At 44.1% G+C, this 72,089-nt stretch overlaps 2 protein-coding genes across 3 annotated transcripts in view; both read right to left on the reverse strand.

Annotated features, from left to right (window-relative positions):
* Positions 1-23,305: 23,305 nt before the first annotated feature.
* LOC309559263 (avidin-like) lies at positions 23,306-37,603 on the reverse strand. Its single transcript, XM_082262484.1, has 4 exons — positions 37,464-37,603; positions 34,332-34,542; positions 32,027-32,147; positions 23,306-23,416 (listed from the first exon to the last, which is right to left on the reverse strand). The coding sequence occupies exons 1-4, from the start codon at positions 37,542-37,544 to the stop codon at positions 23,374-23,376; spliced, it is 456 nt and encodes a 151-aa protein (XP_082118610.1). The 5' UTR covers positions 37,545-37,603; the 3' UTR covers positions 23,306-23,373.
* Positions 37,604-71,795: 34,192 nt separating this feature from the next.
* ACOT12 (acyl-CoA thioesterase 12) overlaps positions 71,796-72,089 on the reverse strand; it is a 97,529-nt gene continuing 97,235 nt past the window's right edge. For both annotated transcript variants that reach the window (XM_082255670.1, XM_082255671.1), the window contains one exon: positions 71,796-72,089. This exon is cut by the window's right edge and continues 259 nt beyond it. The gene's annotated coding sequence lies outside the window, so the exon portion shown is untranslated.

The raw sequence follows: 72,089 nt of genomic DNA on the forward strand, positions 1-72,089 counted from the left end.
ACTAGGCCACGGCCACCTCCACTCTCTGCCAATATGGCCTTCCAGACGGATCCGCAGGTTGCTGCCGACACTCCTCCACCCGGTATCCCGGAGGTTATGGCGGCCATAGTGTCTTGCCAAACGGCACTTACCACAAAGATCGAGGCGGTACAGATGGATGTGTGTCTGATGCCGCAGGACTTCGACAAGATCCGCTCCCGTCTCACCGAGGTGGAGCGGCGGGTTGGGCCGGTGGAGGACACCCTGACTGAACATTCGGCCTCCCTGCCGGTCCTCCACTCTAAAGTGCGCGCACTGGAATTTCGTGCCGAGGATGCTGAGAACCGCAATCGGCGGAACAATCTCCGGATTGTGGGCCTCCCGGAGGGGGCGGAGGGCAAGGACCCGACGCTGTTCGTGGAGCAGCTCCTCCGTTCGTTGCTCCCTGCGGCCCGCTACTCCCAACATTACACCGTGGAGCGGGCGCATCGGGTCCCCCCGAGGCCGGGCCCGGAAGGCTCCCCTCCCTGTACTATGATCCTGCGCCTCCTCAACTTCAGGGACCGGGATGAGACTCTACAAGCTGCGCGAGTGGCGGGGTCGCTGTCCTACCTTAATGCCAAGTTGATGATCTTCCCCGACTATACAGTGGAAACTCAGAAACAACGTCGATCCTTTGATGCTGTCAAGGCTGTGCTCCGCTCCCGGGGCATCAAATACAATATTCTTTTCCCGGCTAGGCTCCGGGTGATTGACGGGGAGTCCACCCGCTTCTTCACTGATCCTACGGATGCCTCGGACTGGCTGGAGCAACTCCCCCCCCCCCCCTTGCTAAAGTCAACAGTATCATCAGCAGTAATCAGCATAGGTTCACAAAAGGGCATTCTTGTCAGACCAATCTGTTAACATTCTACTGGCTACTGTGATCCTGTCCTGACTTTCCTGTGCTCCTGTTGTCGAGCTGGCGGTGGCCTGCGTTCCCCCTGTTGTGTTTTGGACTTGTGCCTGGACTTCTTCGGATGGCTGTCCTGTTCCCTTAGCCGGCTGGCTAGCTGGCTTGGACCTTCCTTCTTCCAGCGATTGGATCCGATGTTGTCGCTCTCGGCTGCACCATGCAGCTGCACTGAACTGGTACCGGTTGTGCCTGTCCTGTTGCCTTGACCGGGTGCCCGTTGGCCCTTGGTTACACCTCACCTTATTGACTTGACTGTTGTGGGATTTGGGGATCCATGCCTACCTCTGTTTTGGGGTCGGGCGGGGTGGGGGGAACCGAGGGGTTTCTTCTATGATTTCTGTTGCTCTTTCTGGGTTTTTTTCTATGATCAAGGGTTTATTTGTTAGATGTATTACTTTTTTGGTTGCTCTTTGTGCATTGTTTTGTGTGGTCGAGGCCCCCTACCTGGCCATTGTGGTGGCCGGGGGGATGGGCGGGTGGACTGACCCTCCTGCAGTCGGTGGCGTGGTGCTGTATGCCTATCTGGTGCTGATGGATTTCACAGTTATGCATGGCGAAGGTTGATGTACTTTCCTGGAATGTGCGGGGTATGGATTCTGCAGTCAAGCGTTCCTTGGTCTTTACTTTTCTGCGCAGATATGCCCCGCACATTTGTGTTTTACAGGAAACGCACCTGATGGGTTCTCATACCCTGGGCCTCAAACGGGCCTGGGTGGGCTCTCACTACCACGCCACGTACTCCTGTTACGCCAGGGGGGTTAGTGTCCTCGTGCATCGCTCCCTGCCTTTCCAGTTGCTGGAGGTTCGGACCGACCCAGCTGGCCGATATGTGTTGCTGCACGCTACCATACACTCTGTGCCTTTCCTTTTGGTGGGTCTGTACTTGCCTCCTCCGGTTGACCATGCCTTTCTCTACACTCTCATGCAGTTGATTGTCTCTTTTGATGTCTCTAATGTGTTATTATTGGGTGATTTTTATATGTCTCCTACTCCGGATCTGAACCGTCTCCACCCTCCCTCGGTCTGGTCTGACGCCCTGGCCCGCTGGATGTCCACCTTTTCTCTGGTGGACGTCTGGCGGTGCTTACACCCGTCGGATAGGGCGTTTACTTGTCACTCGACCTCTCATCTGAATTTTTCCCGCATAGACTTGGCACTGGCCTCTATGGAGGTTGTTCGGATGGTCACATCTGCCTCTATTTTGCCCCGGGGCATATCTGACCATGCTCCCTTATTACTTTCTCTCCGGTTGTCTGATGGGAGGTCGGGTGGTGGGTGGCAGCTGTCCAGATACTGGATTATGGAACCCCCTATTTTTGAGGCCCTGCCGACCGAATTGTCCATCTTTTGGTCGCGTAATGCGGAGCATCCTGATCCTTTGGTTTTGTGGGACGCCTTTAAGGCCTGGCTACGGGGGGTGTATAATACACGTATTGCGGCGGCCCGCAGGAGTTCTGTGCAGTCTCTGGAACAATTGGAAGCGTCCCTTCGTTTGACGGAGGAGTCTTATGTGACATCCCCTGATGCGGCCCATTATACCTCCTTCCAGCGGGTGTTGCGCGATCTTTCGGTATGTAGGACTGCTGCCACGGAGAAGTCCCTTCTCTCGATGGCTCAACGTATTTTTAAACATGGGGATAAGAATGGCTGTCTCTTGGCCTGGCTATCGAGGGAACAGACTGCCGTCACGCACATTGGCCGGATCCGGTCGCCTTCTGGCGGCACGGTGTCTGAACTGTCTGCTATAAACGACTGCTTCCGCGATTATTATCATGCTCTCTACACTTCTCGGGTAACTTATAGTGAGGATGATCTGGAATGTTTCCTGGCTGATGTCTCGCTCCCGGTGTTGGATGATGAGGCTAGGGACCGCTTGGACGGTTCCATCACGCTGGAGGAGGTCCAGACTGCCCTGTCGCGGATGCAGCCTGGCAAGGTCCCGGGCCCGGATGGAATCCCTGTGGAATTTTATTCCTCGTATCAGGAGTCCCTGGCTCTTCGGTTGGTGGAGCTCTTGGGTCAGTTCACGGACCTGGACGCCTTGCCGGCTCCTTTTTCTGAGGCCCTTATCGTGCTCATCCTTAAGCCAGGCAAAGACCCGGAGGATTGTGCTTCGTACCGTCCTATATCCTTGCTGAATGCCGATGCCAAGCTCCTGGCCAAGGTCTTGGCCATTCGTCTGTCGTCGGTCATTGAGGATCTTGTGCATGTGGATCAGACTGGTTTTATGCCGGGGAAGGGGACGGATATTAATCTCCGTCGTCTGCACCTGAACCACAATCCTGGCCAGCGGGTGGTGGCCTCCCTCGATGCGGAGAAGGCCTTCGACTCTGTTGAGTGGCCGTGTCTCTGGTCTGTCCTCCGTCGTTTTGGGTTTGGTCCTCGTTTCCTGGGTTGGTTGCGCCTGCTCTATCGCGGTCCGTTGGCTTGGGTCCGCACTAATGGTGCCACTTCTGCGGCCTTTCCTCTGGGAAGGGGGACGAGGCAGGGGTGCCCGCTCTCGCCGGGCCTGTTTGCCCTGGCGTTGGAGCCCCTGTCGGCCCTGCTTCGTTCCTCGGAGGCTGTCCGCAGTTGGCGGATGGGTCCCCTCGAGGAGAAAGTGTCCCTGTATGCCGATGACCCCCTTCTCTATTTGGCGGACGCGTCCTCGTCTCTGCAGGCTGCTCTGGCCATTTTTTAATCCTTTGGCGGTTTTTTGGGGATCCGTATTAATTGGTCCAAGTCGGTGTTGTTTCCCCTGGACCTGGATGCGCGGACCTTGGTGATCCCTTCCCCCTTGTTGTAGGTGGATGAGTTCACATACCTGGGGATCAAGATTACTAAAAACACCGGAGACTACCTCTCTCACAATGTTACCCCTATACTAGACCGTCTTCGCGAGCGTTGCGCGAGTTGGGGGTCCCTCCCTCTGAACCTGTTGGGCCGTATCAACATCGTTAAAATGATTTTTTTGCCAAAATTTTTGTACGTTTTTCGACACTCCCCGGTGTGGATTCCAGTCGGTTTTTTTCGCGACCTGGACGCCTGTGTTGGCTTTTTTAATGGGCTGGCTCGCACCCCAGATTTGCGCGGTCTACTTTGCAATTACCGGTGTCTTCGGTGGGTCTGGCCCTTCCTCATTTTAAGTTTTATTTTTGGGCGGCCGTTTTGGTCACCATCCATTGGTGGTTTGCGGGCTCTCGGTCGAATGCGGCAACGTGCCTGGAGGCTGCTTGTCTGGGCTCGCTGGCAGGTCTGGGCAACCTAGCCTACCGGGGCACGGGTGCTTATCCGACTCTTCCCCTCCCAACCAGGACTACTCTTAGGGTCTGGAAGGTGGCTAGGGTGCGGTTTATCCAACCCAACACTTGGTCCCCCTATCAGCCTCTGTGGGGCAACCCGTCCCTCCCTCATTTGCGGATGCTTCCGGACCCGCAGGTGTGGGCCAATTGCGGCGTGCAGAGACTGAGGGACATTATGCCATTTGGCACGCTTCGCACGCTCACGGATCTGTGCGGCTCCTTTGCACTCCCCCGCTGGATAGGTTTCCGTTACCTCCAACTGCGCCATGCGGTTCGCGCCCAGTTTCCGACCACTCCTGTCCTGCAGACTGACCGTCTGGAGGACGTCCTTGCGCAGGCCGAGCTCCCCAAGCCTCTGTCTGCCCTTTACGCCACTCTGCTGGTAGCGGACTCTCCTGCCCTAGAGCAGTTATGGCAGTGCTGGTCGGCGGATTTGCCCAACCTAGTTAGGGAGGAATGGGAGGACTGCCTGAGTCAGGGTTCGAGTTTGGTTATCGCTTCCAGAGACAAACTGATTTACACCAAATTTCTGCACAGAGTCTATTTCACTCCACTTAGACTGCACAGAATGTACCCTGCGAGATCGGCTGCCTGCCCTAAATGTCTGGTAGCTGAAGGCTCTTATCTGCATATGATCTGGACTTGCCCGCGGGTGGAGGAGTTTTGGGGCGCGGTGTTTGACCTCCTGAACAATCGTCTCAATCTCACGATCCTGCGCGCCCCGGAACTGGCACTCCTGGGTATTCCTGATCAAGTTAGGCGCTCTAAGTACTCAAGACTGCTGATTTCCTTGCTGTTGTATTATGCTAGGAAGGAAATTGTTCTACGTTGGGGTTCCCCCTCCCCCCCCCACGCTCGCGACGTGGGTGGCCCTGGTGAATGGGGCTCTCCCCATGTATAAACGCACCTATATTAACAGGAATTGTCCCTGTAAATATGAAAAGATTTGGCAGCCCTGGTTGGATGCTGCGATTTGATTTTACTTCCCCCTGATATATTTTTGTTTACTGCTCTGTCGTTTCTTTAGTGGTTTCTTTTGGTCTGTTTATTTGCTGCTGTACGTCTGCACTGTTTACTTGCCTTGTTTACCTGTGAGCCGTTAGATCACTGTTTTTATTTGTTCTTTCACGGCTGTTTCTCATGGTGGCCATTGGCTACACGTTTGTTGTATACTGTGTCAACTTGGTTTTACTTCAATAAAGAGCAACTTTGTTTGTAAAAAAAAAAAAGGTTTTACAGGGGGGGAGAGTACCTTTCTTCCGCAGGCTACTAAGAGCAAGGACCCTCCTCGGCTCATAAGAAGTTTTTTCGTCCCTCAGGGCCGACTGACAAGGGATCGGAGCCCTTCAGGGCCTCTTCTGGAGGATACAAGCAAACTTGGTCTGGCAAGTCAAGAGTGGGCTTCTCCAGACCCGTGGACAAGGCCCCTTCAGCAGGTAAGGTGCACCCTGACCCGTATCTGAGGTGGGGGAAGTCTTCACTTGTTCCCGGCCTGTGGACCCACCTGGTACAAGTCAGTTGGATCCACACAAGGTAATTCGGTCTGGCTACAAGATTGAGTTTCATTCTTACCCTCTGATTAGGTTCTTCCTTCCAATGTGCGACCTTTTACTTTAAAGGGTGATGGTCCCGACTTCGGAAACGTTTTCAGGGGTTTTACTCCAACCTGTTTACAGTCCCCAGAAAGGAAAGCAAGGTGCTTCCAGTTCTGGAACTCAAGGAGCTGAACTGCACTGTGCGAGTGCAGAATTTCTGAATGGAGTCTGTTCGCATGGTGGTGGCTTCTCTGCATCAGGGGGATTTTTCTTGCCTCCATCGACATTAAGGACGCTTACCTTCACAATCCAATGTGTGTCAGGCTCCAGTGTTTCCTTCGCTTTCCTGTGGGAGAGGAGCATTATCAGTTTGTGGCGTTACCATTTGGTCTCGCTTTTGCTCCTCGGGTCTTCACTAAAGTGTTTGCCCCCAGTGCTAGCATTGTTACGCCAATGGGGGATCGTGGTACTGGGTTACTTGGACGACCTCCTTCTGCGAGTGGAGTCTCCCACTGCTCTGCTCTGGTGGAAAACCTCAAAATCACCATACAAGCTTGAGGGTGTTTGGCTGGATTCTGAATTTTCAGAAGTTTGCCCTGGTTCCATCCACAAAGCTGGACTATCTGGGTCTGACTCTGGACTTGGTCTTAGCCAGAGTGCTCCTTCCTCTGGACAAACTTCAGAAACTGCAGGCTGTAATTCGTCTCCTGCTGTCCAGCAGATGGTAATCCCTCCGGACTTGCATGCAGGTGCTGGGCCTGATGGTGTCTACCTTTTGAGGCGGTGCCGTTTGCGAATTCTTGTCCCATTGGAAGTACACATTGTTTGTCTCCTCTTGTTCGGGATTTTTAAGGCAATCGATAAAAAAACGGAAAATACCAAAAAATATAAAAATGATAAAATATAAATATTTATTGAAAATTGATTAAAACATCAGTGCATAAATCCTACAGCCACATCAACCACATAGATAATGCTTGACAAAGCAGTGGTTGAAGTACTGGATAACTCATGTGAACACATTTGATTACATCACCATATAATCACATTGATGAATCATAATAGTGACATTTGGTTCAATACGGATTTAAAAGAAAAAGAAAACCAGAAGGGAATACAAATACTCCTCCGCAGAAGAAGATGGAGCCCCTGAGGAGGAGAGATATCCGACGCGTTTGGAATAAATTGGGAACTTTAAGTTCAAATCTTCATCGGGGATATACACATATTGCAGTCCCTTCTCTCTAACAGAAAAAAAAAAAGAGAAAAAAAAGGAAAAAGAAACAAAACCAAAAAAAAAAGGGAAAAACAAGCAAAAAATATATGTAAGTATACATCATTTATTGTCAAATCATGGCTTAAAAATAAGAATCCTCCACTGAGGAGCAAAACAGCCTACCCACCACATTCTTTTTATCCAGACATATCAAAGCAGATGAAATTATCTATCCATGACTCCTTCCCAGAGAATGCCTTCGGAGCTCACATCCATATCAGGAGGTGAATGGGAGCAGAGAACTGATCCCCCACAGGTAGATGAGCCTTTTTGTCCCAGTAGGGCCACAGAGTGTAAAAAGGAAATTACTCCATACATTGCGGTGCCTTAAACAAAAATAGAAGTGTGTATATGTATGTATACTCTCAATATCTATTACAAAAGGGGGCAGGGCAGAAGGAAGAAATAGAAAGGGGGATTTGCTTCTAGTCCTAGAGGGGCCATGAATGGCCTCACCTCAAAAACATGTAAGCTCCCAAGTGACAATAGAATCAGCTGGATCAATTTATCGATTGCCTTACAAAATCCCGAACAAGAGGAGACAATGTGTACTTCCAATGACCAAATGGGATAATGGCAATCACATGTCACACGCAATATGAGAGAATAATTTTTGTCAATTCTTGTCCCATTTGGCCAGAATCTCCCTTGCAGGGACGTCGTATGGAACTGTGCAGTCTCTGGACTATCTGATCCGGGTGAGCCGGGGAATGAAAGAGTCCCTGTTATGGTGGCTTTGTGCTTCGGCTGGACATCCTTCCTCCCCTTTTATTGGACAGTGGTCACCACGGATGCCAGCCTGTCCGGTTGGGGAGGCATCTTTTGGCAAAACTTCTGCTCAGGGGGTCTGGACACTGGAAGAGTCCAGACTACCGATCTATGTCTTGGTACTCCGAGCGATCAGACTGTGCCTAGAACATTGGATGGATCATCTTCAGCCATGTCCAATGCCAGCCCTCTCCGCCATACACATTCCCGGGGTGGAAATCTGGCAGACGGATTACCTCAGTTGGCAGATGTTGAACCAAGGGGAGTAGTCCCTTTTATCCAGAGATGTTTCATCAGTTGTGTCTCCGGTAGGATCTGATCGACCAATTCTGCCTGACTCTCTTTAGATTGTCAGAGTCTAACATGAGCCTGATGGAACTGGTCTGTAAGTGATTTTATCTCCCGATTTTGGTTATTAAGATGGAGTGGGTTTCCAATAATTCTTTCTTTAGAGCTGGCATCTAGGTGGCAAATTCTTTACACAAAATCCACAGAGTATGCCAGGACTCTAGAATAAGTTGGTCTCGACCTTTAGTTTCCTTTGCATTAGCAATGGCCATGATAAGTGGATAACCCCGGCCATCTTCAATAAACAAGTCATCACTCAAACCCTGGGAATGCGTCTTTTCGTCTGTGACAAACCTCTCTAAACTGCATCTTATATCTTTTACGAATATGTTCAACTATACCATATTTAATCAATCTTTGTAATGCCTCCTGGGACTTCCCAGAATCCTTAACCGCTTGCCGACCGTCCGCCGCAGATATACTGCAGCAGGCTGGCTCTGCTGCGTGAATCTTTAACACAGGAGCAATACTAGGGGCGCGTGTGCACCCCTATTTACCTGCGGGGGAAGCTGATTCACGGGGCCGATGGCCGCGATTGCCTCCGGGAACCCCTGCGATCGCTCCCTGTGGAGAGAGAACAGCGGTCTGCTGTTGTAAACAGACCATTGTTCTCTCTGCTATCAAAACAGAGCTCCTATGTTCCTCTTATTTAGGATCACAGGTCTCTGTGTTAGGTCACATCCCATCCCCCTCACAGTTAGAAAACACCTCCGTGGCTCACATTTAACCTTTTGATCGCCCCTGGGTTAACCCCTTTCCTGCCAGTGTCATTATTAGGGTAGCAGTGCATATTTTTAGCACTGATTACTGTAGTAATGTCACTGGTCCCCCGAAAAGTGTCAGGGGTCCGATCTTTTTGCCGCAATGTTGCAGTCCCGCTAAAAAACGCTGATCGCCGCCATTACTATTAAAAACATAAATAAAAATGGCATCAATCGTTCCCCTAGTTTGTAGACGCGATAACTTTTGCGCAAACCATCAAAATACGCCTATTGGGATTTTTTTACCAAAAATATGTAGCAGAATACAAATTGGCCTAAAATTATGAAAAATTATGATTTTTACTTTTTTTTTTGGGGGGGAATGTTATATAGCAGAAAGTGAAAATTATTGTTTTATTCCCAGAATTGTCGCTCATTTTTTGTTTATAGTGCAAAAAATAAAAATTGCACAGGTGATGAAATACCACCAAAAGAAAGCTCTATTTCTGGGGAAAAATAGTGATATAAATTTTATTTGGGTGCAGCATCGCATGACTGCGCAATTGTCTGTTAAAATAACGCAGTGCTGAATCGCAAAAAATGGCCTGGCCATTAAGGGGGTAAATCCTTCCGGTCCAGAAGTGGTTAATAGGTGAGCCCGCGACAGCTGGAGCTGTTTTACCTTCCTACCTGTGTCTAGATCATGGGTGTCCAACCTTTTGGCTTCTCTGGGCCACATTGAGTGTAGAGAAATTTTCTCGGGCCGCATATTTGCATATTAAATATATACTATAGTTAAGGTACATAAGTAATAAAATGCCGCCGCGCCCCCCGCACTAATTTAACACAACTAGAGGATGATCAAATGAAATGGAATCAGTATACAGAGATTTACTTCTTCTGAGCGATAATTAAGGAACACTATAACCGCCATGACCACTTCAGTGATGTGAAATTAAGTGGTCATGGTGGTAGGAGTCCGAAACACTGCACATGCTCCCCTCCCCCTCTGAGGCAGCCTCTGCCTACCGTTATTTGGAAGCTGCTGTGGCCGTGCCCCCGACCTGACTTCCTTCCTCCCCAGCAAAAAAAAGAAATTATCAGGGGGCAGTGGGCCGCATTGCCTGAGGTTTCGGGCCGCAGGTTGGACATGCCTGGTCTAGATGAACTAGATCCGCTATTACTTCCTGCTATGTTAACACACAATAGATTTCTTTGACAACGTATTTGAAGATATAATCACCAATATGTTTTTTATTATGATAAGATTTTGTTATAGCTTTCAGCAGTGCCTCCAAATAATGTTATAAGTGTGTAGTGGTAAAAATAATCTGGTTGTGATGTGTACGTGAAAAATATAATGAAATCAAAAGGAGGGTCTTTGACAATTATAAATTAATAAAAGGGCGGTGCCTGAATTATAAATAAAATTAATAGACAGTGCCTCCAGCCGTTCAACTCTTCTGGGAAGGCTGTCCACAAGGTTTAGAAGTGTGTCTATTGGAATCTTTGACCATTCTTCCAGAAGTGCTTTGTGAGGTTAGGCTCTGATGTTGGAGAGAAGGTCTGGCTCGCAGTTTGCGCTCTAATTCATCCCAAAGGTGTTCTATTGGGTTGAGGTCAGGACTCTGGGCAGGCCAGTTAAGTTACTCCACCCCAAACTTGCTCATTCATCTTTATGGACCTTGCTTTGTGCACACTGGTTCAAATAATTTGGTAGAGGGAGGATTATGGTGTTGGATTGATTTTCAGGGGTTGGGCCTGGCCCCTTAGTTCCAGTGAAGGGAACTTTTAAGGTGTCAGCATACCAAGGCCTTTTGGACAATTTCATGCTCCCAACTTTGTCAGAAAAGTTTGGGGTTGGCCCTTCCTGTTTCAACATGACTGTGCACCAGTGCACAAAGCAAGGTCCATAAAGACATAGATGAGTGAGTTTGGGGTGAAGGAACTTTCCTGACCTGCACAGAGTCCTGACATCAACCCAACAGAACACCTTTGGGATGAATTAGAGCAAAGACTACGAGTCGGGCCTTTTCTCCAACACCAGAGCCTGACCTCACAAATGCACTTCTGGAAGAATGGTCAAACTTTCCCATAGACACACTCCTAAAACTTGTGGACAGCCTTCCCAGAAAAGTTGAAACTGTTATAGTTGCAAAAGGTGGGCCGACTTAATATGGAACCCTACGGACTAAGATTGGGATGCCATTAAAGTTAATGTAGGTGTAAAGGCAGGCGTACCAATACTTTTGGTAATATAGTGTATATATATATATTATATCTCCCCCTAGTAAGTGTTGGTACTATTTGCACACAAAAAAAAAATAAAATAAGCAAAATATGTGTTCAAAATATGAATTAAAGTATTTATTCACTGATGGTAGAAGTCTGCCAAGAGAAATAGCTGAGTTGGAAGCTTTAGTGCACGAAGAGAACTACCATATGATTTAATTGGCATTGCTGAATATTGGCTTTATTCTTCACATGACCGGGCTAATAATATTCCTGGCTATGCTCTCTTTTAAAAAACAATATCTCTCCTGCGCTTGAGTGGTATGCGGGAAGGTGAATCTTCTAGGCGGTTTTATGACACAAATGAAGTGGTCTTGCTGCCCCCCCTCAGGACCAAGGGTATCCAAAAGGCACTACAAGAAAACAACAAGAGAAGGGCACACTGACCTTGTGCATTACCACTTAAAAGTTTATTAAAATCAAAGAAGGGTAGCGTACAATATACTCACAAATGTAGGATATGAACAAGCATATAGGAAATGGGCACCGCTCGCTTCCAGGACACTTCTCTACTGCTGGATAGCGTGATGGCGTCCTCAAAACCTGATGTGGCTTACGCGTTTCGAGGGAGGACCCTCTTCCTCAGAGCCAAAATACTGCAGGAAACCTGCCCTGACAAAATAAAATGACACTAAAGTAAAAATTCCCCATTGTGGAATTATTTGTACCTCTTTTCAACATCTTAGTATTGAAAGTTCAAAGAAAACCCATTCTAATACTTTAATTACTGTGAACACAAGAAGTGGGAATTAGTGTGTCCAGACCTGGAAAGAAGAGTAAATGTGAAAATTTATAAATCAAACAGTGTAGCGCACTAATAAATAACTATATAAAACAGTTAATTGAGAAAGTTCATACTGTATATGTGAGTGTCCAAAACAAAAATCATAGGCGTCAGATCCGTCAACGATAAGGGCAAACTCCCTTCCAAGACACACAAACCATAGTTTGGGGATGGCTGCCCTACACCTTCCCAACATCAACAGAAAACATACAGTAAGTCATTACCAGAGAGCAAACCACGTCTCATACAACCCTTACATGCCTTTTTAAGATGCGAGGTATAACTTCACCCGCAGTTACATCTAGCTTTGTAAACTCATTTGCATACTGTGTATAACTGACTTATTTACTGCTTTGTCTGTTTCCTGGTATTGGTAACCCAATATGCAAGGGGATTAACTGGCCTAACTTGCTTTATGTAAAAGCCAAAAAATAAATCTGTTTGTCCACCCAGTATTGGTAACTGTTACTAAGCAGCCTATATACTGCAACCACGTTCACGGAAAACCAATGTTCCTTTTGATCGTTCTTATGTACTGTAATATTTATTGTCTGTAACTACAAATATCATTATATATTAGTTTTATGTACTAGCATTTGTTTCTTTTGTGATATGCTGCTCTTTTCTTTACATACTGTATTAGCTCTGCTTATAAATTGGACATCTCTTTACTTTTGTCATTTATTTACATGGTATTCTTATGCAGCTTAGCAAGAAAAATGTGCACGCCGTTATATTTATATAACATATCTTTACAACCAGTCTTGGGTTAGTTTTAAAAGCAAATAAAATTTTTAGAACTTTTTGTATTATCAGAATTCCTGCCTAACAGATACTCCTAAAGAGGGCACAGTATTGTCTTTTCTGTCTGTTTCTCTTAATGAGAAAATATGAAGCTCTGCTTAAAGGAAACCCTTTGTCAGAAAAATATGGTGGCTGCCATTGCCGGCCTTTCCTTGTGAAAATTGTAGTTTCCTGACTGCCATAATAACTCTTTGGTTTTAGGGGGAAGATGTGGGTGTTGTGGCATGGAACAGAAATTGAGCAGATGCACAACCCGAGTCTCTTGCTGAGAATCCTGTGCAATCCATCCTTCGGCCACATATTACCACAATAAAATAATTAATTTTGTGGCGCTGTATAATGGTGACGTGAATGTAATCCCAAAGTGCTGAGTGCTAATTTAATAAATCAAATGTGTTCAATTGTGCAGCCGGAATGTAATAACAACCATCAATAAAAATATAAAAAAAATATAAATATAACAATCTATTTTAACAGTCCATGGCAATAACCAAATCTTAGAATCACCAAAAGCGTCAGGTGCTCAGTAATCTTCTTATATAAAGTGCTTTTACATAGTGCTCCTCCTGTCCTCCACCCGTGAATAAAAAGGTCCACTCACCAAATGGCTGAGGGCCACCAGGACTCAACTCGCCTAACTTTACAATCAGTTGGAATAACCTCCAAAGAGAAACGGCCAAATCGCTGAATTGCCCCCCTGGGCTGGTAATAGAAAGGTAAGAAACTTGTTCCACAATCGATAGTAGAGATGGCAATGGTTCCCTAAAAATATAAAGAAACGGATATTTGCGCAATACCGTTTATTTGTTTAAAAATGAATAATACATAATAGATGTACTCACATATACATGTTCCAACAAGTGGCCCCCACTATTACAGTTGTATGAGTCCGGAACGCTGCTCAGTTCCAGCACGCATTCCAAGTGCGCTCAACCAAAGCGGACGTGACGAAACTACAAGATGTGTCGCTGTACCCAACCTCAATGCATTTGGCAATCAATGTCATCAGGAAGTTGTTCAGTGGCCATTTTCCCGGTCTCTATATACCCCCTACTGAACTTCAATTTGTTAATGAATATGGGATAGATGTAGCTACATATAAAACATCCAGATAAGTAGTTTCTGGGTTATAACCCAATTCAAGTGGATTAACAAATAACGTCTATACTGGGCTGTTAGAATTCAATAACTAATAACAATTCCTGTTGGTCACCATCCGCCATCTGTGGTTCGTTACAATCTTTAAAATATAAAATATATATAAAATCTAAAATGAGATAAAAATATTAATTTTCCCCAATATTTAATGGTCTTCCCCTTGATTACTATCCTTAAAAGTAGGTCAAATATTTAATTGCTCTCAGTGATTACCTATCCATCTAGTGGGCAAATAGAATATTGTGCAGAGGTATGATATACTGAAAAGTATATCTCCCGCGCCAATGGATAAACCTATAAACTAAAATTATCCAAATATATAAATATATAAAGATGAGATGCAGCTGCTATAGTAAAGTGCTACTAACTGTGTGTAAAGTAACCTTAATATAGGATTACCTATAGCGCTTGCTTAATGATAAAGTGCAAATATATGTTATAAATAAATAATAAAGAATCCTATAGTATTTCAAAAAATATTAAAGTGCATAAAGTTGTGCAGAGAGCCAAGTGAACAAGTATAAGTGATATACAAAGAAACAAAATCGCTCATTCAAAGGATTTCACACTAAAAAAATAAAAATATATAAATTTTCTATAAAATATAAAACAGAAAGAATCAAGTTCATAGTAATTGAACTTTTGTTACAAGAAGTCACATTTGCACATGAACTGTATGGAGGATTTATGAGATTATTCATATATCTCATGCACTACCTATGAACTGGATTCTTTCAGTTTTATATTTTATAGAGAATTTATATATTTTTATTTTTTTAGTGTGAAATCCTTTGAATGAGCGATTTTGTTTCTTTGTATATCACTTATACTTGTTCACTTGGCTCTCTGCACAACTTTATGCACTTTAATCTTTTTTGAAATACTATAGGATTGTTTATTATTTATTTATAACATATATTTGCACTTTATGATTAAGCAAGCGCTATAGGTAATCCTTTATTATAATAGAATATTGTGTCTAGATGAATAATAACAATACAATGTACTATATTAGGGACTAGTCCTTAATGACAATACATTCTGCTGAATACGTATAACCACCTACTGTATATGGAGACACATAATCCAATCAATATGGTGATATAGGTGCTGGTATCTTTATTAAATTGTATATATTTATTTGGATCTATACCTCCACCAAGAGTAAATATAGGCCCATAAATGGTGATCTAGATCCTCCATTTATGTGCATTATCTAGAAATAATTTTAAAAATAATTAAGATCTATATCTATATTTAAGCCTGTGGGACTAAGGGTGGTGAGCTGGTATATCCACTGGGTTTCACTTTTAGATATTTCTTTGCGCATATCGCTTCCTCGCCAGTATGGTTGCACTCTATCTATCCCATAAAACCTCAATTTAGATGGATCCATATTATGTGTGGTCCTAAAATGTTTAGATACACTGTGATTTTTATATCCTCGTTTTATCTTATAAATGTCATGTATTCTTTTATACAAACATCTCGTGGTTCTTCCAACATATCTTAAACTACATGGGCATATCAACAAATATGTGACATACTGTGTACTACAGGTAATAAACTTCTGTATTTTGTATTCTCTTCCATCAGTAGCTGTAAATGTTTCAACTTTCCTCCTCTTATCTAGTTTTGTTTTGCATCCTTTACATTTCCCACATCTAAAGAACCCATCTCTGTGTAGAAAAATGGTTCCTTTCTTTGGAGGGTTTATAAGATTTTTGGCTATAAGCTTCCTAAGGCCTAGTGCTTGTATCTATATAAAAGTGGGTTTACTGGGGAGTATACTTTTTAATGTATGATCTCTCAATAGTATTGGCCAATATTTTTTGATGCTTTTTTCTACACTTTTATATCGTACATTGAAACCTGTTATGAAAGCCATTTCCTTGTTGTTAATTATTTTGGGTTTGTCTTTAAATAAATCCTCCTTTTTTAATGTGTTGACTATATAACTATTTTTAACTAGTTCCTTCTTATTGTACCTTTTTTTTTTCCAAAAACCTGTCTATTAACACGTCTGTCTGATATAATATTCTTCTTCATTACAATTTCTTTTGATGCAGGTGAACTGCCGTTTGGGTATGGCTTTAGTCCATGTGGGGTGATGACAACTACGAGTGGATAAATACATATTCCTGTCCACAGTTTTAAAGAAAGTTCTCGTACTTAGTTTGTTAGTGTCTTTAAATACCTACAGTTTTTGGATCTGGATTTGTTCTTTATGCCAATTTCCTGGTAATTTTATGTTGTATGCATTGCGGTTAAGATATTGTAAAAAATTAGTTAGTCACTCACACTTATACTTTGTACTGATTTGATTACATCTTTGGAGTCTTTTAAAAAAGATTTACCATTACTTGCCAGGGGTTGAAGGTAGATGTCTAGATACTCACTCACCCACTCTTGCAAAGAGAGAACTAAGAGAGAACTAATGCCACTAATTATAGTGTCCCTGGTGGGTGTTCTCTGTTCTTATGTATTTTGGGTACCTTGTATATGACTGGTATTTTTGGTGCTCTGATATTTTAAAATTTTGCTTCTTTTTTTTTCCAGGATTCACAATTTTGTACCTTTTCCACTCTTGTAATTTTTTCTTTTATTTTCTAGTAGGGTCCCCATTTAAATTTTTATATGTGGTATTATCATTAAGAATTCTTCCCTTCCTCTTCCCTTATCCGCAGGCCTAAATACTATTTCCTTTTTTCTTTTCAAATTCCTTAATTGCTTCCCATACTTTAGTAGCATTTTTTTTTTTGACAGCCTTAATTTCCTTGATTTCTTGATGTACCGTGTTTTTAAACACTTCTATATACGGATAATTACTGGTTTTGGGATTAAATATGCCCATATGCTTGTTTTGATCTGGTGCCTCTTTCAGATGCTGTTGCCAACGGACTGCATGGCAGGTTGTCATATGCCTTGTCAAGCATGTGGTGCCCAAGCAGCTGGTGTTCTGGCCACGCTTGATCCGCTTTAGACAGATGTTGCAAACAGCAACACTGCAGTCTACTGCACAGGTGCTGAGAAAAGCCTACACTAATTAACTTTTGGGAGTCAGCAGGGATTTTGCAGCACCCTGCACCTGTGGAGCTCTGTGCTGTGACGCAATAGGTTGGCTACTGCTATGGCGTCCCTTAGAGCACATCCTGCCTCAAAGTTGTGCGTCCTCCTCATCCTCCCCCTCTATCCTGTCAGGCACCCAAGTACAGTCAGTGACCTCATCAGTGGCGGCCGGCCGATAGGGGGCGCAGGGGCGCCGCCCCCCCAAAAATAAGAAAGGAAGAAAGATTTAAAAAAAAAGTCAAAATTTCGCCCTCTAGGGGCGCCGGACTGTGTGCTGGGTATGGGGGGGGGTTTGACCCCCACCCTCGGCCAGCAGAGGTACCGATTGGCGCTCCTCAGGGGGTCATCGGGCGCAGAGCAATGCGCCCCGACACTCCCCACTTTTCTGATATCTGGGTTGTGATTGGTCCAGACTCCAGCCTGGACCAATCACAGTAGGACATCATCTGGTGACGTGACGCGTGGGGCCGTGCACCGCCCTGGCATCACGATCACCGCTTCCGCCTTCCGCCTTCCTTCCCACCCGAGCACAGTGTGTCACGCAGCAGCAGTGGAGAGAAGATGTCGCGTCCACACTCCGCACTGTCTGTTCAAGTCTGCCGAGTCACCAGGAGGAGAGGACCAGTCCAGGAGGAGCAGCTGTAGGAGGAGACGGACGGAGACCAGGACTCGGCGAGTCGGCAGCGGGCCTTCTTCTACGTGGACGGAGGGGATGGCGGCACTGCAGAGAGACCGCATCCGGATCCAGGCCGCAGGCGCAGCCGCGCAGAAATTCCGCAGGCCGCGCACCGTGAGGTGAGGAGGTCAGTCGGTCGTGGTCGGGTCTCAGAGTCGGAAGAGAGACGAGACGACGAGTGAGTCCAGCCCTGTGCAGCAGCAGCAGCCCGGTAAGTGAGTCCTCCTGTGTCCTGTCAGTCCTCCTCCTCCTCGGGCCTCCGTGACCATCCACAAAAAAAATGCATGCCAGCAGAGCAGCCATTGCCAAATTCCAATGCCATTGCCATTGCCATGCCATCCATCCATGATGATGAAGCACAGCAGCACTAGTCTGGTGGTCTGGGCCGGGCCTGGGTAACTTAATATATCTTGCACCGTGACCTGCCTGTACCTACCTGTTCTGGCCTGGCCTGGCCTGGCCTGGGTCCATCCATCCATGATGGATGGATGGATCTAGGCCAGGCCAGAACAGGTAGGTACAGGCAGGTCACGGTGCAAGATTTATCAAGTTACCCAGGCCGGGCCCAGACCAGAGTGTGCAGATATCATTATATATATCATCATGGATGGATGGATCATCCATCCATGATGATATATATAATGATATCTGCACACTCTGGTCTGGGCCCGGCCTGGGTAACTTGATTTAATTCTTTCACCATGACCTCACCTGCCTGTACCTACCTGTTCTCCCCTGGCCTGGGTCCATCCATCCATCCATGATGATAATGATATCTGCACTCTGGTCTGGGCCCGGCCTGGGTAACTTGATAAATCTTGCACCGTGACCTGCCTTTACCTACCTGTTCTGGCCTGGCCTGGGTCCATCCATCCATCATGGATGGATGGATGGACCCAGGCCAGGCCAGAACAGGTAGGTACAGGCAGGTCACGGTGAAAGATTTATAAAGTTACCCAGGCCAGGGCCAGACCAGAGTGTGCAGATATCATTAGATTACTGAAGGCCCCTTTAACACTTGTGTGGCATCAAAGTCACGCAATTTTATACCGCGTTTTTTGCCGCAAATTTTTCTTTTTGCGCCCCCCCAAAAGTTTTGAGCACCAGCCGCCACTGGACCTCATCACCCCCTCCCTCCTCGTCACTGGAGCAAACTTGGCAATATGCTTCAGCTGTGGCAACATGACTGCTGGTTTCTTGTCCATCATTGTCACCCCCCTCTCTCTAGGCTCACATTATTCCCTTCATCAACCTTCGAACCAACATCACAGCTTTGAAATTGCTGCGCATCCTCCAGGAGCAGGTCACTGACACTATAATCGAATACTTCCGGTGACTCCTCCATGCATGATGGTGGGGCGACAGAAGGCGTAGCTGTGGAGAAGGAGCCTGGGGAACAGGCCGCTTTGGCAGCTGTGGTGGAAGGCAAACTACTGTGAGCGTCGGTGTCAGAGGACTAGGAGGATGAGGATAGCATGGGCTGCACCGGAAATAAAGAATGGGCGTGCCCCGCTTGCGGAGGATGCACTATGTCGACTGTGACCACAACTTTTCACAATGAACACACAGATCTATAATCCTATAGAAGATCTGTGATGCTTATAGGATGTACCCAAGTGACCGATGAACAATACTCTCACTGATATATGATGTAATCTATAATCCTATAGAAGATCTCTGATGCTTATAGGATGTACCCAAGTGACCGATGAACAATATTCTCACTGATATCTGATGTAATCTATAATCCTATAGAAGATCTGTGATGCTTTTAGGATGAACCCAAGTGACCAATGAACAATACTCTCTTACTGACAAAATGTAAAGAAACAAATCTCTCCCTGCCTGAAACACGTTCCTGGCCCTCCCTACACTGCTAGGAATGTCTCTCTGCGCTGTCTGACAAACTCCAAAAAAAGCTACTCTCTCCCTGCCTCACAGTCATCCCTCTCCCCGTCTCCTCGCCTGCACAATCACACTACACGCTGTGGCTGCGCGGGCACCCTTTATGTAGTGTGGGGCGTGTACTTGGCCCCGATCCATGATTGGCTAAAGGCAGCCTGCGTTTTTAGTGGATGCAATCTGATTTGACCTTACTTTTCCGTATACAGGGATGGAGACCAATAGCATGACCTGCTTGTCTCACACAAAGTCCCAAATAGGAAATTAGGGATTGAAAGGCATTGTGCTTTACTGGCCATGCCCCATATATAAAATCCCTATATGTCTTTATACTGCATCCACCAAGGGGATGGAGGTGTAATGCTTCTCAGCTGGTCCTTTCCAGTTTGTACCATCATTACAACTTAGTTATTTGAGTTTTGAGACAACAGCCAGTCATGGATGAGGGTGGGTTGGGGGAGGTTGGGCTGTCTCCCTCTCACCTGTTCCCCCCTTCCATCCATTAGCAGCCATGTGCTTTCAGTGTGAAGACACTAAATTAGGAGTGTTAGGACTGCAGATTTAACAGGGTGCCGTGAAGTGGCTCTGCAGCTTTCACATGCGTTTGCAAATGTGTGTCAACTAAACCCCTGTTCTTTATATCAAGAGACAGGCCTACTTGGTTGGTGACAGACTGGAGGGTGAGTACATAAGACTGGGGGCTGGCTGGCTTCCATGCACCTCTTATAATCCTTCAACCTCATTTTTTTTCTTGTTATAGGGATGGAGACGCCGGGCACCACATGCTTGGGTCTCACTTAAAGTCCCACCTAGTCCATTATGTTTAGTCCAATCATGGCAGAGATTATTTGATTGGCCAAAGCATGAGGTCAGGGTGCATGCTTTGGCTAATTACATACCGTGCTGCAAGCGCGCCGCTCGTGCAGTTCATTATGGGATTCTCGAATTTACCGCGAAGAAGCACATTTGTTTGTCATTCTACGAACGATCGAACGATCGAACGACCGATGTTCGAGTCAAACTTAGCTTCGACTCGAACTCCAAGCTCATCCCTAATAAGTATCTGTAATAAATAAATAAAATAGCCACCTGCCAGTATGTCCACCTGCCTGTAATACATTGTTCATAACCTAATACAACCAGACCAAGCAGGGTTTATTCTGTCTAGATCTACAGCCATGAAATTTAGATGTTTGTTCCTAGTAGTTTAAAGTGGACGTACCTCGGGTTTATTTATAAAAAAAAAAATTGGATTTAGAAACAAATTAAATTAGCTTGATTTAAACACACTATTCACCCCCCCTCCCCCACAGCTTATATGCAGATTAACCACTTCAATACAGGGCACTTACACCCCCTTCCTGCCCAGGCCAATTTTCAGCTTTTAGCGCTGTTGCATTTTGAATAACAATTGCGCGGTCATGCAACACTGTACCTAAACCAAATTTATGTCATTTTTTTCCCACAAATAAAGCTTTCTTTTATTAGTATTTGATTACCGCAAGGTTTTTTCTTTTTTGGTGGACCGAAAAGTTTGAAAAAAAAAAAAAAAAGTTTTTTTGTTTGTTATAAAAGTTTGTAAATAGATACGTTTTTTCCTTCACTGATGAGGCTGCACTGACAGGCACTGATGAGGAGGCACTGATGGGGTGGCACTAATATGCAGCACTGATAGGCAGCACTGATATGCAGCACTGACTGACACTGATAGGTAGTATTGGTGGGCACTGATAGGGGGAACTGGTGGGAAATAATGGGCACTGGTAGGCCGCACTGATAGATGGCAATGATGGGCACTGGTGGGCAGCACTGATAGATGGCAATGGTGGGCACTGGTAATCAATGCTCTGATTACCAGTGCAGACCCCCCCTGTGAGGAGAGCCGCGGATCGGCTCTCCTCTACTCGTGCTTGTCAGGCATGAACTGAGGAAAGCCGATCAACTGCTCTTCCTATTTACTATGTGACCAGCTGTGATTAGACACAGCTGGTCACATGGTATAGAGCCTACCTCAGTAGGCTCTTTACCAAGATCAGAGATGCGGTGTGTCAGAGTGACACACTGCAGCACCAATTGCCGCTCTGCGTGCCCCCCGGGGTCTCGCAGAGCGCATTATCCTGCCGACATCATATGACAGCGGGTCAGGATAACGTAACCACCTTCCCCCCGTCAATCTGTAATAGGGCGGGCGGGAAGTGGTTAATGGTACCTTGTCTAATTTGTTTACTCTGGGCAGATGCACAAGACAAGAGTGTCCAATATTGCCCCTGCTGTTTGCCTTGGCAAAAGAACCAGTGGCATATCCAGGGTATGTCACATGCTCTGGGCACCTCACATCATGCCACTCTGCATTTGGGAGGGTGCAAACTAGGCATGAGCGTCAGATGCAGACACAACCCATGTTCAGTTCACATTTTTCCCACTAGGATTTTGCTGAATGGCAGAAATAAATAAGATTCAGCCCAGAACCTCTGGCTGCAGTGGGAAAATCATATTTTGTAGTAGTATTATTATCAACACAGGGGATGCCCTCAAAATTCCTAAATTATGAGAAAACCGGTTGCAATACCAAGACCTGACCCCCAGCCCAACCTAGTATTTCACATACCTTTTATCAAATTAAGTTTGCACCTGTCTCCAACCCAGTGCTCTTACTCACATTAAGTAATACACATGTAAACAAGTATGAGGGAAATATATTATTTTATTGATCTTTGTGCAATACACTAGGAAATGAAACCCATCATTCACAATGACATAATATATATGTGTGTGTGTGTGTGTCTGGTAGAGAGTATTCATTCTCATTTCTTTTCCCTGATTCCCTGTTCCTTAGGCCTCATGCACACAGGGCATTTGAAAAAAATTAACTGCAAAGCCAGTTCTGATGCCAGGAAAAAGCAGTTCTAAAACGCGCTTTTAGAAGCGTTTTCCATAGGCTTTTAGCCTATACTGCTTGCAACACTACAATGGGCAAATATCTCTTTTGTCCCACAGTTGTGGAAATTATAAGGTAATGACAAAAACAACTTCAATAAAACTATCTGATTTAAACCTGATTTCAGTTCTGTTTGAGAGATTTGAGGTTCTAACTTTACTTTTTCCAGCCTGAACACAGAGAAAGTAGCTAAGCCAGAGAGTCTACATAACAGCCGGCAGCTAACATTTTTAGAAGGAGATCACTTGGTATGTCTGTTATGATATGTTTACATAATACATTTAGAATTAGAAAATGGTGGGCACAGATGGGAAATTTGGGTCCATAAAAACATTCAGTTTTAGAAAAAACTGAAACCTACTGTACTTCTCACAGCATATTGAAAACAGGTCTCAGTTGCATAATTCTCCACATATTAATGACTTTCACAAATATTTGTGAACGTCTGCAACTGAGACTGCAGCTTTCATTGTGAGCTGAGAGCTTCATTTTAAAAAAGAATGTATAGTCTTTTCAGAGTTTTTATAAGTTATGCATTCATAATAAATACAATATTTTTAAAATGTTTTATGTGAAATTTGCAAATATATATATGTACATTGGAGCACAGGATTCTTTTTCCTACTTCATAGTCCTACACTTCAAATCTATGCAATCTAGCCCAATATAGCTCACACTGGCCTAATCTGGCAATGCCCATCTCATCATTATACATTATTTTGTACATTTGATCTCTTTGTAACTTGACTGAGTGTTCATGTAAGACATAAGGATTCATAACGTGCAGAAAAGCAAATCATTTAGGAATTTAATGAATAAAGAAACTTTACTAATTTAACTTATTCAAGCATTTCAGACTTTTATAGAGATTTGAAGTTGTGGTGGAGAAGGTGAATAATGCTTTCCTTCAGTTTATTTTCTTCAGTGGGTAAAATATATTATATCCAACTCTGAAAAAAAAAATAATAATTTTCCAGTCAGCTGTTAATATGTGAATTAAAATTCTATATCTCATGTGTGAACATCAGCTTCATGTGAGACATACAAGGGTAGGTAATAAGAAAGAACCATGCCCATACAATACTCAGGAAAATGCAATTTTTGTGTAGACATAGGGGTAAAAGTGGTTTACATCACAGGCCCACCAAACCAGTGACCCTCCTGGATGGAATTTGTGGTTCAGGTCATTATAATCACTTTTATTTTCCAAGGAGCATATTTATCATGGAGAGCAGATATCATTATTGACTCTCAATTATGTTATGCTGCAGTACGCACATCATGACCCACATTTTATTCTCTGTTCTTAGGTGGCTCTACTCTGAAAGGTTCGCTGGCTGATGAGGATTCAAGAACAGTGACTACACTCCTCCTGATCGCAGCAGCACAGATGATGATGATGATGACCAAAGTTCTCCCTCACTAATGCAGAGGCTGACGGCACACAGAGAGCACAGTCCATGCACACTGACACATAGAGTAGTCTAATGGATGTCTTTTGTGGTTTTATTGTTGAATAACTTGGATGGGGGTGTAGGGTAGTATGAGATACTCCAGAACCACTAACAGAAACAAGAGGACACTCCTATCTATGTTGCAAACTTTAGGAACGGCTCTTCTGTTCAGCTCAGAACACCATCTTCCTGTGAGAGACTAGTAGAGGCAGGAGGTATGTACTCCTCAAGAGGGAAACTACTGGACCCACCTTTCAAAGACAGTTCTCCCACAAGAAATGAGAGTAGACTAATGTATGTACCTCTCAGGAGAGGAACTACATAGCTCAAAGTCTTTCCACAAAACTAGAGGAGACTGGTCTGTATATACCTCTCAGGAGAAGAACTACAAGGCTCAGCAATCCCTATAGTACACAGTCACTTGAATATTGCAACAAAGTAGTACTCTCAAGACCAGGGGAGTAGCTGTGCCAATTCAGCTTATTCCAGATACCTGCCAGTAAGGCTATGTGGACTGAATCCTTAGGTGAAGCTTTAGGGTGTCCAGTACCTTTCGGATTTAGGCAACACAGCTCTGCCACAGCTGGGACCTTGATTAACAGCTGCTTTAAACAGAAGAAAGGCTGGAGGTAGGGGTAGCCAACCCCCATTTGAACAGGTGGAATCCCTTGAAGACACTGCTGTTCTACAACTCAGACTATTTATGTGCTTCTCGCCACCTTCTGGGCACACCTCACCAGGGATTGGCTGCAGCACCATAAATATTCATACTGCCAATTTCTCCACTCCTATGTTCCAGAACTTTCTGGAAGGCAGGGGAGAGCAATCAAATTTGCAGCCTGTGTAACCCAGAACAGCCAAAAGAAATCAACAACTGCTCCACTGATTACAGAGGAGACAAAAAAATTAAATGTACCTAACATTCCAGCAACCTACCTAGGAGGATGCTACATATAAAATGCAGACTGTGGTGTGTAGACTCCAATCTTCCACAGACTTCTGTCTGCAGCAGAGAAGTTGGTGATTGGTGACCTTGGTGACTTTAATTTCCGATATGCTTCGCCATTATGCTCCAGAAGCTGGTACAATTGACATTTTGTAAACCACAAACTGTGCTTTATAAATGTGCTTTTTTATTTACCAAAACAGCCATACTGCTTCTGTTTAAATGTGCCCCCCCCCCCAAGTTTAGGCATAATAAAGACAATGAAGATAGAGCCTAACGTTTGCTGCAGTTCATTACTGTCCCTGTAGTCTTACGACTGAGTGTATTCAAAGAAATTACCATCAACTTAATATGGAGCATTAATGCACAAATGTTGTATTACTAAAGAATACCATAAATGAGAAAATGATAAATGATGTACCCAAACTCTATCTCTTGTTTGACTCTAGCCCTGGGAGTCTGGGTGATTGCCTGAGAGCCGGTGAGAAGATAAATATTTGGGAGGATCTGATCAGAGTACTCTTCCTCTGGGCCTTTTACCCTGGGAGGGGGGAACTGGGGCACGTGTGTGTGTCCAAGAGATGTTACTGCTGCTGGGTCTCAGCAGGTGTTATGGCCGAGGGCCTCAAGGAAGATGTACCTAAGAAAACTTGCCAAAGGAAACTTGTCTGTTATAGCTGGGCTTCAGAGGTGTGTGACTTTTACCTAAAGATACAGAACTTCTCACTAAGGAAGAGACGCCAGAGATTGGTACATAAGGGCTGTGACTGCTCACATAGGGTCTCAGACTGACTGACTGTCCCCTCTTTCTTCTGCATTATTTTTGAGGCTGCTACTGAAGGGTCAAATATACTGCTGGAACAATATTTTTCAAGAAGCTGTTACTACGATTTACATGTCTTTCGGTATCATGCACCCTTAAGGCTTCTTCCTGAATTTGTTTAATATTCAAAGTAAATCTTCAAAAGTAGTGTTGAGCGAACACGGACTGTATTATTCGTGTTCGTACCGAATAATTGGATTTTTTTTACCCGAACACGGACACGGACACTTTACTGTATGTTCGGGTAAAAATCCGTGTTCGGTCGTTTTATTTCCGGGTTTTGCATGCTTTGGCGCTCTTTTCATGGCGGGCTTTCAACAGCCAATCAACAATCGTTTAACTGGTGTGCCTTAAGCCATCCCAGCCATGCCTGCAAATGTCTTAGTAGCTGTGATTGGCCGTCTGAAGCATGTGACCAAGTCTTTATAAGTTCGAGGCAGCCGCCGCAGCAGCGTCATTCTGCTGCTTAGCTAAGGGACAGAGCACACATCAATGTGCTGGCTGCTGATTAGGGAAAGATAGGCAGGAAAAAAACATTTGTGTCCGGATAGAATTGAGGGACAGGTCGGAGTGTTTAGGCAGGGCGAGTTGTAGGCATTTTAGGGATAGAGTCTGCTGAATTATAGGGTCAGTGTCTTCTACAAACTACAATCGATATTGCTGTGTGGGGGGTGGGGTGAATCTGCACTCAATCCTGATCTACGATCTCTTCTCAATCCTGTTAGGGACAGAGTCTGCTGAATTTTAGGGAAACTGTGTTCTACAAACTACAATCGATATTGCTGTGTGGTGTGGGATTGGAGATAGGCAGGTGTCAGTGATCCACATCCATTTTTCTGTGTGTGAGCTGCAGTGAACACAATCTTTTTGGGCTGCAGTGAACACAATCTTTTTGGGGTGCAGTGCACACAATCTTTTTGGGCTGCAGTGAACACAATCCTTTTTGGTGTGCAGTGAACACAATCTTTGTGGGGTGCAGTGAACAAAATCCTTTGTGGGGTGCAGTGAACACAATCTTTTTGGGGTGCAGTGAACAAAATCCTTTTTGGGGTGCAGTGAACAACATCCTTTTTGGGGTGCAGTGAACACAATCTTTTTGGGGTGCAGTGAACAAAATCCTTTGTGGGGTGCAGTGAACACAATCTTTTTGGGGTGCAGTGAACACAATCTTTTTGGGGTGGAGTGAACAACATCCTTTTTGGGGTGCAGTGAACAAAATCCTTTTTGGGGTGCAGTGAACAAAATCATTTTTGGGGTGCAGTGAACACAATCTTTTTGGGGTGCAGTGAACACAATCTTTGTGGGGTGCAGTGAACACAATCTTTTTGGGGTGGAGTGAACAACATTCTTTTTGGGGTGCAGTGAACAACATCCTTTTTGGGGTGCAGTGAACACAATCTTTTTGGGGTGCAGTGAACACAATCTTTGTGGGGTACAGTGAACAGAATCTTTGTGGGGTGCAGTGAACACAATCTTTGGGGGGTACAGTGAACACAATCTTTTTGGGGTGCAGTGAACACAATCTTTGTGGGGTGCAGTGAACACAATCTTTTTGGGGTGGAGTGAACAAAATCATTTTTGGGGTGCAGTGAACAACATCCTTTTTGGGGTGCAGTGATCAAAATCCTTTTTGGGGTGCAGTGAACACAATCTTTTTGGGGTGCAGTGAACAAAATCCTTTGTGGGGTGCAGTGAACAGAAACTTTGTGGGGTGCAGTGAACACAATCTTTGGGGGGGTACAGTGAACACAATCTTTTTGGGGTGCAGTGAACACAATCTTTGTGGGGTACAGTGAACAGAATCTTTGTGGGGTGCAGTGAACACAATCTTTGGGGGGTACAGTGAACACAATCTTTTTGGGGTGCAGTGAACACAATCTTTGGGGGGTACAGTGAACACAATCTTTTTGGGGTGCAGTGAACACAATCTTTGTGGGGTGCAGTGAACACAATCTTTGGGGGGGTACAGTGAACACAATCTTTTTGGGGTGCAGTGAACAACATCCTTTTAGGGTGCAGTGAACACAATCTTTGTGGGGTGCAGTGAACAACATCCTTTTAGGGTGCAGTGAACACAATCTTTGTGGGGTACAGTGAACAGAATCTTTGTGGGGTGCAGTGAACACAATCTTTGGGGGGTACAGTGAACACAATCTTTGTGAGGTGCAGTGAACACAATCTTTGTGGGGTGCAGTGAACACAATCATTGTGGGGTGCAGTGAACTCAATCTTTGTGGGGTACAGTGAACACAATCTCATACTTCTGAAGATTTGAGGGTGCTGCCTGTTCCATACTCCCCCTACTCCTCATCTAGCCTTTTAGGGGTACAAACAATAGTAATTGGGGCCTAGTGTGGTTGTGTACGTGTGATATACATACACTTTTTTTGGATCATATTTTCTATTCCGCTATTTAATCAAAAACCTTTGGGGATCAGTTAAATTGGGGGATAGTCTGTGTTGGTACGTGTGAGAGAGATCCACCTTTCCAAGTTGTTGGGGTTCATCTCATACTTCTGAAGGTTTGAGGGTGCTGCCTGTTCCATACTCCCCCTACTCCTAGCCTTTTAGGGGTACAAACAATAGTAATTGGGGCCTAGTGTGGTTGTGTACGTGTGATATACATACACTTTTTTTGGATCATATTTTCTATTCCGCTATTTAATCAAAAACCTTTGGGGATCAGTTAAATTGGGGGATAGTCTGTGTTGGTACGTGTGAGAGAGATCCACCTTTCCAAGTTGTTGGGGTTCATCTCATACTTCTGAAGGTTTGAGGGTGCTGCCTGTTCCATACCCCCCCTACTCCTCATCTAGCCTTTTAGGGGTACAAACAATAGTAATTGGGGCCTAGTGTGGTTGTGTACGTGTGATATACATACACTTTTTTTGGATCATATTTTCTATTCCGCTATTTAATCAAAAACCTTTGGGGATCAGTTAAATTGGGGGATAGTCTGTGTTGGTACGTGTGAGAGAGATCCACCTTTCCAAGTTGTTGGGGTTCATCTCATACTTCTGAAGGTTTGATGGTGCTGCCTGTTCCATACTCCCCCTACTCCTCATCTAGCCTTTTAGGGGTACAAACAATAGTAATTGGGGCCCAGTGTGGTTGTGTACGTGTGATATACATACACTTTTTTTGGATCATATTTTCTATTCCGCTATTTAATCAAAAACCTTTGGGGATCAGTTAAATTGGGGGATAGTCTGTGTTGGTACGTGTGAGAGAGATCCACCTTTCCAAGTTGTTGGGGTTCATCTCATACTTCTGAAGGTTTGAGGGTGCTGCCTGTTCCATACCCCCCCTACTCCTCATCTAGCCTTTTAGGGGTACAAACAATAGTAATTGGGGCCTAGTGTGGTTGTGTACGTGTGATATACATACACTTTTTTTGGATCATATTTTCTATTCCGCTATTTAATCAAAAACCTTTGGGGATCAGTTAAATTGGGGGATAGTCTGTGTTGGTACGTGTGAGAGAGATCCACCTTTCCAAGTTGTTGGGGTTCATCTCATACTTCTGAAGGTTTGAGGGTGCTGCCTGTTCCATACTCCCCCTACTCCTAGCCTTTTAGGGGTACAAACAATAGTAATTGGGGCCTAGTGTGGTTGTGTACGTGTGATATACATACACTTTTTTTGGATCATATTTTCTATTCCGCTATTTAATCAAAAACCTTTGGGGATCAGTTAAATTGGGGGATAGTCTGTGTTGGTACGTGTGAGAGAGATCCACCTTTCCAAGTTGTTGGGGTTCATCTCATACTTCTGAAGGTTTGAGGGTGCTGCCTGTTCCATACCCCCCCTACTCCTCATCTAGCCTTTTAGGGGTACAAACAATAGTAATTGGGGCCTAGTGTGGTTGTGTACGTGTGATATACATACACTTTTTTTGGATCATATTTTCTATTCCGCTATTTAATTTAACTGGGCCTCCATGCGAGACCTGTGTGCCTTGTTGCGCTGTTTTGAGTACTCCACCAACATGGCCAGTGGCAATGACGCCGTTCTCAGCTTAACTATCCCACTTCTATGCCTCCTTGAAAAAACAATTCGGGCGATGATGGAAGAGGATGTGGCACAGGATGAGGAGGAGGAGGAGGATGAAGAGGTAACATTTCCAAGGCTTTCAGGGCAGTCATTCGCAAGGGGCTCCGAGGGTGGGTTCCTGCACACGCAAACGCCAGGGACGCAATTGTCCAGCAGGGGCACAGTTCTGGAGGATGAGGAGGATGAGGAGGAGGAGGAGCTGGAGGAGGAGATGGAACCATGTTCACAGCAGGGTGGCACCCAGGCCAGCTCATGGCCATCACTGGTGCGTGGCTGGGGGGATACAGAGGACACGGACGATACACCTCCCACAGAGGACAGCCTTTCGTTGCCTCTGGGCAGCCTGGCACACATGAGCGATTACATGCTGCAGTGTCTCCACAACGACCGCCGAGTTGCCCACATTCTAACTTGTGCTGATTACTGGGTGGCCACGCTGCTGGATCCCCGTTACAAGGACAACGTACCGTCCTTAATTCACTCACTGGAGCGCGATCGCAAGATGCGCGAGTACAAGCGCACGCTGGTAGACGCCATGCTGCTGGCATTCCCATCTGACAGCGGGGCCACAGTGGAAGCACAAGGCAGAGGAGGAGGAGGAGGAGGTCGCCAACGCAACCAGGGCACCGCCAGCACCTCAGAATGGATACCGACCTTACCCACCCATTGTTCCATTTTTGCTCTTTCTCACTCTTTTGGGGTGTACCCTCATTTAAAATTTTTGAAAAGAAGCAGTGTTGGCTACCTCGTCCTCCTCCTCAGGGCCAGATTAATGTAGGGGCTATTGGAGCTGCAGCTCCAGGCCCCTACCTTTTATATAGGCCCCGGGTTGGCCATATTCACTGTTACCGCTCTTCTGTCACTTGTAAACACAGAAGTCTGGCTTCTATGCTCGCTTCCCCAGGCAGCACCCTCAGAACCTCCCCACACAGCGTGAAGGCCGGACAAGGAGGGACAGTTGGCGATGCATGGATGTGTTTATGGGCTTCAGAGACAGCATCCCATGTTGAATTAGGCATGCATGGCTGCACCCTTCCTCCTCTGGGTGCATGGCAAGGCACGGCCCTTAAGGCCCTTCAAAATCCTCAGCACCAAGCCCATGATGCTGTTAATCCGGCCCTGGTCCTCCTCCACCGCCGCTTCCACCTACACCGCCCATAGGTGTGCGCAGCCTATTGCATTAAGGTGTGCACCCCAAAGTTGAAATACACATGCATGTGTTTGCCAGCAGGGAGAGTAATGTATCGGGGCCATGTACCTGTAGGCAAGGAGAAATAGAGCAGAGCAGGTCCCAGGGAGATCTTTCCCATCTCCTCACTGGCAATGCTATGTGCCCTAGGTGATTAGGGTGTGCCCAGGCACACCCAGCACACCCTGTGCGCACGCCTATGTCACCGCCACATCCACCACCACCTCAACCTCCCTCCTACTCCATATGGGCCTCGTCCTTCAGAGATGAAGAAGAACATTGTTTTATTTTTCTGTTTTTTTTTGTTGTTTTAAGTTATTTCCCTATCCACATTTGTTTGCAGAGCACTTGCCATGCTCTTAATTACGTTTTGCTGCCATTTGCAGCACTCTAGCCCTTTCCTTTGGTGTTTTAGAGCCATTTTAGTGCCTTAAAGTTCGGGTCCCCATTGACTTCAATGGGGTTCGGTGTCCGGGAAAAGTTCGGTAAAAGTCCGGGACACGGACCCGGACTTTTTTTTAAAGTTCGGCCGAACCCGTCGAACACGGACATCTAGGTGTCCGCTCAACCCTATTCAAAAGACCTCCCCAGACTGAGCCTGAGTTTTGTTGGTGTGCTTTTGAACCTGAAAATTGAGCAGGCCAACGGCCTCTCTGGGGGTTATCGCTACGTTTGCTGGTAGGGATTCATTTCTGTAGCCTATTGAGCACTATCACACTATCTTCTACTCTAATGTACACAACCTATTTGTTCCCTTTGTTACTTGTAAAGCCTTTCTTGTATGAAAACTGATGTGCGGAGCTTTGTTCTTACTAAAATAATGCAACTGGTTAGTTAGCCAGAGCTTGGATATGCCCTATGGCTCGCCATGCACGGTGCAAATTTATTTTCTGCAACCACGAATCCCCCATCAAGACTGACAGTGTTGACAGGGGAATCAGCACTTGTCTTCTCCTGGTGGGGGGGACAGGGGTGGAGAATACAGTGATTATCGCTAGCAGCTTCTTGCTGGTTCCTGCTGAACTGGCAGAGGTTCAAACTGTGTATGGCCGGCCTAAGTCAGTAGTGCAACTTCATGTCATCATGCCTCCATACCTTGTTTGCGACCAGTTATTCTGAAGATCCTGAGTCTCTGATCTCAAAAGCCAGGAGGTTTGAAGAACTTGCTGCCCAGTCTTATCCAAGAAACACTGACCTGTGAACACTGTGATAGAATCTGTAAAGGAACAGACTTGTGATTAAAAAAAAAAAGTTTTCAATAAAAAAAATAATGAAGTCAATGTGTGAGACCTTCTTTTAGGCTTTCTGTGTTTAACCTTTCACATCATGAGGAGCATTCACCTAGACTGACCTGTTTTTGTGGAGTTCAAGACTGCTATTCTAGCTACATGATTTAGTTTTGCAGGCCAGTAATATTCAACATAAGTTATTGGGTCCATTTACTGGATCTGGGGGCCCCCTTGTAATAGGGGGCTTTCAGATTCCGATAAGCCCCCCACCCACAGATCCCCACAATCACCAGGCCAGGGTTGCGGGGCAGAGGCCCTTATCCTCATCAACATTGGGGCAAGGTGCCTTGGGGGGTGGGGGGGGGAGAACCCCCCCCCCCATACATAGTACCGCCTACTCATTCACAAAAATAGCTAAAGGAGTTAATAAAAACACAACACCAGTTTTTGACAAGTCCTTTATTAAAAAAACATAAAAATGCTGCCCGCCAAACACAACTGTCCCTGTCCAGGGATTCAGCCAAATGACAGGTAAACGTAAGCTGGTGACCCCGCCCCCCCATGTCTACCTCTCATTGGGTGAGTGTAATTCCGGAATGACAGTTAAACATTGGGAGTGGGGATACTCTGCCCATAATGACACTCACAGAATGAGAGGTAGACATGGGGACGGGGTCACCCCGTTACATTACCGGTAACCCCCGCCCCTATGTTTATCTGTTATTCGGGTGTGTCCCTGGATGGAAAAAGTCCTAATCAGCGGGTGGCATTTTTTTTGCTTTTTTTTTTTTCATTTGGGTTGGCATTTTTATGTTTTTTTTTAATAAAGGACTTGTCAAAACTGGTATTGTGTTTTTTTTTAACTTTGTCACTTTTTGAATAATGAGTAGGGGTACTATGTACCCCATACTCATTCACATTGGGGGCAGGATCTTGTTAAAGGGGACTTCCAGATTCCGTTAAGTTACTCCCCACATCCCCACAACCACCAGGCCAGGGTTGTTGTGAAGATGTCCTTGTCCACATCAACATGGGGACAAGGTGCTTTGGGGGGATCCCCCCTGCCCCAAAGCCCCCCCTCCATGTTGAGGGTATGTGGCCTGGTATCGTTCACCTCCACCCCCCCCCCTCCTTTTCTGGCCTGCATACTCAGATAAGAGTCTGGCATGGATTTTGGGGGGACCCAAAAGCCCAAAGCCATTTATTTTTTAATTTTGGCATGGAGCTCCCCTTAAAATCCATACCAGACCTGAAGGGCCTGGTATGGATAGAGGGGGGACCCCCGTGCAGTTTTTTTTTTTTTTTTTTATTTGCTGGCAATACTATTAACATTTACCTGTCAGCAGGGGATCCTGCTGATAACTTATGACTCATCAATTAATAAGAACAAGCTATTCTTCACACAGAATTTAGATCGGTCGATCATTGTTTGATCTGTCCAAATTCAAATTGTTCTGAAAATTTGGAAAACTATTTTCATTTGGAGATTTGAATACATCTGAATAGCCAAAAATTAATCCGAATTTAGATCCGGACGGATGTGAATTGCACATGTCTAGTCCTGAAGCCTTCCTTCATCCATGCAACTGGTCCAACGCAGCCTGCTTCCTAAGATAATCTTAGCCACTGTATGTATATATACTAGGGCCAATTTAGACATGAGCCAATTAATCTACCAGCATGTATTTGGAGTGTGCACCAAATGCCTTTGAAAACCCAGTTATAACCTTGTAATGGTAGTATCAACATCCTCACTGTACTGCACACAGCCACACAGTCCATGCAGAGAGCAGAGAGTAGAGTTGCGGTGGGGATCCAATAAGTCCTGCAGAACAGGAATTGGATGCAAGAGCAATCTCCCTGCATTGAAAGAGCAGCAGTATTTGGTTTGTATTACAGGAAGCTTCTGCATAGAGGGAAAATTTCACACCAGGTTACTGCATAATACTGGAAGAAATTCATAAAGCACTCCCAGATTCAAGTAAAAATACACAATTCTTGAATTAAACAATATTTGCTTATCCCAGATCTCAGCTTTAGGTATATAGGATCAACCTGAAGCGGATCATCACCTAAGGAGAAAAGCCCAGCGAAGATTCATCTGCTGACATATTTTTACTACCTTGTGAAGTTCTTCTTTAACAAAATAACATTAATGAAATAAAACTTACTGGTAAAAAGCCACTTCACTGTGAATCCAAATGATGGAAGATCAGTCAGTTGTTGATACCCAACCAGAGGAGATGCCACAATTGTTTTATTAGTGGAAGATACAGCTGTCAGATATTTGCCTGAAAACCTTCCATTTCCAGAGACAGTATCAATGGTCATGTTAGAGCCAAGATCATTCTTCCACTGACCAGCCAGGTTGCATCGTGTAACCTAAAGAAGACAGAGTGAGTAAATCATTTGTGGTATTCAATGATTCAAATTCAGACCACACCTGCCCACAAAGATTATAGCAATAGAAATAAGGTGCATCTCTAGGTAAAACTTTTTTCATTATAGAGTAGGGATGGGTTAGATTCTTTGGTAAGTTTTTATGTTAGTCTGTGTCCTAGTCAGGGAGTCACCCCTCTCTTTTTGACTATAGTCATCAAGAACAAAAATGAGGGAAAGTTCAAAATGTTTTATAAAACAGGAATTAAAGTGGTTTTACGCCTCAGACATAAAATATGAACAAAGCATATCCCTCTATAGTGTGTACTTGTCTCATTTAAGAGCACCAAGTGTCATTTTTGTCTGCTTCCTCTGCTATCAGCATGAATAACTTGTGACTGGTTTTCCTGACACCAAGAGTAAAATTGTGACCGGGGGGGGGGGACCTCCAGCTGATTGACAGCCTCCTCTATGTTCCCTGGGAGCTGTGTGGAGGGGGGGGGGGTTGTCTCTTCCCTCCAATCGGCTCGCGGAGCTCTCCTCAATGAGCTCTGCAGAGTGTAATTTCAGCTATCCGCCCATACAAGCTTTATACATTCAGCACTTTGAACAGATGTTGAGAAGATGTTGCCCTTGAGGGGCAGAATGGAGAGCAATAAATGACAGTCACTGCTCTCTGTTCAGAGCTGACCTAGAACTGAGCGATCAAAGATAAAGTGATCGCTCAGTTCTCAGGCTCAGGGGCAGCTGCAACATCAAAAATTGCAGCATGGTGATGAGTATAGATGCCTGTTTTTTTTATAAGCCGATACTTCTCCTTTAAGAGATGCCCACATAGATAGCAGCATAACTGCAGGCAGATACAGACATACAGAGACGACAATCATGGAAGATGTTGTAATGCTATATATTTTTGGTGCGAGGGTTTTTAAGCTTATAAATCAATTTACAGTCATGTCAACAAGTTACACAATGCTATCAATAAGAACTTCTAAGTTCTGTAAAGGAATTCCAGTTGCTGCCTCTGCTTTTATCTGCATGCTAAGATAGGTATGGAGACCTCATTTACCTCTGAGCTTTTTATTTTTCTTTTGTTTTGGATACTGAAGAAGTATTAGAACCTCTTCAAATTTTCACTGTGTCCCCATCAGGGAGATATTCCTTCATTTCCTGTCAGGACAAAGCTCTCCCGGAATTTATTACAGGAGGCATGAAGCAAGCGTTAATCTCCCCAGTGGGGTCACAGTGGGAAATAGAAACTTGACAGAAATTTTAACTCCCTACCAACCTATCCAAAACTAGAAAGCAAATGTTGGCTGGAGTTAGATTACATTTAGACGGTCGTATAGGGGCGGCCACTGAGGAGAATTAGTGGATTCTCACTGGTGGTTCTAAATGGTGCCAGTACACCCTGTGTGTGAACATCAGCAGCTGTCTTCTTCTGTTGTCGTCTAAGTGGTGACTAGAGCTTCTGACCAATCCTGGACGCAGACAGAGTGCATCCAGGGATGGCGTATTTGCGGAGTTCTGGCTGCACACAAACTGGCCACAGCTAATCGGAAAGTTTGTGTCCATAGCACAGAGTGTTGCTGCATCCAGGCGGCGTTTAGCTGTCTCTGAACGTAGCAAACAATGCATGCCTGGCCACCTGTGTGAATGTAGCCTTGGGCTCTGTTCACACTGCTGTGACCAGGGCCGCTGATAGGGGGGGACCACCAGCCCTCTTGTAGGGGGCCCAGAGCACACAGAGGGGCCCACACAGAGAGGGGGATTAGTGATGGACAACAAATACAGAAATCTTCCTCCATCTGATCTGTCCCTCTCCCTGCTATCAGCTTTTATCTGTTGAGAAAGAGACAGTTGTCCCTCACTAATCCCCTCCCTTGTGTGAGCCCCCCCAGCACTTATCTCTGCTCAGGAGTTTATTTGTAACTTTGTTTCTCTCTCTCTGTCTCTCTGATCACTGAGCTTCCACTGCCCAGCCTGTATATTTTTCTCATCTTCTTTTTTATTTAACATAGTTTTTTTTTTTTTTTTAGATTTAGCAGGAATTATGCGAGTTATGTTATATCTGTGTCTGATAATAGTGATTTTGTTGTAATTTTAGCTAAATATATCTTTAATATTTTCTTGGGGGGGGGGCCCTGCCAGGTAGTCTGCACGGGGCCCCGCAATTTCTAACAGCAGCCCTGGCTGTGACCCCAAAGTCATGTGACTTCCAGTGCGACTTTGCATTGCAACTCCAATGCAACTTTCATGGCAAACATAACAAGACACATATTATTGAGGCGCTTCGTCAAAAAATGAACGTACAATAAATTATTATATGTTCATTATTTGATTAAGTGCTGCGATTATTTTCTTGTATTTATGTTATAGATGTATGCCTATTAACCTAAATTGCTCATATTTAACCACTGGCGCTGACTTTTTTATTTTTCACACATAATATTGAATTTATAAAACCCTCTCAAAATCACAGTCAACGTCGCAAAGACAAGACAAAGAAACAACTTGTGACTTTTGTGACTTTAACATTGCAGTCTATGGTATTCATTTCACAAGAAAGAAACAAAAAAAGTAGTGCAGGAATTTTTTTTTTTTTTCGCTGCCACTTTAGTCGCAGCAATTAAGACGGCACCCACGGAAATCAATTTTTTTGACTTGTCATGTGACTTACTGTGTCGCACATCACAGCAAGTTGCATGAGAAGTTGCAGCTGTGTTAACCAGAGCTTAGACTTTACATTTCTTGGTTTGCAAATAAAATGTATTACATCATCTCTACACTCTCCTACTTGTTCATTGTAATTACATACATTCATTGTCAAATTAAGATAGATAAGAAGAGCAGAGTAGCATTATCATACACAGACAGAATACCAGCAATGCTAATATTTCAATACAGGAGGTAAAACTGCATACCCTTCTATAGTTTACCTGTTCACCGGTACAAAGAGTGAAGCTCAGAAGAGCCAGAGTGAGTGCTGCTGCAGGGATCTTCATCCTCAAGGTGCTTCTCCAGGATCTGAGTTCCCGAGCTCAGCAGTGTTGCTGTATTTATACAACTGGATGACTCAATATCTGAAGTTGTCACTCACCTTGCCCAATACTGTATGACGTATTGTATGATGGTGACTTTTTACTTCTAAGAAAATCCCCAAAGTTTGCTAATCAATCCACATCTTTCTTTTCCTGAATGTCATAACTGCTCTAAACTTTCTTTTAAAAAATGCAAGGTTTTCTCTGATTCCTGTTTTTATAGATATCTGTATACGTGTTTTCATATTTTATGTTCCACATATGCTGTACCGCCTTCTATCTGTATGGTTGAGCCGAGTTGGCTCATTTTGCACTGTTATGCCTTTTATGAAAGCTCAATAAAAATTATTGAAATTTAAAAAATGCAAGGAAGACAACTAACAGCCTGCTGCCATGCATTAAAGAAGTTATACATTCCAGAGATTAAAACATAACTAAAGGCAAAACTTTTTTTTTTTAAGTTTTGGATAGAGTACAGAAGGATGAGAATGCTTATCAGTTTTTATCTGTTTTTTTCTCATCTCGGTAAGGAGATTCATCCTCTCTATTTGTCCTGTTTACCATTATCATTAAAAGTGAAAGTGAATGAAAATCCCAAAATTCGGGTTGTCCCAAGAAAAGTAATAGAGAGGAAATCTTCCAATGGGGAAAATCTGATCCCCAAGGATTTCCCTTAATTTGCTGGGATTTCCTCTCACTTTCTGTGTAGCTATGGGACAGGAAATGAAGGGAAATCTCTGCAATGGGACACAGATGGAAATATAACCCTCCCTTACCCTATCTGAAATGAAAAACAAAAAAAAGTTTTGCCTATAGATCTACTTTAATCAATAATTCTACTCCTTTGCAAAACACTGGTTCACATTCACTTTAAATATTCCATTTAGTTTTGGTCACCAATCCTCAGGAAAGACGTTGAAGGAGTTCAGCAAAAGGCAACAAAAGAAATAAGGGGTATGGAGGACCTCAGCTATGAGGATTGATTACATAGAATGCAGTTATTTACTTTGGAGAAGAGGCGTTTAAGAGGGAATATGATTACAATATACACACATACTCACCGGCCACTTTATTAGGTACACCTTGCTAGTGCTGGGTTGGACTCCCTTTTGCCTTCAAAACTGCTTTAATTCTTTGTGGCATAGATTCAACAAGTTGTTGGAAACATTCCTCAAACTTGTGGTCCATATTGACATGATAGCATTACGCGGTTGATGCAGATTTGTCGGTTGCACACTCATGATACGAATCTCTATTTCCACCACATCCCAAAGGTGCTCTATTGGATTGAGATCTGGTGATTGTGGAGGCCACAGGAGTACTGTGACCTCATCGTCATGTTCAAGAAACCAGTTTTAGATGATTTGAGCTTTGTGACATGGTGCATTATCCTGCTGGAAATAGCCATCAGAAGATGGGTACACTTGGTCAGCAACAATACTCAGGTAGGCCGTTGCATTTAAACAATGCTTAATTGGTACTAAGGGGCTCAAAGTGTGCCAAGAAAATATCCCCCACACCATTACACCACCACTACCAGCCTGAACCGTTGATACAAGGCAGGATGGATCGATGCATTCATGTTGTTTACACCAAATTCGGACCCTACCATCTGAATGTCCCAGCTGAAAACCAGACTCATCAGACCAGGCAACGTTTTTCCAATCTTCCATTGTCCAATTTTCATGAGCCTTTGCAAATTGTAGCCTCAGTTTCCTGTTCTTAGTTGACAGGAGAGGCACCCGATGTGGTCTTCTGCTACTGTAGCCCAGCGGCCCTCAACTCCGGTCTTTGGGGCCCACTAACAGGCCAGATTTTAAGTATTACCTTGGGGAGATGCAGACTAGAATACTGCAATCACTGAGCAGCAAAGAGATCACCTGTGATGTAATTTAGTTATCTTGCAAACCAGGCCTGTTAGTGGGCTCCGAGGACCGGAGTTGAGGACCACTGCTGTAGCCCATCTGCTTTAAGGTTCAATGTGTTGTGCATTCAGAGATGGTATTCTGCATACCTTGGTTGTAACGAGTGGTTATTTGAGTTACTGTTGCCTTTCTATCATCTCAAACCAGTCTGCTCATTCTCCTCTGACTTCTGACATCAACCGGTCATTTTCCTCCACATAACTGCCGCTTACAGGATATTTTCTCTTTTTTCGGACCATTCTCTGTAAACCCTAGGAATGGTTGTGCGTGAAAATCCCAGTAGATCAGCAGTTTTTGAAATACTCAGACCAGCCCATCTGGCACCAACAACCATGCCATGTTCAAAGCCACTTAAATCCCCTTTCTTCCCCATTCTGATGCTCAGTTTGAACTTCAGCAAGTTGTCTTCTCCACATCTAGATGCCTAAATGCATTGAGTTGCTGCCATGTGATTGGCTAAAAGGCAATTTGTGTTACCAAACTATTAAACAGATGTACCTAAAAAAGTTAGCCGGTGAATGTAAACCAAAGTTGACCAGTAACTATAAAAAACGGTTTATTCTCAGGTCCCTGAAGAGGTCATGCAGCCACGATTTGAGGTTAGAATAAAGATTTAACCCAGGAAGTGGCACTAGCTGAGACTGACGACAATTGAAAAAAAAATTTTAGATGTCTTCCTCAGAAAGCATTATATACAGGGCTATGGGAATTATAAGAGAATAAAAATTACACATGCGTACACACCAATGGATTGAATTGGATGGATGTGTTTTTTTTTTTTCATTCTTATAAACTATGTAACAATAGCCAGAAGCAGAGATTCCTCCATCAATTGGATTTCCCATGTTCACGGTGCAGGCTGAAATGTACGCATTTATGACTAGCCTTAATTTGCTACATGAAGATGATGTGCAACTGAATGATGTATATTTATACTTCCTTTGAATTTGTCACATTATTTTATTAGATCACCTTCTGCACAATATCACATGAAATACCCACATGCTCAGAAAACAGTGCAGATTTGAAGGCATGGGAGAAGCTTGAGGGGTCACAATGCCCCACCCATGATCCAACCTGTCACATTATGTTATACATTGTGTCGCTGGGGAAAAGCGCTTGCCACGTTGCCCTGCTTAAATAATTCAGTAAACTTAGAGGAACCCAAGCTGGCCGGGCAGGGGCGCGCCAAGCTGGGCGTCCATTGTGCCCCCCAGTGCCTTGAAGGAGGGTTGGGCTACCTCCAGGCTCACCTGCCCCCTATCTATCCATTAGAGTGCATGTGCTTCCACCGTAGAGACTCCTAAATTTACAGGAGTCTCCCACTCATACAGGGTGCAATGAAGGGGCCCTGCAGGTTACAAATGCGTTTGCAAATGTGAGATAACTAAACCCCTGTTTTTAACGCATACTGTTAGATGGGTTAATTCGGTTGGTCAGCAAACTGGTTGGTGAATTGAGCTGGGAATTTGTTGTTTTTGTTTATGCGTTGCCCTTCCATGTGCTCTTTGCTATGTAGGCCAGTTATAGGTGGGGCCATTTTGTTTGTTGTTGTTTGTTGTTGATGTACACTGGTGAGTGGACGCACTGGATGCCTTTGCTGCCATTGGGCTATGAGCTGGGTGTCCATTGTGCCCCCAAGTGCCTTTAAGGAGGGTTGGGCTACATCCAGGCTCACCTGCCCCCTATCTTTCCATTAGAGTGCATGTGCTTCCACTGTGGAGACTCTTAAATTTACAGGAGTTAGGACTGCAGGTAATTGCAGGCCAGTTATAGGTGGGAGCAGGGGCCATTTTGTTTGTTTTAGGGGCGCGTCAAGGCCTGTCCCGGGCCCTCTGTGTTTCTGGTTTCATCTTCACAGGACGACAGGGGGAAGGTTTTTTCTTCAGCAGTGTGCACTTTCTCCTCTCCCCTTGGACACTTTCATTTATCATGCTCTGTATGTAACTTATGGCTGTTATAGATGAAGTATAAAAAAACATGTTTCATTAAAATTTTGGTAGATAGAAATGTGTATATATATTTTTGATTATAGATGAAGCAAGCTATGTAATATACGTACATCCTAGGATACAGTCCTGAAGAAGCAGATCATCTGCGAAACGTTTAGACTGATTAGGACAACTGCTTGTGAAACTATTTTAATATTGCTGCAGCAAGGTTTCCAAGCCTGTGGCCTGAGGTGGGTCTGCCATCGTTACCGGTTACCTCTCCAGCCCATGTGAGCTGCGGCCCTGGGTGTGAGAACTGACACATTGACAACTCCGGCATCTTTGTTTGCTTGTTTTATTGTATTTTAGGGGATGGGAGAAGGGAATGAGTGGGATACTCCTTTGACTCGACTATGTACAATTCTGGGACTTTTATAACAAAAATGCCCGTTAGCGCTGTCTTGACGCCAGCCGATGCTAGCCAACGCTTCCTGACGCTTTGAACACACTGTATCTCTGAAAGCTGTGCTGGAACTCCGACTTAAGTCCAGAAGATCCAGGACTGTGGAACATTGAACATCTGACACTGCTTGCACTGCAAAGTCACTGACTACTCTCTCCAGCCTTGCCCTGGCTTGAGGTAGCTTGCTGTGTATTCCTGTATGGCTGCAACTCTCAAATGATGTACTCACACAGTGCATTAACTCTTCAGGGCCCAAACTGCAGGCGCCCCTTTACCACTTCAGGGTCCTCAACCTAGGTACCCCCTCTATCACTTCAGGGTCCTCTGAATAGGTACCCCCTTTACAGCTAGCTGACACTTGGATCCTAGAACCTTCTCCGGAGTGGTCCCCACTGACACTAGGCAGACCCCCAGGGGCAATCCTCAGAACTCACGACCTGTGTAGGCTTTCCTGGGACTGGACCCCTCTCGTTCTCCGCTGGCTCTGGGCACACTTGATCCCCCTCATCTCAACTCAGCACTCTCTGGATTCTCAGGCAGCACCCGAGACATCTGCTTCTTCTGACAGAAGGAGAGACAGCCGTCCTCTCCCTCCTGGGGCTCTGCTTCCCGCCAAAGACGCCCCTCTCATGTGCTCCCCTCAGACTTATATCTCCTCCCAGAATCCTTAGCGGCAGAATCTACCTTCTGGGGTAGTTACAAGCCTGAATGTATCCCTGATTGAGTTTCCTCCACTGCCCTATGAGAAGCCTCTCACAGAGCCAGTGGGGAGACTCCCCCTTCAGCAGACACACCTGGAAACCATAACAACCTACCAAAAAGAAATCATGGCCCTGCTGTTAGGCAGACAAGGCCCACTATACATTTACCTAGCACCTACCTGTAGGGTGCTACATTGCTATACCACTATGTGAACGTATTTTCTTGTTTATCATTTTGTAATAAATATTGGTTTTATTATATATATTTGGTTGTACACTTACCTGGTGGTCATCCTTGAATGTCCTGTTTTTTTTTATATTATTTCTTCTATTTTTTTGGGTTGATGACCCCCAGGTTATTATAAAGTTTTCATTTTTTATGTCTATTGTCCACATAATCTGTTTATGTAGCGAGAAGTGTTTTTTTTTACTAGCTTTATATTTCAATTTACTGTAATAGACCAAGCTGTCCAGCCAAAGTTAGATCACCCCATTAACTCCTTAGTTAAGTCACCATATTAACTCCAGCTATTTGCATATATGTGGTGGTGGTGGGCTTTAACATCAAGCTGCCACACGTACAGTATGCATGCAGCTGGTTTTACTGTTCTGTGCTGGGATGATGCTCATTCAGCACCCCGAGGGCTGTGACCCTGCTGTCACTGACAGCTCCCAGTCTCTGCTTACACTTAGGAGTCAGTGGGATGGGCTCATGATCATATGATCACTGTGACAGCCAATCACAGTGATCACAGATTGGGATGACCATGTAACACCTCTAGTGTTGCAAACTTTTAAAGGGCTGGGAGAAGGTCAAAGAAGGCCTCAGAGAGAGAAGATGCTGGTAGGATCAACAGGTATTTATAAGGCAATTATTTACATCAATAAAATAAAATCTTGCACAACTGCAGTTACTTAACAATACAAAAAGGGAGCTATTTATACAACTTTAGTATTATGGTTTCATACATTTTAAGCCAGCAGACGTATTGGTAGTATTTGGACTTTATAATTATGGATAAAAACCCTGTAAAGATTGAGACTTCTGCTTGATAAAAATATTCCTAAATCTGTGTTTCTATCACTATAAGTAATAGTCACAAAATTAACAAAAAATTAAATAGAAAGTGTCACGGAATGCCTGGAACCCAGCCTGTATGCATCCACCAAGATATAGCTTCCTCCAGTCTGGAACCAGGAACTAGGTATTATAGCTGAGCACCCAAGAACTAGACAACACTAGCTTGGGTGCAAACCGGAACTCACTTTATTGTAAACTCAAACAGACTATAGATACCACGAAAAATCAAATCAAGAGCTTGATCACGCCATGCAAACAGTAAGACAATTAACATAGCTTAGGAACAGCCAACATAAACAGTCGTCTAATTAAACAGTAAGCTAACTAGCCACCTAGACAAGCCTAGGTGACTCAGTGCCCACCCAGATCTTTTGGCACCAGTTCCCCAGTAAAAACCTAGGGCTGTCCAAATCTCTAAAGTATTAGCAAACAGATAGAAACAATAGGTGACCTATAATGCACACAATGGGGAAAATTATACCATGGGAGCCTTAGTAAACAGATTATAGCAGGAGACCCCAGCATCAGGTTGTTTTGAGCTGATTATATTAATATCTGTTCTGAGTCTCACAGTCTAGGAGGGTGTGAAGCAATCGTTGCTGGTTTTGGGACAATGGCCACAAATTTGTATCCAGGTCCTAGGTTCCCAGAGACTGTGTGTTTCGGGGAGACATTGGCCCAAATCCAAGTCAGTAGACAAGAGGCTACCCTACAGTCCCCTCCAAAAGCCCCTGTCCTGGTTGGGTCTGTCACAGAAAGGTTTATTTGTGGGGTTGCCAGACTTACTCTGAATGACTGTATGTAAAGCTCAGATAGTTTGAAATGGTGTGTATGGAGACCTAAAAAAAGGGTTTCAATGTGTTCCAAAGTGCATGTTTATCTTCATAAGCCAGCTTGTTTTTTTTTTCTAATTTATTCAACCCAATGAAGTATAAATGTATCTGAAAATCTTGGCAGCCGGTGCTTTCCTGTCACTGCATCCGAGGGTTCAGATCCATGGTAGTGTTGGCAGACATGCATACTTCCACCAGCAATGTATACAGCAGGATGCCTGCAGTCCTGTAGTGAGCCTGCTGACACCCACATTGCACAACAGCAACTCCTTTCAGGAGCCAGGCTGTCTAACTTTATAGAGGACTCTCACCAAACCCAGCCATCTCAGCACTTTAAAAAAAAAACTAAAAAAAAAAAAAGTATGTGCAAATTATAAAAAATATAATGATTCTGGCTTACTGTAAGAATTTTTATAAGAATGGGTTAGTTCATTGCAAAGGACTTTACACACACTTTAAAACTGTATTTGTCTGCATTGAGTGGAAGCAGTTGAAGTGGTTTGGGAACACATTATTCCTGTAAGGCTCTTGGTTCAGCTTTTTTAAAAATATCTTTATGGTTAAAAGTCTATGCTACAAAAAATCACCTTCTGCATTTCATCTTACAACATCAGTGTTGTAATAAGTCATAATTTATTACATGGAACTAGTTTGTAATTGTGGTTTGTGAAACCTCTGGGTCTTTCATACGTCAGTTTTTTCATCATTCTGTTAAGACGTCAAACATTTCAGAGGATTGGAACAGCAACGTGTCAATTAACATGTCCAGGTGTTTAAAGGGCCAAAATAATTGACTCATCACTCTTCTCTACACAACACTATTTGGGTTTAGGTTTTGTGTTACATCAGTGCACTGAATTAGGTAGTGTGTTTTTAACAGGCCTGTTGGGACTGTGGTGCTGGGTTGAAGAAGGGAGAGAACTGACATAGAGAAAAAGGTAATTCCTCTGCCCTCCTCCTGCCTGGAATCATATAGCCCAATTTAAGTAGAGTTGGCACTTAATTCACTGAAGTAATATCCCAACTATAATTCATTATTTTTGTGTGCTTATCTCTGCTCTCTGGGTTATTTCACTTAAAGGAGTCCCATGAAAGCAGACGGATTTGATATTTTAGGTTCCTTTGATAGCCCCTTTATCCTTTGTTACACCAATACATATCTGCTTACTATTCAATATTATTGTTACTATTGTTTCTTTTTCTCCTTAAGCAAGTTCACAGTAAAGATAATTTCTGTGTACATTTCCTTTAGTATTTACGCTAACATTGTTGCCAGGTGTGCCAGTGGTGTTGAGTCTGTTCTTGGGGTTGAAAAGCCAGAGTAAGGAACCAAAAATATTCAAGCGGCCCCTGCGGGGGTAGCACTACATGTGGGGACTCACCTGAGATATACTGCTACTCTGCAATCAATCCTCAATACTGCACTCTTACAAGTACCAGGATTGAGTCCGCTGGTGCGACCCAGTGGTGTGGTGAAGAAGGCGCCCGCTCAGAGTCAAGTGTGGTGATTGAACTCCCTGCGGAGACCTGGACTGAAGAACAGATCAGCCAGGGAGTAAGGATATTGTCCCCAGACAGGAAGTTGTGGGTGATTGATGTTAGACCCGATCGAGGGGCCTCCTGCACCTATGCACTGCTAGAGTGGAAGCGAGGAGTCCCAGACAGTTTTTGAGGGACCAGTGTGCAGTTGGCCAACAAGACTGAGTCCTGTCTAATCCAGCTAAATACACAAGACATGTGTCCAGCAAGTTACAGCTAAGTTACAGCCAAGCCTTTCAATGCACCTCTGCCCATAATTGGGCCAGACTTCTACATTGCCCTGAGAGACTTTGTGTCAAAATGCCAGAAAGACACTCCAACATACTTTGGGACTGGGTATCGGAAGCTCAGGGCCTTTTCTGGGAAACAACCCGTGCCTACAGGAGAGGACAACTTTGAAGAGTGGTTGGACCAAGCCACACAAAACTTGTATGAATGGGACATTCCTGAGACCCATAAGAAGCCGAAAATCACAGAGAGTTTAAGGGGGCCTGCCTTAAAAGCCATCTGCAATTTGAAGCTCAGCAAGCAAATCTCTGTTGCCCAGGACAACCTGAATGGTCTGCAGGACGTGTTTGGGCATACAGAGTAGGTTTCTGATCTTGTGTATCAGTTGGAACACATTTACCAAAATGAGGGAGAGAAACTCTCTGATTACATGAGACATTTGGACAAGCTTATGCACCAGATCTTGCTAAAGAAGGGTCTAAACCCCCGGAAGGTGGATGAGGTCCAGACCCAACAAGTCAGTGCGGTGGAAAATGACCCTGAGGATGATCTCCTTAAGACTCAGGTGTTGCAGCTTATAGAGATGATGGCCCTGCTGACTGCCAAGCCGACTGTTCTACCCGATGAAGAGGTTTTGGAATCCAAGAAGTCCTCAAGCTCCACGGTTGCCCAGACAGGGTAGCCAACAAATCAAGGAATCTGATTCAACTGTGGAGGAGTGGGACATTATGGATGGGTGTGCCCAAGCCCCATGAAGCCTGAAGCACAGCACCAGGAGCCGGTGGGAAACTTCAGAAGGCCCCCGGTGAAGGAGCCAACCGGGTGCCCATCTATAGTGACTAGCTCCAAAATCAACGATGCGAAGAGACAGCAGCGGAAGTCAAACCCTTGCAGAAGGCTCTCGTTGTTGCCTCTGAGCAACGCAGTCTTCCACTCTCTTTGATGTAGGCTACCCAGCATCGGAGAGTCAGGCGCACCAGACCCCTATAAATCAAAGGACAATCAAGCCAGATCAGAATTTCCTGGAAGAAAGGGATGCAGATACAGGCCACACAACAGGCCAAAGCAACCCCTTCCTTCAAGTTCCCTGCCGAGCTAGGGGGACCATCCCCTGTTGTTTCCATCTAAGTAGAGGGAATCTATACTAAGGCCCTATACTTAGTATACTGGATACTGGAGCTCAAGTGACCCTTCTCTACAGAGACTTCTACGACAGGCACCTTAAGCACCTGCCATTGCAGAAGTTGAAACAGTAGATATATGGGGCATCGGGACTCAAATTTCCCTTACGGCAGCTATCTACCAGTCAAGCTGACCTTTGACCTTTCTGTAGCTGAAAAGACAGACGTTTGACACACTAGTGGTAGTTTGCCCTCGCCCGCCTGGGGCCAGCACGAATTCCTGATTATAGGGACCAATACTGATCTTGTTCGAAGGCTGTTGACACCTCTTGTCTTGGAGCCTGGTACTTTAACTATGGGTGTACACCCTATGCTGAGACAAGCCTACCAGCGCCTGGTACAAGAGCAAAGGGCCTCAGTCGAAGCGGTGATGAAGATATGGCACCTGAACCAGTGTGAGAAAGTATTATAGCCTGGTGAAGTGATTTGTTTGTAAGCAACTGTCAAGCTCAGTTGGAAGCAACTAGGTCCTTTTATTGTCCTTGAAGCGGACGGCCAAGGAGAAGACACAGGACTGGAAGTAATCCCAGAAGTGGTTTCAACAAAGGCGTTGCAAAGAAATCAAAGGAGGATCTCCATTAGTGTCCGCAACATCAATGCCTCCCCAGTGAAGATGACGGCTTGGATGTTACTGGGAAAAGTGAATCCGGCCACACCAGTCTCGCTATCTGATTTTTGGGGGAGGGAGTGCTACCTGAAGAATACTCCACTTTCACCTGAATGGAAGGAACAGGCCAGGGGCAAAGTGGTTTAGCGTGCTGGATTTGAAGAGTGGGTATTATCAAATCCCCATACTCCCTGAAGATCGGGAGAAGACAGCTTTCATTACCCCAGTGGAGTTCTTTGAATTTGACTGGATGCCTCAGGGCCTGTCGGCGCTCCACCCACCTTCCAAAGACTGATGGAGAAGACGGTGGGAGATATGCATATATTAGAGGTGTTGGTGTATCTAGAGGACATTATTGTCTTCGGTAAGACTTTGGAGAAACATGAAGAGTGTTTGGAGAAGGTCTTGAAGAGACTCCATGATGAGGGGTTGAAGCTGTACTTGGCCATATTGTGTCTGCTGAAGGAGTGGCCACCAACCCCCAGAAGCTGGAAGTCATCACCTTCTGGTCGAGGCCTACCAATGTGACCGAGCCCAGGTAATTTCTGGGATTCTGTTCCTGTTACAGAAGATTTGTGAAAGGATTCCCTAAGATAGCTCCCCTACTCAATGAGCTGCTGAAAAGTAAGGAGGAAGACAAGGACCCAGACCTAACTAAACCTGTCAGACCAGCTGGAGGGCCCAGAAAACCTCAAGAGTCCATTCAAGAACAGTGGACTGCTCAGTGTGAGGAGGCTTTTAGGCAGCTGAAGCGGAGTTTCACAATTGCTCCAGTCCTGTACTATGCAGATCCAACCAGGCCATACGAACTACACGTCAATGACAGTGGAAGGGTTAAGTGGGGTACTATATCAAGAACATGATGGGCACCTGCAGGCCAGTCGCCTATGTGAGTCAGAGTCTGGCACCCGCCGAGAAGAACTACCCCATGCACAAACTCGAACTTCTGGCTTTGAAATGGGCAGTGGTGGATAAACTGAGGGATTATCTGTATGGAGCAGACTTTGTGATCAAGAAAGACAATAATCCTCTCACATACATCCTCACTACCGCCAAGATGGACGCCACTGGTCACAGGTGGTTGGCTGCCTTGTCGGAATTTACTTTCAGCCTGAAGTACCATCCAGGGGTCGGAAACAGGGACGCAGACATTCTGTCAAAATGGCCTCATGGTTCCAGGGACTGTTCGGAAGTATGGACCCAGCTGTCAAATGAAGGTGTACAAGCTCTTTGTCAGGGTGCAGAGTATCAAGCTGGAGGCAAGTCTAGAGCAGAAGAAATTGGGGTCCCAGCAGCCGGAGTCCCCAGGGGTTATTGTAACATTACCCAGGTCAGGGATGAAGGTCTGCCCAAGCTCTCCAAGAACAACCTGAGAAAGGATCAGATAGAAGACCCTCTTTGTAGCTTGGTGATGAAGGCTGTGGAGAGCCAGCGCCCTGATTTGCTTCTTACTGACACCCAAAAGGAAGCTCGTCTGCTTCATAGGGAGTGGGATCAGTAGCAACTGCACAACGGAGTGGTCTACCGAAAGAGCCCTTCTGACGATTCCAAAAAGAAATGACAATTATTTCTACCGGAGAAGCATAGGGAGACTGTGTTAACTGCTCTACATGACAACCATGGCCATCTAGGGCCAAACAGGACCTTTAACCTGGTGAGAGACCAGTTCTAATGGCCCCGCATGCAGGCTGAAGTCAAGGGCTACTGACAATCACGTATCCGTTGCATACAGAGAAAAACTCTGCCTCATCGAGCTGGCCCAGTGGGCCATCTTCAGAGCCAAGGACCCATGGAGCTGGTGTGCATTGACTTTCTGTGCTTAGCCCCTGACCTAAGTGGACAGGGAAATATTCTGGTAGTAACTGCTCACTTCACTTGATATGCCCAGGCCTTTCCCACAAAGGACCAACAAGCGTCCACTGTAGCCAAGATCTTGGTAGAAAAGTTCTTCGTACACTATGGTCTGCCTCAACGTATTCACTCTGATTAAGGGAGAGACTTTGAGGGTCACCTCATTAAGATACTTTTAGATTTGCTTGGCATCAAGAAGTCACAAACCACTCCATACCATCCCCAAGAAGATCCTCAGCCAGAGAGATTCAATCCGACTCTCCTGCATATGCTTGGGACTCTGACTTCGGAAAAGAAGCAGCACTGGAGCAATTACTGTATATAGTGGCCATTGTGAATGCCTACAACAGTACAACAAATGATGCTACAGGTTATTCTCCTTATTGGCTGATGTTCGGGCGGGAGGCTCAGCTGACAGTCGACCTGGCCTTCAGCACTTTCCTAGATCATGCCTCAGTAACCTCTCACAGGGAATATATGGATCGCCTGAGAAAAAGTCTAAAGACCACCTATGAGAGAGAGCCCAAGCTGCCTCAGATGCCTGAGGACAGAGAAACTTTGACCTCAGGGTGCGAGTGCAAGATCTACAACCGTGTGGCAGAGTGTTGTTGAGAAATCTAGGTGTTCCTGGAAAGCACAAGTTAACTGATCGCTGGAAATCACAGCCTTATGTAATTGTAAGCAGCTACCATGACTACCAGTATATCAGATCAGACCAGAGGAAGTACAGGCCCGCTGAAGACCTGGCATCGTAACCATCTGTTGCCCTTGTGGGAAGCAGTCCATGTGCCACCACAGTTGGATCTACAGCCTACACTCACAGCTTCACAAAGATCTTGTCCAGTGACTAGATCTCATCCTGTACCCCTTGATGGAGAAGATGAAGACAGCGAGGATGAAGACATGGGAGTGGATTGGCTGTGGCCGTCTCAAATGTCAGAGTTTGCCGCTCCCCCTTCTTCTCCTCCCAACGTGACATGCATGGATTCTCAGGCCAGAAGCTCCTGAACTTGTGCCTCAGAATCAGCCCTTGGGAGATCTTGAAGACTCTCAATCTCCCCTACAGACATCCTTATATGTGAACAGGGGCCATTGAAATGAATGGGATTTGGCTTGTTTTTTTTTTTTTTTTCACAAAAGGGATTTGGCTTGTTGAGCGTTTTAGAGCTACAAACAGAAAATCGCTCAGGTATGAACAGGGCTTAGCTATATGCCCGGAGAATTAAATAAACAGTCTTTGTATTCCCATGAGAAAGCAACTAGACAAAGAATGATTTAATAGGGGACTCTACGTATATAACTGATACAAGGTGGAGTCTCCTAACTATGAACAAGGCCCAATTGACTTGTACACACTAGTGCTTTTTTGAGGCATTATGTATGATTTTTTTAATGAGTTTATTTTACATGTATTTGCAGTGCGCCCATGTGCATTCACGTGCGTTTATGTGCAAACAGGTACATCTACAGTATCTCACAAAAGTGAGTACACCCCTCACATTTTTGTAAATATTTTATTATATCTTTTCATGTGACAACACTGAAGAAATTACACTTTGCTACAATGTAAAGTAAAGTAGTGAGTGTACAGCTTGTATAACAGTGTACATTTGCTGTCCCCTCAAATTAACTCAACACACCCATTAATGTCTAAACCGCTGGCAACAAATGTGAGTACATCTCTAAGTTAAAATGTCCAAATTGTTCCCAAAGTGTCAATATTTTGTGCGGCCACCATTATTTTCCAGCACTGCCTTAACCCTCTTTGGCATGGAGTTCACCAGAGCTTCACAGGTTGCCACTGGAGTCCTTTTCCACTCCTCCATGACGACATCACAGAGCTGGTGGATGTTAGAGACCTTGCGCTCCTCAACTCTCCATTTGAGGATGTCCAACAGATGCTCAATAGGGTTTAGGTCTGGAGACATGCTTGACCAGTCCATCACCTTTACCCTCAGCTTGTTTAGCAAAGCAGTGGTCGTCTTGGAAGTGTGTTTGGGGTTGTTATCATGTTGGAATACTGCCCTGCCGCCCAGTCTCTAAAAGGAGGGGATCATGCTCTACTTCAGTATGTCACAGTACATGTTGGCATTCATTGTTCCCTCAATGAACTGTAGCTCCCCAGTGCCAGACCATGACACTCCCATCACCATGCTTGACTGTAGGCAAGACACACTTGTCTTTGTACTCCTCCCCTGGTTGCCGCCCCACACGATTGACACCATCTGAACCAAATACGTTTATCTTGGTCTCATCAGACCACAGGACATGGTTCCAGTAATCCATGTCCTTAGTCTGCTTGTCTTCAGCAAACTGTTTGCCGGCTTTCTTGTGCATCATCTTTAGAAGAGGCTTCCTTCTGGGATGACAGCCATGCAGACCAATTTGATGCATTGTGAGGCGTATGGTCTGCAGAGATGTATAGTAACGAAGTAGAACTACTTAAGTACTGTACTTAAGTACCGAAATGCGGTATCTGTACTTTCCTAGAGTAGAATTTTTTTCTCCTACTTCTACTTTTACTTCACTACATTTTTTCGATGATTTCGATACTTCTACTCAAGTATTTTTTTTTTGTGCTGCATAGTTACTCGTTACTTTTAAAAAAATTACCACTGCCAGAACAGTAGATGGCAGGTTGCATAAAGCTCAAAAAAATGTGTATAATGTCATTTGTAAATCAGCGCATACGGAAATAAAGGCTGTGTATAATAAAAGCTGCTATACCAAATCTTTCCAATAAAAAGAAAATATGAAACAAACAAATAAATGGTGCTACAGCACTTAAAGTGCATCAAGAAACTACTAACAAACACAGGTTAATCATTTGAAATAATAAAAAACAATATGATGTTCAAACGTTTGACTTCTTTCTTTAATAACTACATAACACAGTACTTGTACTTCTACTTTCAGTACTTGAGTAGAATTTTTTTTTCAAAACTACTGGTACTTTTTACTTTTAGTACTTAAGTAGCAATTTTTTTTAAAAAACTACTTGCAATACTTAAGTAAAAAAAATGTTGAATACTTTAGTACTTCTACTTAAGTAACTTTTTCTGCGAGCACTTCCACTTCTACTCAAGTCACTTTTTGATCGAGCACTTGTACTTTTACTCAAGTAGAACTTTCGAGTACTTTATACAAGTCTGATGGTCTGAGCATTGGCAGGCTGACCCCCCACCCCTTCAACCTCTGCACCAATGCTGGCAGCACTCATACGTGTGTTTCCCAAAGACAACCTCTGGATAGGATACTGAGCACGTGCAGTCGACTACTTTGGTCGACCATAGGTAGGCCTGTTCTGAGTGGAACCTGTTTTGTCAAACCACTGTATGGTCTTGGCCACCGTGCTGCAGCTCAATTTCAGGGTCTTGGAAATCGTCTTATAGCCTAGGACATCTTTATGTAGAGCAACAATTTTTTTCTCAGATCCTCACTGCACAGAAGAGGTAAGTATAACATGCTTTTTTTTTTTTTAAATGAGACTTTACAATCACTTTAACCATATTTTTCTTCTTCTTCTTTTAAACTTTTCAGGCTGTAAATTTTTCATTTTACAGTAATTTAAATAATAATGAAAGTAACAAAAAGGAACCCATTATGGTGACAGGCACGTTCAGGGAGATGCAGCTGATTGCTTCACTTCTCTGTCATGCCATTCTCTTCACACTGCCCTACTAGTGAGATAATCTGAAAGTTTTAAAAAATAACTTCCCTGGGCCTCATCCAGTGGTGGGCCCGGGGGCAGAAAGGCAATGGGTACTACTGTCAATCAGGACACATGTTTTATTTTCTACTCCCATCTTTCTTTTACACTTTTTTTTAAATATCCTCCTATTGTTTCCTCTCCTATCCTTATATTTTTCTACTTCTATACACTCTACACTCCTCTTTTCTCATGTCCTCAATCCTTTTCTCTGCTGTGTTCTTCTCACCCTCTCCTCACATTTCTTCTCCTTTCCTATACTTTTTTCATTGTCCTTCTGCCTCCTCATCCTTCTCCTCTTCACTCTCCTCTCCCTACCAAATCTCTCATCTCCACTCCTCTATTTTACTAATCCTTTTGTTTTCCTTTGCACATTTTATTTTACCACTCGTCCTTTCACCCTTCCTCTCTACTTTGTTCATTCTTCTCCTATCCTTTCCCTTTCTCGCCTCTCTTCTCCTCAACTTCTCCTTTTTTCACCCTCCACTCTTCTTTGACTTCAACATTTCCATGCTGTGTGTAGCAGCGCTACCCCTGCAGAAGCCGCTTGTATATTGTTGGTCCCTTACTCTGCCTTTTCAACCCCAAGAACAGGCTCAACCCCACTGACACACCTGGCAACAAATTCTGACAGGTAGGCCTGAAGCACCGCTCTCCGCTCACCACCAGCCCAGGGCCTGCTTCCCCCGTCCTGCCTCTGTTGATGCATTATGCTCCCGCTGCCTGCGCACTGAGAGCCGATCACTCCCCCACTATCTCTTGCCACAGCTTAGCGCATGCACAGCCCAACCCAGGAAGCGACCAACAAGCAATTGTTCACCCCTGAATAATATTAGCAAGCGCTATATTAATCCCATTACTTTAGGGGTTTTTTACTTTTAGTTCAGTGTTCTGTCACAGGTCCCAGAAGATTGCCCGTCCATTCAGGATGTACAGCGTGACTCACGCATGTGCAGTGCGCACCCGGCTGTGACAGCTTGCGGCCTCACTAGAGATGCCGGCGCCATGGGAAGATGAAAGAGAGAACCGGGGCTCCTCCTGGCCGCATCGCTGGACCAAGGGACAGGTGAGTATGTGTCTATTAAAAGTCAGCAGCTACACATTTTGTAGCTGCTGACTTTTAATAAACACAAAAGCAATTGAAACTCTGCTTTAAGGCCTGAACCAAACGTCCTGGAAAAGGCAGGCTCTTCTGGTAACCCGACTGGTCACCTCACCCTGGAGAGCTTCACACAGCCAATGAAGGTGGGCCTGGATATGCACCTAGGATCCCCCTCTCTCGGACTGGATGTTTGGAATACAGCAGTGGGCTGAATGGGAAGATAGCACCTCTCTCTTGCATCCAGTCTCTTCCCCTCCCTCGTGGGGGACTGCACTGCTTAGCTGAGAACATGAACGCCTCTTCTCCTCCTCTTTCCAGTGAATCCTGGGGTGTGTAGTTCTGTCCTCATATAAGTCTATGGAGCCGTTTTTGGTGGGGACTACATACCCCAGAATGCTTTGCAGATTGCTGCTGAGTGGCTCTCTTCTCCCTGCCAATTAGGATGCAGGGGAGGGAGCAGAACAAACATAGTCAGTGTCAGTGAGGAGAAGGAGGAGGGAGAGAGGAAATCTCCGCAGGAGCTGACAAGCATCCTTTGTCAGTGAGAGCCTCGGTCAGCTTGGCATGGTGCGGAAGATGCAAGGCATGTGCAAGAAGCAAGATGCTTCTTAAGGGACAGACTGAAGTATAGATTTTAATCATGGATTATCCTCCTCTTTTCTTCATCATTTACCTCTCTTCTCCTGTCCTATCTCTTTCTTTTCTTTTTTTTCCTTTGTTTCCCTTTGTTCAGTGGAGGTCCATTGGCAAAAAGGGGACTATTTCATTAAATTTGGGTGCAGGTGGAGTAATCGCTGCATCACGGCTGCCACCAATAAAAGTGGAGCTCCACCCAAAAAAGGAAGCTCCGCTTGTCTGCCTCGCCCCCCTCTGCTGCCATATTTGGAACCTTTTGGGGGGGGGAGGAGCACATTGAGACAGAAGTTCGGCCCCCCTCCTTTCCTTGCAGCCTTCTGGGACACTTCACAGAAGACTGCGGCCTATTCACAAAGCACTCTGTGCTTTGCGTATGTGCAGTAGGAAACCGGCTGTGAAGCTGCAAAGCTTCACTGCTGGATTTCCTTAGTCAAGATGGGGGTATCAGTATCCGATAGAAGAATCAGCTCGGGTGAGGACACCGCTGGATACCTGGACAGGTAAGTGCCCTAATATTGAAATTCAGCAGTTGCAGTATTTGTAGCTGCTGACTTTAAATTTTTTGGGGGAAGCCTGGAACTCCTCTTTAAATTAAAGTCACAGCTTCTATATCAATCTGCCAAAGCATTTACTTTAGCTTAATCGGCAGCAACCACAGTGCAGCAATTACTCCGCCTGCACCCAAATTTGATAAAATAGTCCCCAAGCAAGTAAGCCTTTTTACAGGGCATCAGAGCGGCAATTGCCCCCCAGCCTAGTCTGCCTGTATGGTGAGGTTGAGTTTAGGCTGTTTTTGGACTAGTATGAGGCAGTTTATTACAAAAACAGTAGCCAGTTGACACACAGGGGAAGATTTACATACAGAATCTGGTTCATACAGAATCTGGTGCAGCTGTAGAATCAGCTTCCTGTTTTTTTTTGTCAAAGCTTATTTGAATAGACTGATTGCTTACTATACTAGATTCTGTATGGACCAGTTTTAGCAAATCTCCCCCACAATGTTGTTTTCACATTAGTAAAGGACACTCTCATCCTCTGCCTTTAGGTTCCGTGTTCACAAGGCAGCAGAAAAAAATACCAGTACCCTTAAGAATGCATGATGTGTCTAAACACCACGGCATGTCAAGCCTTTTTTCTGCCCGGAAGCGTCTCTCAAAAACTCACTTGTGATGGGTTATTTTGAAGCCTGTAAACACTCCTCTACAAATATGCCTGTAAATGTCCAAATGTGCATGGACACATAAGCTAGCATAGAGTTGCTTTTACAGGCTGAAAGAAAAAACACCAAACATCTGTATAAGCAGCATAGGCGCATATGGCCTTACTAATGTATCAAGCTGCCACCTGCCCATTCCCAACAGTCAGTTCAGCATAACGCTATATCTTAGAAATATAAGTGCCATTCCCCACATTGGCAATCAGTGCATTTTCCCATGATTTTTTGAGTACATTTTTTCCAGAGCAGAAGAATAAGTAAAAAAAAAAAAAAGAAAGATAACTGCACTTTTGTAGGCAGCTGATAATATGGAATGCCCCTGAAATTTCTGGGCATACCCCTGATAGGTAGTTTTCTTTGGGTTTTCTCCACCCTCTGCTTGTTTAAAGGTATGAGCGGAGTCTCCAGGGTCTTTTTGGGAATGTCAGCAGTGTAAAGAGGTGGAGTGTGTTCCTCACTGCAGGATGGTGCACCCTTGGGGGAAGCCAGGATGACCCAATGGAGGCAAATGGCCTTTTGAAATAACAAGCAGCATGCACTGAGCAGCACCCTTCCTAGAAAATATGAGCAATAGGTTGGTTGTGGATGGACCACTCAGTATTTTAACATTAAGTTTGAGATGTCCTTGGGACTGTTACTTATGATCTTGCACTAAAGACATTCCAAATTATGGAGAGTTGTAACTTGTTTATTATTCAAGAAGTAAAGTTGCAGCAAAGCAATTCTTGGCCTCATTACTTTCTCAGCGGAGAAGGGGACTGCATTACAGAAGGTGGAGAGTTGAATTCAATTAAAATGGAGTTGAGTTAAAGCGGAGTTCCAGTCCCCAAATAAAAACATTTTTTAATTGCCCCCGAATCGTTGTCAACATTTCTACTTTAACATTTGGATAATGTCCCCAATGTGTTCCTTCTTGTTTGTTTGAAATCATTAAAATCTAACCTGATCTTGGAAGCAGGCAGATTCTATGGTGGTTGTGGGCATCTGAAGCTACCCAGCATGCACCTCCTGATTTCGTGCCTGTGCAGTAATGCCACTGCGTACTGGCGTGGTCCCGAGCAGAGAGACTCCATTTTCTCCCAGCAGATACTCTTCTTCGAGTCATTTCTGGTCTGGAAATCACGCAAGAGTTCAGTATAAGGCGATTCCCATGGACTCCTGGGATAGAAGATGCCGATATCACAGGAGTCCAAGGGAATTGCCTTATGACAACATTGCCTAGGTAGCCAGGCTGCAAGTGCCGCATAAACACATCGCAAAAAAGGTATTTGGAAAAAAATAGCCATTTGTAATTAAATAATTATGCGGATGGGCATGTGGATGATAGTACATTTATAAAATGGGTGGAACTCCACTTTAAACTGTGAAGTGTCTGTTAAAACCTGTTTGGCCCAGGAGTGGGTGGTAGTGAGGGGACAAGAACTACCATCCTGGAAGTGAAAGATACCCCTTGTGCTTTCATGTGCCTGATGACTTGGGCCCCCATGTAACCTAGGCCCTGGGTGCTCGGATAGATTCCCAGAGTGCTAAAGTGGAACACAGTAAACATAAGAGGTGCTGTGGGCATTAGGGGTTAATGGACTGTGGCCAGGAGGATGAGAGAAAATGGTGGCCTATGGCCACATGCATGTGGACAAGGTGTGAGCTTGGAGTGGAAACCAATTGATTGCCTAATGCTCTGTCTGTTGAGAAGGATGCTCTGTGACTTCCTAGTGAAACTTGTTCTTCTTCTTGTGTACAGAAACCATTGAGAAACATCTGTGATACTTTTTTAATTGCACCAACATACAGTTTTTCAGGACAAGCTTTTGGGGTGTGCCGCCTTCATCAAGGTCCAAGCATTGTCATTGATGGGCGGGGATAATTTTATTGACTCCTATCTAATCTTTCTCTGTAATGAAACCTGTTAATTTCTAAAATAAGAAATTAAATGTCTCATTGTTTTCGGTTTCATCATCAAAGTTGGAATTCATTTGTGTACTAATTTTTGGTCAAAGACGCAGGAAGGCAAAAGGACAGCTCTGTTGCTGTATATCAAGGCTGTCTTCCTTTGTGTTTAAAATATTTATGGGCACCCTCAGTTAGCATGCCCATTCTTTTAGAGGTCACAACTAGGGATGAGCCAAACATACCAGGTTTGGTCTGAGGCAGGTTCAGTGAACATTACTAAACTTCGGGTTCCAAATTTGAACCCCATTAAAGTTAGCGGGAGCCAAATGCTCAAATACATTGGAACCTGGGACGCAGAAGAATGGCGGCACGCAATCTAGACTGATTAGTCAACATTTGAAATATTTGGCTGTAACAAAGGGCGGTTTGTTCACAAAAGACTGGAGAGTGGTACAATAATGAGTGTCTTCAGGCAACAGTGAAGCATGGTGGAGGTTCCTTGCAAGTTTGGGGCTACATTTCTGCAAATTGAGTTGGAGCTTTGATCAGGATCAATGGTGTCCTTAATGCTGAGAAATACAGGCAGATACTTATCTATCATGCCATATACATGGAGCCATGTGATTGGCTCTAAATGTACTCTGCAGCAGGACAATGACCCCACACATGCAGCCAATGTCATTAGGGACTATCTTGATTGTAAAGAAGAACACAGAATCCTGGAAATTATGGTTTGGCCCCCACAGAGCCCTAATCTCAACATCATCGAGTCGGTCTTGGATTACATGAAGAGACAGTTCTCCAAAATGTTTAGAGCAACCTAACTGCCAAATTCCTTCAAAAATTGTGTGCAAGTGTACCTAGAAGAACTGATGCGGTTTTAGTGGCAATGGGTGGTCACACCAAATATTGATTTGATTTAGATTTCTCTTCTGTCCATTTTCATTCCTTTTTGATATTTGATAAAAATAAACTATTAACACTTCGGTTTCTGAAAGCATTCTTAATTTACAGCATCTTTTCATGCCTGCCTAAAACTTTTGCACAGTACTACATGTGTGCAGTGTGTACAGCAGGCACATATTCTGTTTAAACCCCACCCCCCCTCTAAGACCCTCCCACTGGCCATGCCCATTGTTCTCTGAATATAACTTGTCTTTCTGTTCTTTGCTAGGGTGCCCCATGTCTTTCATAATCCTAGTCTTGCTCACATTTTGTCATGCTGTTTTCAATTTTTAATTGCAAAGCCAGGCACCTTACTTGCTATGAGTATTATTATTGTTTACAGATTGTTTGTACTGTTTAAAGGCTAAGTTTACATTTAGGAACATATGTTGCACCCGTATTTAGGGTGTAACATGTTGCTAAGCACCCTCTTATCAGCACATTCATAGTTCTATTTCCTATGGCTTTCTACATGAAAAAAATTTAGGAAATGTCTGGACATTGCAGCTGCGATCCACTGATTGCAGGTGCAATGCTCTGCGGTCTCCTGGGGGAAAAATAATTAATGCACATTTTTTTTCCTGCAAAAAACATGTATACATTTATTGTTTTTCCCTAAAGTGGAATTTAACCTTTAAATATTGATTTTCTTAGTTTATATTAGGACGTTCTGTCATATTTCAGGTTGTCAGTAAAAAATGTGCTCTGTCAGTAAATTTTTCCTGTTTTGCCAGTAAAAAAATGACATTGGGGGGTTGACAACATTGGCATTAGCTAATCCCAACAAAATAAATGTCCTTGAGTACACTCTGTGCATACAGCCCCTTAGTGGGAAGGTGTATGCATTCCTGACAAAGGGGTACCCCTGGAGGTGACTACGAGTACCTGGCGCTTAATAGTCAGTATTAGCCATCTATATTTGGGGCCCTTCTGTAAGGTGGCGCGTGTAAAGCTGTTTCTTTAAAACTGTCTGCAAAATATGGCTGGTGGGCTGATAAGAAATGGGCAGTCTCTATTGGCAAAGTTTACTGTGGGCAGTAAAAGAGTAAGCTTTGTAATTTCGCTCACCACTCAGTCCTCCCAGAAGTCTCAGTAATCACAATCAGGTCCTCTCTGATGTGGTTGCGCATGGCAACAAGTCTCCCTAGCCAAACACAGTGGCTCTCTTTGTGGCTCAGTCTGTCACTCTGGTCCTTCAATGCTTACACACACACACAGCTGCCCTGGTCAGCAGCTGTCCACACACAGCCAGGAGCAGGCATTGGAAGATGAGATCACAGCACAGCAAGGAAGTGAGAAGAGAGAGGCCAGCTGAAGTGCGAAGAGAGAGGCCAGCTGAAGTGCACACAGCCCGGCATTCCTCTCGACTGGCAACATTCTGGCAGGGGAGGGGGGTTACAGAGAGCAACTCTGCAAATTCCTGACCTCACATTCCAGGCAAACGTTCATAGTAAATTTAACAGTTCTGATAATCCTTTAATTTAGAGTTCACTTTAAGGGATCAACTGAAATATGATACGTCTCTTAAGTGATACCTCTTTAATCAGACAAAGCAGGGGGACTTGTGGTGACAACTGTTTGGGCAGTCCTTAGTCCCAACTCATGGTCAGCTAGGTGTTGGGGCCCAGTAACTGTTGGCGTGCTTTCAGGCAGTTCGTAGGCCTGCAGGCAGAATTTGAACTAAAGAATATCTGGCTTGATAGCTCCTGATAACTCAGTCCCTGGTGAAAGTAGCAAGTATTGGCCACAAGGCCTCTTGACAGATCCAGCAATACAACAGCAGCCTTCCTCGATGTCTGCTTGCTTTGTTAGCAGAGATGATTCTGATCACAGGTCCAGCTTGATCTATACACCGGCATTGACCGTGTCTTTCTCTCTCTCTGGAAGTGCTGAACCACCTGCTACTCTCAAAGGCTCTCTCAAAAAGGCACTTCACAGCGCAATCCTCCCATACTCGCAATCCCAGATCCTATGACCTCCCGGTACAGTTTTTGCCAGGACAAGACAAACCCGTCTCTCTTGTCCTCAGCAGCAAAGTCTTATGTATTATGTAGCCCAGGCTGCACCAATTTCCATGGACATCCTAATCCTTCAAACTACATGTCCCATTCTAGCCTCAAGCTCCCTCCTGACTGGATGTTTGCTTAAGCTGGCCATACACTATACAATTTTCTTGTTCAATTTCCTTTAGATTTACCTTCAACTATGTAGTGAAAGGGCCTGCCTGATTGCATACAAATTGAAAGTGTTTAGGTTTGACCTCATATTATTATAAATCTAAAGAAAATTTTATCAAGAAAATTGTATAATGTATGGCCAGCCTTAGTCAATGGGAGAAAGGGGAATGAAGAATGGGCGGCAAGTGGCAATTATACAGAATCCCCCTCTCCACTGAACATAGAGAGCTTATCCCTTTAAATGAACCACAGACAAAATGTAAACTGAATTCAGCAGACTTCTGTATTAACCAAGACAAGCAGTTAGTTCAAAAAGTTGTCAGTCAGCCAAGCCATGGGACAGCACCCAAGACTGGTCGAGTTGGACCCTCGGCAGTTAGGTATGTTTAGAATAACAAAAGAAGACAGTAATGAATAATAACATTTGAATATGCAAAAATAGTAGACCCTGAATAATTGAATGAGCCCAGAGAGCTCAATGGTGGGGGGGCTATGTCAGAACCTAGATTGTCAGAAGGGCTGGGAAGTTCCCAGGGTCAGGAAACCTGCAGCACAAGAGGACAAGCAATATCCAGTGGCCCTTACGGGGGGGTAGTGCTACAAACAGGCTTCCAAATTCTGATAAGCCCTCTACCCAACCCCCCCCCCCCCCCCAAACACCAGGCCAGGGTTATGGAGACAAGGTGTTTTTCAAGGGGGACAAAATCTTGCTATGGAAAACACCTTGGAGGGTGGCAGTATAAATATGATGGATTGACTGTCACAGTGTCAATGTGGCAAATTACACTAGTAGAGTCAGTTTTGGCTGATAGTTAAGAACAGGTAGCCTAGCAGAGGAGTCCTATTGGAGACTGGTGGGTTTTGTCCACAAATAGAAATAGTGTGCACTCAAGGCTTTACATTTGAAGCCATTGCTGCTGAGGAAGCATGTGTCTGTCGTAATGGGTAATGGGGAATGGGTAATCTAGATCCAAGTTGCATTATCACAGCCTGTAGATTGACTTGGCCCCTTTAGTCTGCTGCAGAGGAAGCAAAGAGGACGATCTGATAAATCAGTTTTCTGCTAGGCTAGTTAGTTTATTGGTACTCTGTAATTTGGTTGGGATACCTACAAGTGGACAGAAAATTGTTCAAATGTATCTTATTGTTAGGCATACAATTTTAGCCAGATAGTCTTTGGTTTAGTTGTGGAATATAGATGTTATGTGCCTGTGTCATATTAATCCTGCTGCTATAGGTGATTGTTAGTAACTAAATTGTAAAATAAATGGTAATTTATTTTTCTATTTTTGCAGTCCATATTTTCATACAATTTTATTGTGCTTCAGAATATCTGCATAGAGCCCAAATTCAGGAAATAATTCAATTGTCAGCATAATCATATTTTTTTCATATTGGAGGCTCTCTGAAATCGATCGAATAAACAATAATAACGCTGACATAATCGGTCAAACTTCCTGACAGTGTTACCTACTCCTGAGCTGTGCACCCAGTGCATTGCACACTCCTGTGCTCTGCACCTTGTGCAATATGCATCCCTGAACCCTGCATCTTGTGTGTTACGCATTCCAAGCTATACACTTTGATGTACTTTACTTTTATACTCCTGACCACTGCACTCTGATTGGCTATATATTACATACTCATGACCACTGCACTGGCCGGGCTTCATCTAACCAGTTCAGTTCAGTCCAGCAAAGGGTAACAAAATTTATAAGGGGCTAGAGGACCTCAGGCATGAGAAAAGATTAAGCAAATCAAGCTTATTTACCTTAGAGAGATAGCACCTAAGACATGATAGCCACCTACAAACGATTCAATGTTCACTGTAAAGCTGGTAACTAGTTTAATCCTAGCTTCCTGACCAGGATATGTGGTGACAATTTAAGACTGGAGGAAAGGAGACTTGAATTAAAATTATGGAGAGGGTTCTTTACAGTCAGAGCAGCACACAATTGGAACTCCCTTCCAAGTAGTGGTATCAGCTGGAAGGATTGACTAATTAAAAAAAAAATTCAGTGAGCCCGACATACAGGGATATGTATATGCTTAAAAAAGAATTGGATGCTCACATACACAAAGTTTGGACTGGATTGGCATGTATCTTTTTAAACCTTATCTACTATACAACTATGTAAAATGAATGTATTATCCAGTGCAATCATGTTGCCATGTGCAAGCAAAAACATTTTTTCTTGCATGTGATTGGTATTCTTTGTAAAGTGAATTTTCACCGCTTTTACTTAGCTATGGAAAAATTCCCTTGCAAAGTGAACAGCCTATTTTTCTGTGATTGCACATAATACATACAAGTAGGACAATTGTAGCAGTTCCTTCCGAAACAAACACAACCCTCTGTAAAGGCCCCTTTCACATGAGCAGTACAATACGGTCCATCTATGTTTTTCAGGCAGACCTGATCAGAAGCTTTATGCAGGTCTATTGGCAGGTGGATGTAAATGGACATGTGTCCATTTACATCGGCATACCTCCGAGTTCATGCAGGTTTGGAAAAGAAATACTGTAGAAAATTAATATATTGTGGTGTGCTGTAACACATATGCTTTTGGGCTAGGTTGCCTTAATGCGTTGGGGGTTCTATTCAAACAGAATGGCACTGTTAATGTCATTGAGGTAATGCGCATTACGATGTAGTGCAAAAGTTCAAACCCAGTCTCAAAGTATCAATGGAAATAAAAGATATTAAATATTCTTGATACTAAAAGTTAGAACACTGCTTATATAAGTGTGTTGTATGTGTGCCTGTTATGGAGGTTGTCTTTGAACTTTACAACTGGAAAACATTGAGATAAATATTAATTTGACAAAACTGCTCCATTATAGTTTCATAGTAGGCAAGGTTGAATAAAAATAGTCCATCCAGTTCAGCCTGTGTAGGTGTATGTGTGTCAATGTCGATAATCATTTCCCAGATCGCTGTATGTTGTGTTCAGTAAAATGCAAATCCAAGAGGGTTTTAAAAATATCATAGTTACATAGTTACATAGTAGGTGAGGTTGAATAAAGACAATAGTCCATCTAGTTCAACCTGTGTAGGTATGTGTGGCTGTAATCATCTCACATACCCCTGAATGTTCTGATCCTTGAGATGTAAGTCTAAGAGTCTTTTGAAAGCCACCATACTACCCGCAGAAACCACCTCTTGTGGTAGAGAATTCCACAATCTTGTTGCCCTAACAGTAAAGAACCCCCCACGTTGCCTGAGGTTAAAACGCTTCTCCTCTAATCGCATTGTATGCCCTCGAGTCCTCATGCAATCCCTTCGAATGAACAGCTTTTTTTCTAAGCTGGGATCCCCATTAAGATATTTATAAATTGCTATCATGTCCCCCCTCAGACGTCTCTTCTCCAGGGAGAATAAATCGAGCGATTGTAGACGCTCTTCATAGTCAAGGTCCTCCAATCCCCTAATTAGTTTAGTTGCCCTTCTCTGGACTCTCTCCAGCTCCAACACATCCCTCCTGAGGACTGGCGACCAGAACTGGACGGAATACTCCAGATGCGGTCGGACCAGAGTTTTATAAAGTGGAAGGATTATATTCTTATCTCTGGAATGCATCCCTTTCTTTATGCATGCTAATATTCTGTTGGCTTTGGAAGCTGCCGCTTGACATTGCATGCTGTTTCCTAATCTATCATCAACCAAGACTCCCAGATCCTTCTCCATTTTTGATTCCCCCAAGGGCTCCCCTCCTAACGTGTATTGTGTTTTTATGTTTTTAGTCCCCAAGTGCAAAACCTTACACTTCTCCACGTTAAACCTCATTTGCCATGTCGTTGCCCACTCTGTTATTTTGTCCAGGTCATTCTGTAGGATATCTGCTTCATGTTGTGAAGTTATTGCCCTGCCCAATTTTGTGTCATCTGCAAAAACTGATATCGAACTACTGATCCCGACCTCAATGTTGTTTATGAATAAATTGAACAAGGTTGGTCCCAAGACTGAGCCTTGGGGGACCCCGCTTACCACCTCAGACCAGTCTGAGTATGCGCTGTTTATTACTACCCTTTAGACACGCCTTTTTAGCCAGTTCCGTATCCAAGAGCAAACCCTGCTATCGATACCTGCAGACCTTATTTTATAAATTAAGCGCTTGTGGGGAACTGTATCAAACGCCTTAGCGAAATCCAAGTACACCACATCCACTGGTCTCCCCCTATCTAGCTCACAGCTCACCTCCTCGTAGAATGTTAGGAGATTGGTTTGACAAGAACGCCCATTTGTAAACCCGTGCTGATTACTGCTGATGATGTTGTTGTCCTTAGCAAACTCTACGATATAGTCCCTTATCATCCCCTCCAGAAGTTTACATACTACTGATGTCAAACTGACAGGCCTATAATTTCCCGGGATATGCCTCTGGCCCTTTTTGAATATTGGAATCACGTTGGCTTTCTTCCAATCCCCTGGTACATCTCCTGTCCTAATACTGTCAGCAAAGATCAGGAACAGTGGTCTCGATATAACTTTACTGAGTTCCTTGAGTACTCTCGGATGTATGCCATCCGGTCCTGGTGATTTGTTTGTGTTAAGTTTATCCAGCCTTTCCCTGATTTCCCCCTCTGTTAGCCATGGTGGCAAGTCCTGTTTATTACTACTAACCATACAGTCATGGTCAGTGTACCCCTCCTTTTCCTGTGTAAAGACTGAGGAGAAAAAAGCATTCAGCACGGTTGCTTTTTCAGTGTCCTCTGTAACCATCCTCCCATCATTGTTAATTATGTGTGCAATATGCTCTGCCTTAGTTTTTTTGCTGTTGATATATTTAAAGAATTTCTTTGGGTTTTTTTTTACTATCCTCTGCTATTTGTCTCTCAAAGTTGATTTTAGCCATCTTGATTTCTTGTTTACTTTTCTTATTTGCCTCCTTGTATTGCTCGAAAGCCGATACTGTGCCCTCTGATTTATACTTCTTGAAGGCCAATTTTTTCCCCCTAATAAGTTTTTTGACGCTACAGTTTAGCCAGCCAGGTTTGGCTTTGTCTCTTCTAAATTTATTTCCCATAGGAATGCACTGCAATATGCCTTTGCCTAATATGTTCCTAAAGCATTCCCATTTTTCCTCTGTGGTCAGGGATCCCAGGGTTTGGTCCCAGTTTACCCTTTCCATCATTGAGTACAATTTTGGAAAGTTTGCCCTTCTGAAGTTTAGGGTTCTTATGTTCCCCACTTGCCTTGTTATATTGTTATTTACACTAAATGTGATCATCCTGTGATCGCTAGAGCCCAGGTTGTCCTGGACTCCTACCTCCGAGATTAGGTCTGGGTCATTAGTGTTCAATAGATCCAGGACTGCGTTTTCTCTGGTAGGGGAATCCACCAACTGTGACATGTAATTATCCAGTAAGGTTTCCGTGAATAGGCGGGCCTTCTGTGAGTGTGCAGTCCCCTCTTCCCAGTCAATGTCGGGGTAATTGAAGTCCCCCAATACAATGACTGATCCCAATTTTGCCACTTTACCCATTAGTGCTAAAAATTCCAGCTCTACCTCCTCCCCTTGGTTAGGTGGCCTATAGCAAACCCCCACAATTACTTTCCCCTTTTCTCCTTCCCTATGGAGTTCAACCCACACAGATTCTAAATCCATGCTCATCCCATCCGTAATGTCACTCCTTTCTGTCACCTTTATATTGTTCTTGACATAGAGACATACCCCTCCCCCTCTTTTTCCTACCCTGTCCTTCCGGTACACCGAATACCCTTGGATATTGGCCAGCCAGTCATGTGAGGGGTCGAACCAAGTCTCCGCTATTCCCACAAGGTCTATGTCCTCCTCATGTACTAACATTTCCAACTCATCCATTTTATTAGCTAGGCTCCTGGCATTAGCATATACCCCTCTTAGTTTTAAGGAAGTTAAGCGCAATTGGCGGTTATGTTTATTCCTGTTTGGTCTGAGGTTCTCCCGCACAGACCTGCCAATTGACATTGTGGACCTACTGTCGCTGCTGACACTACAGCTGCCTTCTGTCCTCTGCTCCCTCCTGACTGACTCTACTTCTGAGCCCTCCCCCCCGTCTCCTAGTTTAAAAGCCCCTCCAACTTGGTGGCCATCTTTCTCCCCAAAAGAGCTGTACCGTCCCCATTAAGGTGCAGCCCATCCTTACTAAAGAGCCGGTAGCCGACTGAGAAGTCAGCCCAGTTCTCCAGGAACCCAAACCCCTCCTTCCTACACCAATTCCTCAGCCACTTGTTAAGTTCCCTAATCTCCTTCTGCCTCTCTTGTGTGGCTCGAGGTACAGGCAGTATTTCAGAGAAAACCACAATACTCCCTCCTGACACCACAAATTGTGGAAGAGAGTTCCACATCCTTATCGCCTTGACAGTGAAAAACCCCCTTGCAGCTTAATGTTAAACCGCTTCTCCTCTCCAATCTCATTGTATGGCCCCATGTCCTCTTACATTCTCTGGGACTGAAAAGTTTACCGTTATATCTCCTCTAAAGAGTCTCTTCTCCAGAAAGAAGAAATGTAGTGCTTGTAATCATTCCTCGTAATTGAGGTCCTTCAGGCCGCTTATTAATTTAGTTGACAAACTCTGGATGCTCTCAAGCTCCAGCACATCCTTCCTGAGGACTTCCATCACTTTACATTTTTCAATATTAAAAATTATTTGCCATGTAGATGCCCACCCCATTATTTTATTTAGATCTTCCTGTAAAATTTCTATATCCTGATGTGAAGTTATTGCCCTGCTTATTTTTGTGTCCTCCACAAAAACTGGGATTGAGCCATTTATACCGACCTCTATCTCATTTATGAATAAATTAAACAGAATTGGTCCCAAGACAGAGCCTTTGGGTACCCCACTTACCACTCCCGAGTACACGTTATCACCACCCTTTGAACACGCCCCTGTAACCAGTTTTCTATCCATGAAAAAAACTCTATGGTCCATGCCTCCAGACCTCAATTTGTAGATTGAGCATTTACGGGGGACTATTTGGAGTGCTTTTACAAAATCTAGATACACCACATCTACAGGCTTTCCCCAATCTAGATGGAAGCTCACTTCCATGTAGAATGTAAACAGATTGGTCTGGCAGGAATGACCCTTCGTAAACACATGCGGATTATGGCTCATGATATGGTTTTCATCAGCAAATTCTTGGATTTTGGATTGATAAGGGATTCCGGTCCCTTAGCTCCTCCAATAGTTTACATACTATTGATGTTAGGTGGACTAGCTTGTAGTTTCCAGGTATATGTCTCTGCCCTTTTTTGATTATTGGTACACATGGGCTTTCCTCCAATCAGCTGGTACTATTCCTGTCAATATGCTGTCCATAAATATTAGGAATAATGGTCTGGTTATAACCTGACTGAGTTCTTCAAGGACTCTCAGGTGTAAGCCATTTGGTCTGGATGATTTGCGTTTAACTTTTCTAGTCTTTTCTGGACACCAGTTTCTGTTAGCCACAAGGGTACATCCTGCAATGTGTTACTAACAATACAGTCATGGTCGATATACCCCTCCTTTTCCTTTTCCTGTGTGTAAACCGAGGAGAAGAAAGCATTTAGTACAGTTGCCTTCTCCCTCATCTGTAACCATCCTCCCTTCATCGTCTATGTGGCCAGCGTGCTCTTTTTTTTTTACTGTCTATATCTAAAACATTTTTGGAGATTTTTTTTCTCCTCTGCATCTCTGTGTCTCTCAAGTGTTTTTTTAGCTGCCCTGATTGAGTTCTTACACTTTTTGCATTCCTTATAGTGCTGAAATGCTGACAATGACCCATTTCCTTTATATTATTAAAGGCTATTTTTTTCTCTTAGTCTTAATATGACTTTTTACATTACAGATTAGCCATCTAGGTTTTACCTTCGCTATTCTATATTTATTGTCCATTGGAATGCACTGTGTGATATCTGTTTAATATGTTCCTAAAGCATTCCCATTTTTCCTCCCTGTTCAATGTTTCTTGGATTTGGTCCCAATTGAGGTCTTGTAGTATTATGGAGCACAGTTCAGAAAAGTTGGCGCATTTGAAATGTAGTGTTTTTGTAATACCCTCGTGCCTCCTTTTTCTATGATTGATGTGATCATCCTGAGCTGTCCCGTATTTCCACATCTGTGGTCAGATTTGAATAGTTCGTAACAGATCTAGTAATGCATTCTTTCTAGTCAGGGAATCCACCAATTGGGACATGAAGTTGTCCTGTAAGATGTTTAAGAAACAATGGGCCTTTAATGAGTGGGCTGTTCCCTCTGGCCAGTCAATATCAGGATAGTAGAAGTCCCCCATTATGACATTTCCCTGCCTCGCTGCCATTTCTAACTAATAGGAGGTACAGCTCCTCCTCCAGGTTGAGGGGCCTGTAACAAACCCCCACTATTAGTTTCCCTTGCTTCTTCCCTTTGAAGTTCCACCCACATGGATTCCACCTCCTCCCTGCCCCGTTTACAATGTCACATATATAGACATACCCCTCCCCACTCTTCTACCCTCACTGTCCCTCTGATACAAGGAATACCCCTAAATATTTGCCAGCCAGTTGTGAGAGCTGTCATACTAAGTTTCTGGTATTCCCAGTGTCTAAATCCTCCTTGTGTAGTAGCAGCTCCAGTTCCTCTATTTTGTTAGTTAGGCTCCTGGCATTTGTGTATACACCTCTCAGTATTGTATGGGTGCATGTTTTTTCTCCTTCTGTTTTCTCAGGATTTGTTTTTGATTTGTCACCTCATTCACTCTGGGATTAAAGGTTATGGACATATCACTTGTGCCTCCACTAGTACCCTCTGTCGTTTGCTCACTGCCAGCTGTCGCTTTCTCTTAACCCCCCACCACCTAGTTTAAAGGCCTCTCCTACTTCTTGGCTATCTTTCATCCCACATGAACCACACCCTCCCCATTAAGGTGCAGCCTGTCCCCACTAAGAGCCGTTAAACTGAAAAGTCAGCCCAGTTCTCCAGGAACCTGAAACACTCCTTCCTACACCAGTTCCTCAGCCACTTGTTTAGTTCCCTAAGCTCCTGCTGCCTGTTGTGGCTCGAGGCACAGGTAGTATATTCTTGTATTTACAATTATATACTGACACAAAATATAGCATGACAAACTCCAAATAAAGCAAGACTTTTTATAACTTTTTTATTGCATATTAAATTAGTACATAAATTTTAAACACATTTAACGTTATGCTTATCAAAATATTAGTGGGAGTGATGAGCCAAACCGAATATCCACAATATCACAGATATGTACTGGGACTTACAGCAGCCAACCCTTTTTATTACCAGCTATCACTTTTTTGCCTGATGGACAAATAAAAAGCAAAAGGCAATGCTGCCATATAATTTGACACTCCCTTGCTGTATGTTTAAATTGCTTAAAAAAACAGATTTATATTTATAATTTACTCATTTTAAATTAAATTACGGAGTAAACACCATTCAGGTGAATAGTGAAACCTATACAGGCTTATTTTATAATTTTAGTGCAAAGTGCAAGGACTAGATAAAAAGTTACAAAAACTTTCAGCAACCAGATTTCACTGTAGTAAGAAAAGTAAAAAAGAATACATTTGACTGGTTACAGAGGATCATTGTACTATACATGGTATAGTTAGTAGTAGTCACGATCAATTGGACTTGTTCTGTAAGGTTGTAAGAACTATTAACAATAGAGAACAAGTCCAGTTAAATGTGACCAATTACTACTAGCCAATTCCAAATAAAATCACAAATCTAAAGTGACTAGTGATTTGCCCCACATACTCAATTACAATACAATTCAAAGTATTTTCTATTTCATCCATATAGACATTACTGCATGTTGAGGGTAGCATCACCTCTATGGAACTTCAGTGCCCTAATTCATAGAAGACTCTTCCACAAATAGGATCATTGTGGGAGGAATATGAAAAAGGCATAAGAGATGAAGGAAAGGCAATCGTGTGTGCAGGTAAGGAAGGACATGGGCAGATGCAGGTTGGGGGAATGGGAAAATGTAGGTACTTGCTGCAGCTTGCGTAGTACCAACACTCCGATGTATTCATCACAGAGCAATAGAAGATCTGAAGCAGACGTAAAGGGTTTCACTTAACTCTGCAAGTGCTTCTTCCGGTGTACATGGGCTTTGCAACAGATCGGTGCAGTATAAAAAAGGTATGTTTAAATGAGCTAAATGCCAAGTATCAACTCCAAATGACTGTTCTTTGCCATTCTTACCACCTATAAATTGTCTGTGCACCCTATCTGAGATGACAGATCCCTTTTGCTTTTCAGCTTGGCCCCTTGCATTTGCCTTGTATGCATAAAAATACATAGAGAAATGACAGTAGATATGTCGATCTAGAAAAGAATACACGTTAAATAGTAAGTATGGAAAGTTCATGGATGAAACTTTCAGCTATGAGAACACCCAACAGTTCACAATTGTGAAAATGTTTTGAACAGAACACAACTGAATTCAGTGAGGTGACAAGGGTCAGGGAACGCTATGGCTATCTCCTTAGGTGAAATTGTGGCTTTGTGCA

This window comes from Pelophylax lessonae (assembly GCF_965119305.1).
Source record: "Pelophylax lessonae genome assembly, chromosome: 1".
NCBI lineage: Eukaryota > Metazoa > Chordata > Amphibia > Anura > Ranidae > Pelophylax > Pelophylax lessonae.

Coding starts and splice junctions, on each gene's coding strand:
- LOC309559263 (XM_082262484.1), bottom strand. CDS start 37,544: ATGAAGATCCCTGCAGCAGCACTCACTCTGGCTCTTCTGAGCTTCACT. Junction 32,148..34,331: donor AGTGAAGTGGCTTTTTACCA/GTAAGTTTTATT, acceptor GTTCCTTTACAG/ATTCTATCACAGTGTTCACA. Junction 23,417..32,026: donor AATAACTGGTCGCAAACAAG/GTATGGAGGCAT, acceptor TTTTTTTTTCAG/AGTTGGATATAATATATTTT.